At 39.2% G+C, this 72,089-nt stretch overlaps 1 protein-coding gene across 2 annotated transcripts; it reads left to right on the forward strand.

Moving 5' to 3' along the window:
* The first annotated feature begins 374 nt into the window (after positions 1-374).
* LOC124139623 (glycine receptor subunit alpha-2-like) lies at positions 375-43,122 on the forward strand. 2 transcript variants are annotated; one of them, XM_046506850.2, is made up of 8 exons: positions 375-951; positions 28,457-28,530; positions 31,188-31,255; positions 32,388-32,608; positions 34,626-34,708; positions 35,504-35,641; positions 36,468-36,838; positions 38,395-43,122. In XM_046506850.2, the coding sequence occupies exons 1-8, from the start codon at positions 875-877 to the stop codon at positions 38,617-38,619; spliced, it is 1,257 nt and encodes a 418-aa protein (XP_046362806.1). In that variant the 5' UTR covers positions 375-874; the 3' UTR covers positions 38,620-43,122. The 2 variants fall into 2 exon arrangements, with proteins under 2 accessions (XP_046362806.1, XP_046362805.1); XM_046506849.2 differs by having other exon boundaries at positions 379-951; positions 36,468-36,850.
* Positions 43,123-72,089: the final 28,967 nt, after the last annotated feature.

A 72,089-nucleotide genomic window follows, 5' to 3' on the forward strand; every position in this document is an offset into this window, starting at 1 on the left:
TCTACAGAAATTTGGTTTCCTGCATTCCAAGGCAGCGACTCGGAGTATTATGCACAACTAGAGTCGTATTATAAGAATGACCTTTGATTTTAGAAACACTATTCTGGGGTCATTGCAAGCATTACTGAATATATTTTGGTACCAGAAATGAAATCCAATCATTCATTGGAATTGAAAACTTTCTGACGCGTGCTGTATTGACGTTTAAAATTGCATGTATAAAATTCAATTAGCCACATTTCAGAAACATATTCAATTTTGAGAACAGGATAAGGAATCTCCTGATTTATTTTCTAGTAAACAAGTCTTGAGATTGTAAATTTCACCCAGGGACCTGACACCCAATAAAGGCTAACCTCTCTATGGCAGTAACTTTACCAGGGAGCCTGGTTGTACATCCGTGACGAGAGCCATCGATCGCCTCACAAAGTCTAGCTCGCACTTCCCAAACTCATTGTCCGTGGGAGCCACTGAAGAGACGCCAATGCGCTTGTATCTGGACAATAGTGCACCCTGGTAAGTTGGCCTGTTCGGAACTGTTCTGTGTAATGAGAGCAGCACGCATGATCAAGGACAACTTTGCTCCAGGAAACTCTAGACGTCATTAGTCAGTGTCATGGCTATTTGATTTATCCAACAAGCCAGAGATCTGTGTGGATCGTTCGCAGTTTATGATTTCTCTACTTCTCGGGGCTTAATATACAAACTGTAGTTATGTGGTGACAAAAAGGATGTCTTTGTGGAGATGTGGAATTAACAAGACAGATGAGCCGCGAAGAATGAGTGATTGATTAGGCGTTGTTGTACAATTTGGAGAAGTAAAAGAGGCAGGCAAAATGTGATCTTTACTTTGCCCAAGGATACCGAGACAGACATGACTACATCCACGGCTATCATCCTGTGTTTGCTGCTCTTCCCTATAGGAGGGTACCAAACCCTGGATGAAAAGAGGTAATTTTACCCTAGAAACTGTGTCTGTCATTTTACAAATGATTTCAAGTACAATATAATATCCCTTTGAATAATGTATAGTCTATACGTGTACCTTCATCAGTATCACAGTAACGCATGTGTGAAAGACGTGTTTCATTTTCAGCTGTTTTTGCATGGTGTTACTACTTAAACAAACTGTTGCTTGCTTCGGATTGAAGTATTACTATGTACCGTGTGAACTGATTGCAACCCACCGGGGTACCATGCTTATAATTTAGATGGAATCATAACTTGCCTCTGCATTTAGTATAATTTTTAAGATTAGGGAAATAGTTTTTGTGACTTTTTTGCTTTTATTGGTATAGTCATGGAGTTTAACACACTAAACGTTATCTGGAAACTATCCTAATGCATTTCTCGGTTTCATATTCTTTTTTGGATGTAACTACACTTTCCAACGGTAGAGAACCCTTATTATCATCCCTCTTGCTGTAGATATATGTCATATCTACATGCACCACACTTACTTAGGGAAGTCATTTTCTGGTTTACACAAATACCTCTTGTCCTTGTCACAGCATCGTTTTGTTTAAGAAATAATACGATATAGATATTCGAAAGTGACGGGTATGATATGTGTTTCGATATGAGGTTTAAGCTTAATAAAGTGTCTTAGGTGTCAGTAGAACATTAATTAATTTGTTGACATCGCACTGCTCGATATTAAATTGGTGGCTGCAAGTAAACGTTTATGTTCCTGCAAATCTATTGACCAAACATAATAAAAAATTACTACAGACTGTGTAATTTCGACATTTCCCCCCGCATTTGTTTTATAAAAACGCGACCACGAATGTTCCACGAAATTGTAGTACGTATTTCCCTGGAAAAAATACGGAAGTGAGAAAAAGTGTCTCCTTTCCACCCACTCATAAAGATAGTTTCTTCGCTCTTTCAATTTATTTTAACTGTTATATAATGAAAATCATTATCGTGTCCATCTTTGTGTTCATATAACATGTCCCTGACATCAGACACAGTGGTTCATGTGTAATATGCTGTTAATCTTAATAAGCGTCACTTTTCTGGACATTAACAATAAACACATCCTTAATGGAAGTTCTTCAATCAACCAATATGCCTGCAGCTAGACAGTTACAGACTCAACCTCGCAACACAAATAATTGATGCCTGGCCACAGGGTCAACAAAATTCCCCGTCCTTTATCACAATGTAAAAGTATGATTAAGTTTGTCCAGAAGAACGCCCTTGTTGATCTGAGTAACTGTAGAGGTAGAGCATTGTACCTAAAGGCACTGGAGGAGCAATGTTGCAGATCGACAAAATCATGTTTCACAAAGTATGTGCTTGACTCAATGACTTAATAGCAAAATAAAAATTCTGAATCTGCACTTTCGCAATAGCAACCACGTATTTGTTCGTACACACATCCCGCAGAGAGTTTGAATCGATCAATAAGATCATTTTAAAATCATTGCAATTATGAGGATGCTGCACACGCTAACATGTTTTCATGACGTTATCAGTGCTGATCTCGTTTGACGTTTGGGATTGCCTATATTGATTTGGAGAACACACTAATATGAAAAAGTTTCCAGATGTATGTGATTACTAATCCGGTCTATTTTCTATCTGCAATACACGTACTAGACAAAGAGGCAGTACTACCATAACGCTCATCCTTCACGTTGTACTTCTGCTACAGCAAATACTTAAAATTGCCACGTTCCTACTACTACTACTACTACTACTACTACTACTACTACTACTTCCCGTGAAGATCAGGGTCTTCATGCTTGTTGTTAGAGGCGACTAATGGGATCGGGTGGTCGGACCCGCTGACTTGGTTGATGCATGCCATCTATCCCTGTTGCTATTGCTTGGATCAATGCTTATGATATCAGTAACTGGTTTGTCTGGTTCAGACTCGGTTATCTACAGACCGCCCTCATATATCTTAAATATTGCTGAGTGCGGCCTAAAACAACAAACAAACAAGCAAACTAGTACTACTACTCCCACTACTAGGGGCCGTCGGGTAGCCTAGTGGTTAAAGCGTTCGCTCGTCACGCCGAAGACCCGGGTTCGATTGCCGACATAGGTACAATTCTGGTGTCCCCCGCCGTGATATTGCTGGAATATTGCGAAAAGCGGCGTAAAACTATACTCCAACTCAGCAATATGTCACGGCGGTCTTCATAAAATCGAGTCTTGGCCAGACAGTGATTGGCATTACGAGCACTCTCTCACGCTGTGGTGGTACCATGGTGCACAATACGACACCGAGCTGGACACCCGGTCCATTTGGTCGCGTCTTCTCGGAGAAGAAGGATGGTGGTTTGATCCCCTTTGATACCAAAGAACATTAAAATTTGGTACTTGATGTCACCCATTAAAGGGATTAAACAAAGACTGGTCGGCTCTCTGTCAGTATAATGTATCTGAGTTGGGTATCCATGTTAAACCGCGTCATGGTATCTCAGTGGGCTTAACACCTTCAACCGGTACTAGTACAATCAGCCACATACACTCGCAAAATAAGTGAAATAATACTTGTTATCACCTTATCTACTATTTGGGTTGAACCAAGTGGGTTCATAACTGCTGTGCGAACCACTCCGCCAAAGAGTTCCACTTTTGGCAATGAATCACTTTTGAGCATTAGAAATTTCTCCTGCACATTATTACGACGATTGGCCTAAGGGTTCTGGGCATAACCATAATTGACTGCGCTGATGGAGTTGGTCCCTAATTATTGTTCAACGTAACCCCTCCGAGGTCCCCACACTGCCGCCGATGATGCTGGAGTGCCCGTATCCCATTGGTGTTGAAGGATTCTTCCTGGTGATGTAGGGGCACTGTGGCCCAGTCTCCTAAGGCGCCGCGATTCGCTGTGAAGAGTTGCGTCCCTTGGGCATGCCAGAAACCTATGATTGTGGGTTCGAATCCCGGTTCGCCCCGATTATGTTTCGAAGTTTGTCAGCACCATATCCGTGCTCGTGGGTTTCACCGAAGTGGTAAACGTCTGAGACCTGCATCAATTCGGGCTTGCCTCCCACATTAAGCTGACACACCGCGATATAACTGGAAAACTCACTCACTCACTCATATGCAAATGAAAGAGAATTCTTGTGATGGTTTGGTATTTCTCTCCTCCCATCATATCCTCCTCATATCCTCCTCATATCCTCATATCCTCAAACCTGCATCACTTCGGACTTTCCTCCCGCATTAAGCTGAAACGCCGCGATATGACTGGAGTAATGTTAAAAGCGGCGTTAAACCCAACTCACTCACTCACTCACTCACTCCTGGTGGTGTAAAACGTCCGCAACAACAGAAATGACGCCATCATTATTTTCATAATGCTTGCCAGACAGTTCCTTCTTCAAGTTTCGGAAGAGCTGGAATAAATTGTACAGGTACATATTCCTAGTGGAACAACACGCCTTTAGTGAGTTTTCCCACGACGGTTAGCCATTGTATTCCCACGCCGTTGCCTAAGCAGATAAAGATGATATAGACCTGGTATTGGTCTGTCTGGAGGTTATTCACCAGTAGGATTCCTTCGGAATCCAAGCAAGCCCAAGCAATCACTCAGATGGCACAGATGCTGGCGTCTTCTGACGAGGAGACGTTAGATGTTTCCTCTGCTTTGACTGTTGCATAGTCTCCCGGGGACAGTGGTGGATCCAAGTCACATCCAAACAATGCACTACAAAATCAGCTTGGTCTGCTTCAAAACCACGTTCATTTTCAGAAGAGATTATAAACCTGGAGCGTTTTGAACTGTGAGTCAGACGCCTTTGAACCAGCGTGCTGAAACTGTTGTCACATCCAGTTCATTTATTAGAATGTTCTAACTCTCCCGTGAAATATGCTTTCTGTATGACAAGAGTGGTTGGTCGTCGATCATCCATAATAATGTGTTTCATCCAAATTGTCCCTGAGGCTCTTTCTCCCTTCCTGAACTCAGCTTCCCAACTCTTAACAGTAGCAAATGTCGCATCATCTCCACAAGTTGATACCATGTCCACATGGAGCTAGCTGTTGGAGCTATTGAATGTAGCCCTATTAGATGGAGATACTTGAAGACAATGCGGTAGCTTATTTTGTCCATTTTCAGCAACTGAGAATCCCTTGTCACTTTGACGCTTGAAGAAATATATATATGCTGCCTGCTTATTCAATTGGTTCAAACGCAGCCAATAAGAATGAGCACAATTGTATTAACTTCATGAAAACATTCTAGATTCTCGACTCCTTGTGCGCAAAAGGCAAAATCGGTGTACATTGTTTAAATATTCTAATCATTGTTCAGTGTACATTGTTTAAATAATCTAATCATTATTCAGTGTACGTTGTTTAAATATTCTAATCATTGTTCAGTGTACATTGTTTAAATATTTTAATCAATCCTTTTGATCTTACACTGTCACTGCGAGTAGCATCTAAAACACATTTCATAGTTACGGTGAAATGAAGTGTCCTTGAATTCCTTCAGTTAGGGAATACCATTTTAACTGCGGGTATTTAAAATATGATACCTTTTATATCTTATTGTAATTTATTATTGTCGGTAAGGCTTTTGTTTCAGTTGAATGTATGTAATTCCAAATTGTATCCCAGATAACCAAAAGTGTAAATGTCGATTAAAATTGATTTAATGTTATTATAATACTTGTATTTAACCGAGTAAATGATATAGCTCGTAAAATGTAATTTGATTCCTAAATACCTTACATGACCTTGACATTCACCCACATCTGATGCTACCGGCAAGGTGGGATATCCTCATCCATTTCGCGAACACCTTGTGTTATCACTGGTAGTCTTTACTGTATGTATATGCTTGAAATTATCGCGTCACTGTTGTGGTTGGACATATTCTTGCGTTATGAATTGAATATGAATATCACAAAGCCACTGACGTGTTAAATAGTGAAGATTTGCTAGCGACTGAAAACTACTGAAATGAATATAATTCAGAAGTGAATTCTTATGAAATAATAAGTCAACAATTATAACTTCACAGACTGCTTATTTAATTATTAACACAAAAAGATATAGGCAACAATACGAACTCAGTGACATCGTTCAGTGCAATAATGCCAACCAAGCCCCACCTACCCAATTAGGAACCAATCATGAAACAATTATCCGCTAGTGGGCGTTAAAGTCAAGAGGCGACTTAAATGGAGGCTCGTTGATCATTAAAGGCGAGTGATGAAAATGATATGAATAGATCAGTGATGACACCAGGTGTTCGGTGTTCAATGTAAGCCATGTTACCTGTAGATTTGAAGGGGTTACATTGAATCAGCTGTTGCAGTCAGAGGATGTAATTGTGATTTGAAACCCCCAATTTACCAATCAGAATCAAGTATTTTCCAAAACATTATTCACTCCATCTACTTGCCCAATGATTTTCTACTTCAATTCTTTTGAAGTATGTAGGTTTATTGCAACAATACCACTACAACCAGCAGTAAACGCCTTACATTCAGACACCACCGCTTGTTATAGATGCAGCTTCCAGTTATATTTAAAACTCAGTATCGTGTCCTCTCAGGAGACCACTAGTCCTTGTCAATATGAAGTACGACCACCAGAGGAAACCCAAACAGTCTCTGGCAACAGGAAACTCAGAGTTTGTTCTCAGTGCATTAACGACCATGTATGTACTGAAGCACCGCTGCCGTGATGTAATAAGCGAGGGAATGATAACAATAAGCTAAATTCAGCTCTGTACATACGTCATTTATAACAGTGATATAAAAGTGGGAATACCAGGGGAGTTTGCTGGGTGTTGAGAAGAGAAAACAGCAGTTCTGTTTGATCTTACTCGATCTAATTGGTCCTCATAAAGATACTGTACAATGAGAATTTGATAATAAAGATTTATGGCTTTGATTATTTCTCTAACGGTGACTGTCGGGGTTGTTGGATAGGGATGTATCATTCAGCTAATTAACTTGTAGGGGAGGACTTATTTCGTGTAGCCCGTCAATTATGATAAACGAGAATGCACAAGTGGATTTTAGACAAATGTGAATCTTTAATCCAAGTTGCTTTATCGGAAATGCTGTACGTGGATGCTGATTAAGAACGACAAATTTGATAATGTTCTTGTTAGGAAATTAAAATATCAATATACAGATATAAATAAATCGCGAGACATTCAAAGATTATAAGTTTCCAATGATGTAGTTTTATCACTTGGGTGAGTGAGTTCTGTTTTACGTCACTTTGGGGAATATTTCTGCCATTTCACGACAAAGAGGCATCAGAAATGGGTTCCATATCGTACCCATGAGGGGAATCGAACCCGTGTCCTCTACATTTAGAGTCAACACTTTAACCACTACCCCACCATCAGTTTTCAAGATCCAATACGGAATTATAACCATGGTCTCTGATCAATCTAATCATTCGCGCCATGTTATATTTGAACCTGTAACAGGGCTTATGTCCTTGTAAGGTTACTTTTTCCATCGTCAATGAATCTGAAACATTATTTTCACATCGATATCTCTTCTTAAACTACGAGTTCTTGAACTCAACCTTGTGCGGATAAGCAGAGAGTGTGAGATCCCATTTAAATATGGCCGTCATAGCAGCCATTTTGATTAGATTAGATTGGATTACATTAGATTTGATTGCACGAGCTCCCATTTCCAATTATTTTGAAGATAATCTGTTTGAGGTGAGGTCCAGTGCCCCGTGTTTTATCTTTTATAGTTACACTTTCAAGTCAAAGAAAGTCTTCACGAGGATTCATGGTCTTGCCTAATAACTTTGATAATGACGTACAGGAGTTATTTTGGGACATTTTGGGACATCATTAAGTAGGGATTTCTGTTTGTAGTATAAAGCTTCATCAATATGGTCAAGGTGGCATGGCCGCTCATGATTATACACATGGTTCAAAATAGACGAAATTAACAATTACTCGTCCTAAAAATAATGCTTTTACGCACTCTGCATCCTTGTTAAAGTGATGTAGACAACTGATGTAATACAGAGGTTGTCTGATGAGGAGTTGTAGAGATGGACGTCATATCGACACTAAAAGCTTCACTAAAGATGACATTGTTCCTACCCTACAGCTTATCTTTGACTATGGAGAATTATAAATTACATTATTGCAAATTGTTTGTGTAATTCCTTTCTATGTTGGAAGTCTTTTTCACATGGGACACATATGAATGAATTCTGAAACACGTTTAGGAAAATTAGCGTAGCAGTGTAGCAACGCACACTCACAAATTTATCTCTGTATTTCGACATTCAACTTGTTAAATGGTAAACAAAACTTTGATATGTCATAAGACAATTGGTCAATGTTTTGTTGTTGTTGGTCGGTGGTCCGATCCCCGGACGCGTCATACCGAAAAACGTAACGTTTAAAAGATGGTACTTGTTGTTACTCTGTCTGATGCTCGGCATATGGGGATAAACGAAGGACTGGTCGGCTCTTAGTCGGTATTACGTGGCTGATTTGGGTATCGGACACACACACACGTACGCACGCACGCACACGCACACTCACGCACGCACGCGCACGCATTCACGCACATTCACACCCACATTCACACACACACACACTCACGCGATATCCTTCTGATGTTACAATACTCACAGTCATTGTCATCAGTGTTCCAGCAACATCCTGGCGGTCTGTAAAATACCCGGATGTTGCCCGGACAAACCAGAGCCAGAACAAAGCCACAGAGCCGGATCCACGAGCCTCCATTTTAGTCGCATCTTCCGAAAAGCAAAAGAGTGTTGGGGACCTATAACCTTCCCCAGAAAACGTACTCAAATAAAGTATGGTGTATTATGTTATCAGATTATTTATAGGGGCGGCGTGCCACACACTGAATGCAGCTGGGTGAAGTGGCCAGAACTTTAACTGTGTTATCAGTCCATAAAGTCTTTTTTCTCGAGCAATCTTTTTTCATTTCTAAATATAACTTTGGTTATGTAGCTGCTTGTCAATCTCATATTACTTGAGACTGCCTTCGTGGTCTAATGGTAGAGCGTCCGCCCCGAAGGTCGGGGGTTCGATCCCCGAACGCGTCATACCAAAATACTTTGAAATATGGTACTTTTTGTTACCCTGCCTGGCGCTAGGGATGAAGGGGCTAAAACAAGAACTGGTCGGCTGGAAGTCAGTATACTTTGTCTAAGTGGAGTATTCATGTTAAACTGCGGCATGGTATTTAAGGAAATGAAGGAAGTTCAGGAACGACTGTTAAGAAATGACTGTTAAAAGCAGAATCCATGTTATAAGCCTATTAAAAAGTGATGATATCAGGTATTCGCGAAAAGGTGAACGTATTCTGTCCCAGCCCACAAACCCATGCAAAGGCGAGTCAAGTGTCCGCTAGAACAAACACGGAAACACAAGTCAAAATCGGGAATAGGTTTGAACACAATTTTGGCCTCTAGTGCGTCAAATATGGAAATGTCCTCCACATGTCTATTATAAAACATTTCGAAAGCGTTACTGGGTTTGCATAAATTCATTGTTATACTGTAAGGATATGCAAAGTTGCTCTCGGTGTTCACAAACATTGAGGTGAGTCATCACCAAAACTGCAAAACATAACAGTAGTTTCCATTTGCTAATGGCATCGTTGCTATTAACGGGTTTTACGTTGAGTTCACTCGTTCTTCTGAATAATAAAGACATCGATCGCAATCTCTTGTGAGAAAACAGTGTCATTCAATTTTTCGTAAGAATATACAATGTACATATATATACATTTTCCTGAAAAACAAATGAACAGGGTAACTCGTGTTCCTGGTGATGAATGTATGGACGTGTGTGTATGTATGAAGTAGGAAGACTACTCGAAAACCGTCGATACAAACTGAGTACCGAAAGTATGTTGTTAGTGTTTCATTTGCTGGGTGTGGCATTGACTTTGTAGCTGGTCTTGAGCACAGGTTCTCCATCTTGGCAAGTGCAATGCTGATGACCTAAAGAAATTATAACAGAAGTCAAAAGGTCACTAAATCCTGTGTAAGGTTATACTGTAATAAAATTGAACTGAAACATTTGAATTATATAGATAATATGGAGAAAGAAGAAGACCCTAATCTAATTTAAGATTAGTAATTGACTATGCATTTTCATACGCAAATGGGAGCACGGGTGGCCCAGTCGTCTAAGGCGCCGCGATTCGCTGTGCAGAGTTGCGTCCCTTGGGCATACCAGAAACTTATGATTGTGGGTTCGAATCCCGTTCACCCCGATTATGTTTCTAGGTTTGTGAGCCCCACACCCGTGCTCGTGGGTTTCACCGAAGTGGTAAACGTCTGAGACCTGCATCAATTCGGGCTTTCCTCCCACATTAAGCTGACATGCTGCGATATAACTGGAACACTCACTCACTCACTCATATGCAAATGAAAGAGAATTCTTGTGATGGTTTGGTATTTCTCTCCTCCCATCATTTCCTCCTCATATCATTTGGGATATCGGCTCAGGATTAGCCCTTGCAGTAGGATATTCCTTCTCACGGGCCTGGCAGTAACGATATGCATCAGGTGGTATTTGTATCCATCTTCCCAATTGCAACATGACATGCCTAAGCAGTTGTTCCTCATTAGGATGTCGTTATCATGAAGAATACATTTGGATGGCTGGAGACTTGTAGAGATGTGAATTCATCAAGGTTACCGCGAAGGTTCTATAACCTATGTCCCAAGTGGTTCTTCTTCCTAAGATGTGCCAGGGGTAGGCTATCCTGGTGCTTAAAGTGTCCACTCGTCACCCCAAAGGCCCGGGCTCGATTATCTTACAATGTGTACTGCCCCTCGGGTCGCACGTCATGTCCCACGTCGTGAGGTTGTCAGACTATTAACAATAACGGCTTACAACCATACTCAATCTAAAGATGTGACCTTGGTAGACAATTTAGTTCTATCTTATCCATGGAATGAGTTGTTGAAAACGTCTTGATCTGTGTTGAGGACCATAACAAATACCACAAGAGGTATTCGGAGAATCATTGCTCTGATGATGACCAGACCCTCTTTCGTGAGTTAAATTAACGCCACTTTGAGCAGTTGTTTAGTTGTATCTACTGAACGAGAACCAGAAATGACACGAGTCAGAGAGCTTTATCATGTACATATATGCAGCTAAAAAACCAAGAATATACACGATCCGCTGAATTGGCACTGCAGGGATCCTCATTAATATTTCTCAAATTCATATAGACTGAGAAAATAATTTTATATATATTTTTATTATTTATTATTTGGAATATAGACGTGTGATCTATTTGCAGAATACAAAAAAATGATGCATAATGCATATTTACATTTTAAACCTAGGAATTGTGGTTTGGTTTGTTCTGCAAAAAATGGTTTGAATATATGATCCTTGATTACGATGACTTTCGATACGTATATTTTAACCTATTTATATGTTACATTGGCGTCGATCACAAGAGCTGCTTATTCAAATAATAAGCGACAAAAAGGGGTCAGGTGACCCTAACGTTTATCACGCCTGCTTAGTGAATCAGCAATTCCTGTTGACTTTACTGAATGCTTGAAACGGTTAGCAATGATACACTCTTCTGAGGATGGACTTTTTAAAGTGTAGATAAGAAAATATCCTGATATGCCTTTGGTCCACCTAAAATGAAACCAAACATCTTCATCTCCTCGATGATATGTGGAAGTCATTTCATGCCAGTATGGCAAGCTGGATGAGTTGACCGACCGTACACGTGGGAAATGGAACCGATAGATCAGTGAGATGTAGACGTGGTACAAAGTCTGTTGGTATTCGGCTTGGTTAATCAACTGATAGGATCACGGGTGCCGATTATTTCAAGTTCTGGACGTGCTCTGTGCAACCTGCAACCTCCAAAGCAGCATCGTACCTTCATAAAGTAACCAAACATTGCAGACCTAAAGCTTAGATCGATACCAGTGGGATCCACGTTGAGAAGGGGTTGAAGCCTGCCACTTTGTTATTCGTTTATCAAGTTGGCCAGCGATACAGTCGGACAATTGATTGATTGACTTATGAAATAAAAGAAGTGTCAAAAGACGAAGAAAATATTTCGGCCAATAAGAAGCAGCCACAATGTGAGTTGAGATCTGTAAAACCCACGCTATGATATATTGGTGTGGGTGCTTTCGGTTTAAACTGTATCCTGTTACATGGCCATGGTTTGAGGTTTGTGGAAGCATGCCGAATTAGGGAATCAGACAGGGAAGGGATGACTTATGTCATGGAGATTATGTTTTAGGTATATTTTAGCATTTGAAGAATCGTTTTATTCCATATAGCACTGATAAAGCGAATACACAAATATGTCAGCAAATTGATGCTTTCTCCTGTAACAACCGTAATGCAGTATTACATGGAGCGGTCCCGTGGGCGTGATAGATAGCACGACATAGAAAAAGGTCCGTCTATGCTTTTTTCTATCGATATATACAACTGCACATGTATAAGTTTGTTTGTTTGTTGTTTAATGCCACACTCAGCAATATTCCAGCTATATGACGTCCGTCTGTAAATAATGGAACCTGGACCAGACAATCCAGTGATTAACATCATGAGTATCGATCTAAGCAATTGGATACGATGATATGCATCAACCAAGTCAGCGAGCCTGACCGCACGATCCCGTTAGTCGCCTCTTACGACAAGCATAGTCGCCTTTTACGGCAAGCATGGTTTGTTGAAGACCCATTCTAACCAAGATCTTCACGGGTTTTCACAGAAATCTCAGCGCCAATCCTACACAACACGGTAGCCTTGATATTACGATCCCAGACATGTTTTTCGTGAAAAACTTAACAGGCTTTTATGCCTTTGTCATCGACATTGTTATGTTGGGTCTTGGGCCACGGGTGGCCCAGTCGTCTGAGGCGCTGCAGTTCGCTAAGCAGCGTAGGGCCCCTTGACACGATAAAAACATTGCGGTTCGAATCCCGGTTCACTCAGAGTATGTTTCTAAGTCTGTCAGAACCATGCCATGCTTGTGGGTTTTACCAAAGTTGTAAACGTCTGAGACCTGCATCATTTCGGGCTCATCTCCCACATGAAGCTGACAGGTCGTGATACAACTGGAATACTGTTCAAAGTAGAGTTAAACCCAATTAACTAACTCACCCGCTCACTCACTCACTATGTCAGATTTCATAGTGGTGTTCGACATATACACAGGCGAATAAAAGCCAGTGTTAACATCGGTGGCCAAGCCGAGTCACATCTCTCAGACTTATCTTGCCCCTTTAGCCAAGCCGGGTCACATCTCTCAGACTTCTCTTGCCCCTTCAGCCAAGCCGGGTCACATCTCTCAGACTTCTCTTGCCCCTTCAGCCAAGCCGGGTCACATCTCTCAGACGTCTCTTGCCCCTTCAGTCAAGCCGGGTCACATCTCTCAGACTTCTCTTGCCCCTTCAGCCAATCCGGGTCACATCTCTCAGACTTCTCTTGCCCCTTCAGCCAAGCCGGGTCACATCTCTCAGACTTCTCTTGCCCCTTTAGCCAAGCCGGGTCACATCTCTCAGACGTCTCTTGCCCCTTCAGCCAAGCCGGGTCACATCTCTCAGACTTCTCTTGCCCCTTCAGCCAAGCCGGGTCACATCTCTCAGACTTATCTTGCCCATTCAGTCAAGCCGAGTCACATCTCTCAGACTTATTTTGCCCATTCAGTCAAGCCGAGTCACATCTCTCAGACTTATTTTGCCCCTTCAGCCAAGCCGGGTCACATCTCTCAGACGTCTCTTGCCCCTTCAGCCAAGCCGGGTCACATCTCTCGGACTTATTTTGCCCCTTCAGCCAAGCCGGGTCACATCTCTCTGACTTCTCTTGCCCCTTCAGCCAAGCCGAGTCACATCTCTCAGACTTCTCTTGCCCCTTCAGCCAAGCCGGGTCACATCTCTCAGACTTATCTTGCCCCTTCAGCCACATCTCTCAGACTTATCTTGCCCATTCACTCAAGCCGAGTCACATCTCTCAGACTTATTTTGCCCCTTCAGCCAAGCCGGGTCACATCTCTCAGACGTCTCTTGCCCCTTCAGCCAAGCCGGGTCACATCTCTCGGACTTATTTTGCCCCTTCAGCCAAGACGGGTCACATCTCTCAGACGTCACTTGCCCCTTCAGCCAAGCCGGGTCTCATCTTCATCAGGTTACTATCCACACAAACCAGACATTCTATCCATCCGATCCTCATTTTATTCACATATCTCAGCGATCATGATGTACTGGTGACTACATGCTCTGAAATCCCCTCAAGGGCAAATAATTTATTACTTGGATAACAAGTTACGAGAAGCGCAAGTATGTATAATCTGTCCCTAGTGACTAGAAACTCAATCCGCGACGTACAGTTAAGCCTATGTTGGAAGCATTACAATCCCCTTAGACGTCTCCAGTATTACGCCATTTCACTATTATGAGCCTCGTTGTGTCGATAGTATGGCATAGTTAAAATCAATCATAATTCAAAAGGTCATACTGTAAGATATATACCAGAGTAAATACGATATATCCATAACCTAGACTAATCTACTTCTGCAAAATGTATCACTCTTAAGTGTAACAGACCTCAACATGTTCCTAACACCTGACCTTTTCCATCTCTGATTTGATCTAGAAAGACGTCGACTGTATGTGATTTATTGCGTTCGTGTAAATAACATATTGCCTGTGTGATCCTTGGCCAATAACGTACTATGTAGATAAATTGGGTAGATATATGTAATGGATTTTCATATAACAACTCTGGCATTTCGGAGAGACGCGAAGGCACAGTGCAGAACGCGATGAAGTCAGATAGACAGCCATGTCGGGGAAACCAATCAGAATAATGAGGGCGGCTGGAGCCACAACCTTACCCCTTGAAGAAACGAAGACAATCTAAAGAAAGTTTCTTGTCGTACTTTTATCATGTTATTCTAAATCGACATTATAGAGCAGGTTAATGCGAACACGAAACTAATTTAGTGCATTTTAAAACAAACTTAAACTGATTTACTTCTCAGTTTTGTTTTGAAAAATTAAAAAAGTCACAGCCTAAAACTTAACTCGTTAAATCGAACTCGTTTAAGGCGATGTACCTGCATGGTCCTGGAAGGATCTAATTCAATCTAAAATCGACACTCCGGTTGTCTCGAACTCAGGCTAACTCGATATAGCTTCGCTGGTTCTCTTATCGAATGACGTTAACTGGGTTTACCCTGTTCGCGAACACCTGGTGTCATCACTGATCACTGATCCATTCATAAAATTTTCACAGGTATTTTTTTTACGCCCTATTGAATCTGTTACGGTTGATAATCGAAACTGGTTGTTCTCGGGTGTTGACGTTGTATATTGACTTGGTTTTCTAGATTTCACTGATCACCACATATTTGAAATAAGATCGTCCTTAGAATACATTACGAACTGATACCAATAAATGGATGGATTTTGGGTGTACTACGTTAATGTGTGGCAAAAACAGATTTGGGTCTCTGGGTGTAAACATTTACAGGAACACAATACAGCATATTTGTAATTAATATAAAAACTACAAAAGTTCCACAATAAATCTACATAAGATAGCTAATACCAACACTACATGTAACTCTACATAACAGCTAATCACATGTCATGTTTATGCACTTTCAACACTTACACAACATAATAATCAATAAGTAATCAATATAATCAATATGTTGCCCATCCATATACATGCGAAAGCTGCTAGACCCCAAACAGCGCAAAAAGCATCACGAATATGCTAACAGAAGAAGTATAGTTGTATATGTACATGCTGACAGAAGTACTATATGCATAGATCTATATAGATGAATATACATGATGTTCTATTTTAACATTTGATTGTGATCTCATGTGTTTTAAGACAAGTGTTGTCTTAGTAGGCAAGTACTGAATGGGTACCCGGTTGGGTGAAAATTAATGACATATGCAAATCCTTTTAATGACTAACAAGCATCTAGGGCTGTTAGCTCCCAAGGGAACCGAAATGCAATTTGTATGCATATCGATCCGTTGACCGGAGACGTGTATGTCCCTCTGTGGGGTTCGGACTTGAGTTTTATATCTTGCCTATTAGTATTTATCACTATTATTGTGATCAGAACACATGACCATTCTGATGGAATGCGCGTATAGTTCCAACGTAGTTTTTCTAATCATTGTCTTGGGACTGAAACCTGATGCCAGCAATACCAATTCACTGAATGTGATTAGATGTCACTGTATCATGTCAGAGAAAGATGTGCCTGTAATTTAATTGCTTCGATATGAGAGATTAGGAAATACGTGTACGTCAAGCGACCCTAAGGGGCGGTCGGGTAGCCAAGTGGTTAAAGCGGTAGCTCGTCACGTCGAAGACCCGGGTTCGATTTCCGACATGGGTACAATGTGTGAAGCCCATTTCTGGTGTCCCCCGCCGTTATATTGCTGGAATATTGCTAAAAGCGGCGTAAAACCATACTCACTCACTCACTCAGGGGACCCTAATCCACATAGGTAAATAGCTGTAACAAGTTTTGTTTTGTATTCGGATTGATTACAATGTAACGACCGACCCTGCATAATGAAAGTGAATAGATGGAACAAACCGAATTGCGTACAAGAATAGCTGTTCTTTAGTGGATTGATTTTAACGCCGGGCCCTACATTTAGTATGTGAATAACTATAAAAGGGAGCAAACAGTGACTTGGTGAATAGCTGTGAATAGCTTTGAATACTATACATAATTTTCAATTTGGAAAGAAATATATTAACCAAATGAAGTGTATACATGTATGTTGTGGGTTATTAATCGTATTGTCTGATTAAAATGAAACCAAATTTAGACGAGAGGAGGCTTATATTTCAATTTAAGTTGTCCCAAATATATTTCAATAAAAATTACATCAACTATTTCGAACCTTCACCACTTACACTACAACAGAGTAACAAAGAAAGTGTTATCCTAAGTAGGTGAGGTGAGGTGAAATTTGGTTTAACGTTGCGTCCAAGATTATTGCACTTATATAGCGACGTGCATGCACGTGTGTGTGTGTGTGTGTGGCTGCATGTACTAGACCGGACTAATGCCGATTTATAGTGCTAGCCCACTGAGATACCATGCCGCAGTTTAACATGAATACCCCACTCAGACACAGTATACTGACTCCGAGGCGACCAGTCGTTGTTTTAGCCCCTTCATGCCGAGCGCCAGACAGGGTAACAACAAGTACCATCTTTTAACGTCTTTTGGTATGGCGCGGCCGGGGATCGAACCCCGGACCTTCCGCTCTCCGGGCGGACGCTCTACCACTAGACCACGGAGGCGGTCTTATCCTAAGTATAACATTTGTAACATGTTCAACGTTTCCCGGGATCTTCCATCTATTAGTTTCCCAAGTCTCCTTGCAAACTACATTGATGTAACATCACCCATCCTCAGGTGTACAGTTGCATCCCTTTCTTCATCCGAGAGAGGACGCATGTCTCCGCCCTAGCCTATAAACTGAACTGATACTGCCATGCAGCCAGGCCTCATCCTCTGACCGAGTCAACAAGTCGTAAAGGATGAGCAAGTCAATGTTCTGTGTCGGGATAGTATTACCGCGAGGCTTGAGAGAGAGGCAATCAATATAGAGTTGTAGACGAGCATTTATGTTCAATAGTAATGATATTTGCCTCGGCCGATCTATGATGAATTTCTTGGACACATGAAGAAGATAAAGCATTTACTTCGGACCAGCATGCTGGTTGATGATAAGATGAAGAAAGTCTCACAAGGGAAGAAATGGACTACACAGTGATACTTTCTTTTCAAAAACATTGAATCATAATCGGGATTCTATAGAACGCGTTATGAATTATTGAAACATTGTCTTGCTCTTTATCAATGGCGTCTTGATTGTACAGATTCACTGATTGGAACGTTGAGAAACAATATCGTTTGATGTAAAAAGTAAAAATATTGCTTCGGAAATATTGAAAGGAGAAAATAAATAGGAGATTTGTGACTGCAATTTGATAATGTTTTCCATATTTGGAGGGAAATTAGCTGTCAACATGGCAGTGAGATGATGCAAGGAATATCTCTAAACATATTTTTGATTCTCGGCAAATGTGGATATTTGTTTTTTCGATATTTATTGATTGACACCATGACATGTAATTACCGAGATTGTTTCATGGAGAAGCAACTGTTTCGAAGATGGTATAGGATGAAACCGAATGAACTTGTTGCTGCTTCAAAGAAAGACAATGAATGTTGAAAGACAACTCGTACATCAGGGGAAGCCGGGGAGTCGGGTTTCGAATCTTGGTGTCTCTGATCCATTAATAATTGCCCGGGCCTTTGGCGTGTTAAGCGAATGCTGATAAGAACGTGTTTCGAAAACTACATGTAGGAGTAATGAGTGAGTGAGTATGGTTTTACGCCGCTTTTAGCAATAGTTCAGCAATATCACGGCGTGGGACACCAGTAATGGGCTTCACACATTGTACCCATGTTGGGAATCGAACCCGGGTCTTCGGCGTGACGAGCGAACACTTTAACCACTAAGCTACCCCACCGCCCCTTAGGAGTAATGAATGTTATAAGTGTGTTGTGAGCCTTAAAGAGAACCGACTCCGTGGTCTTGTGGTAGAGCGTCCGCGTGGAGAGCGGAAGGTCCGGGGTTCGATCCCCGCCCGCGAAATACCAACAGACGTTAAAGATGGTACTTGTTGTTACCCTGCCTGGCGCTAGTCATTAAGGAGCTAAAACAAGGACTGGTCGATTCGGAGTCAGTATTCATGTTAAAATGGCATCGCAGTTGGCTAGCACTATAAAATCGGCATTCATCTGGACTAGTACAAGCAGGCATTCGTGCATGCACATCGCAATAATCTTGAACGCGACGTTAAACCCCATTTCACCTCACCTCACCTCACCTCACCTCACCTCACCTCACCTTATAGGGGTACAAGGCCCGGACAAGTCATTCAAGTTATTCCCACACCAAACTTCATTGTTGTTACGTACATGTAATTCAGTTTAAAAGTATTTGATTACCTTAACTATAAAGATACACGCTTTAAGTTTCAGAAAATGTGCTGATAACATCTGGACGCAAACTAAACGACCACCAGGTCGTGGATCATTGGTAATCTTGAATTATCACCTGGGAAGATTCATACAAATGTCGAATCTTGGCTTGTTCAGTGACTATATAGTTAGTCACATTGTTCTTATATATATGCAGTGGGACTACCTTTGTTTGAAACCAGACGGGGGCGGTCGGGTAGCCTAGTGGTTAAAGCGTTCGCTCGTCACGCCGAAGACCCGGGTTCGATTCCCGACATAGATACAATGTGTGAAGCCCATTTCTGGTGTTCCCCGCCGTGATATTGCTGGAATATTGCTAAAAGCGGCGTAAAACCATACTTACTCACTATAACAAGATGTAGAAAAACCAGAAATAATTATAACAAGCACATTACCGAACTTCAACACAACGGTGGACAGCTGCAATTTTGTTTGGTCATAAAAAACTGAATTATAAGCGATGAAATGAGAATGGTAGACCATACACAGAAAATATATTTTTTAACGAGGGTGGACGATATTTACGTTCTTTAAAATGAAAGGACATGATTGAAAGTTGGTCGTGACACTTAGGTTTACCGATGACATCGATTACACCTTTCGACGCCAAAGGTTAATGTACATGACGATAGGATTACGACCTAATAGGTACAGTTGGGATGATTGGCGCGGATCGACCGGAACAAATAGTTTCTTGGAGTCGTTCATGGATAAAGCCGCTAGCCTAAACGTCCCATCTCTACTGGGCAATCAATAGTTGGCAGGACATGTGGTAATTTATCAAAGCGTCGACGCCGGCGGAGAAAATCATCCTAGCGTTTGGGATACTTAAAGTTAAGCACTGGAGTTACGAGTGTGCGTGATGGGGTATTCAATCAAAGGTGCCGGTAACAGAAGAGTCGAGGGGTTTAACTAGAGACTGTGAAAAAAGATTTGTAACGTCGGGCAATATCAAGGCTGTACCATTTGTAAGCTTGGTGTAACGGCTGTCGTATTACAATGATTACATGTTACGTGATGAGACTTGGACACAAACTCTATCTGCAGTAAATGACTGAGTTCTTCAGAAAGTGACAGTGGGGACTGGGTTTATTATCCTGTATTTGATAATTTCATGTATGAACAAGATGCATGAAAACGCATTTTGATTAACATGTCATCACTGGTTCAGTATTTAGGAAAGGTGTTATAACAAATTCCGTCTTTCGCCTAATTGTTTTGATTAAATTATTAAGTGCAGTATAAAATACATATCAGGGTTTCTGACATAACTGCAGTATGAGCCCCCATTGATATGATTGGGGTTAGTCAGTGGATATAAAGATCCGTGAAGATCCGGGTCTTTAGCGACCCATGCTTGTCGACAGAGGCGACTAACGGGATTGGATGGTCAGGCTCGCTGACATTGGTTGATGCATGTCATCGTGTCCCAATTGCGTGGATCGATGCTCATGATGTCAATCACTGGATTGTCTGGTCCAGACGGTGTTTCAGGAATAACGGGGTCAATTCTAACCAGGCTTCACTGTAAACCATATTATACCATCAGACTATTAAATGGTCTCCATCTTGGAAGGCGACTGTGCTTGTCGTAAGAGGCGACTAACGGGATTGGATGGTCAGGCTCGCTGAATTGGTTGATGCATGTCATCGTGTCCCAATTGCGTGGATCGATGCTCATGATATCAATTACTGGATTGTCTGGTCCAGACTCCATTATTAACAGACCGCCGTGATATAGCTATGATATTGGTGAGTGCGGCGTAAAACAACAAAGCATTCTACCAACCATCTTGGGGACATGATGGACGGAGCAGACAAGTCATGACATTCGGCTCATCTCGGTCAATAGGATGTATTATGATGATCGAGGAGCAAACCGAGTGGACCCGAGCGCAATGCATGAGTGGGAAAACGAGGCCCAGGCATGCATTCTCAAAGGGAAGGGGGTGTTAGGGGACACGAAAAACATGTTTGTATTTTGATTAATATGATGCACGTGTTAACGTTACGGTGTTGTTGATCTCTGTTGCTTATGCTTCCGAGTATCATGTATTTGCATGTTCGTATATTTTTTTAACCCAATACTAAGCATTAGACCATATGCCGGGGGCTGTAAATAATCAAGTCTAGACCAGACAATTCATGTATGTGACATGAACAACGATCCACGTCGACTGAGTACGTTGACACGCAATCAACCAAATAACCGATCCATTTTCGACCAGCATGGGTTGCTGTGGACTTGACGGCATATCAAACTGTTCAAATGTGATCGGCAATTCATTGTCATTCCCAGCTTCGAGGGACCGCATCTGTGGTCTAGTGGGTAGAGTGTCGCCCCGGGGAGCGCAAGGTCGGTGTTCGATTCCCTGGTCGCATCACACCAAAAGACGTTAAAATGAGGTTCTTGTTAAGTCTGGCACATAAACCGGGTACGTCGCCATACAAGTGCAATATGCGACGCTAAACCCCATTTCTCCTCACCCATAATTGAGCTGGCACTCGTTTAAGATCATGTAAAGAAACGGATTCACATTTTGAATTGTTCATTAAAACCTCAGATATTACTTAATTTACTTCGTTGGAACTAAAACCGGCCCTTCACGTGACAAAAGACATCAGATTCGAGTATTAACCATTTTGATCTTTATATCCCACTTCGTTCCATCCAGAGTTGATCAAATCGTTGACCGGTTGTATGCGTGCTTCCTTGGTGATAAAGTGATCAAGGTTTCTAAACTGAACTATCGGGGAAAAAGAAAGCATACATCAATGTTTGATTGTGGCTCAAAATGAACAAAATGTATTTGATACGAGTATCGTAGTTGTGTTTTGGACCTAAAGTGATTCGGTGACTGTTTTCAGCCCAGTTACGTTTTGGTAACGTGATAAAGAAGTATGCAAATGTCAGCCTAACCTACCTCATTACATTAACACGTCGTTCCGCCTTAAGCTCGTTATACTATGCCCTAACTAGTGGGTGTTTGCAACATGAAACGTCAAAGAGTAATTCAAATCAATCGGAAATTCTGCAATTAGAATGTCAATTTCGCAAACACAAAATCAGCTGCCAAACAAAAATTGGATTCGGAAGAGATATGAAACAGATGCTTAATGACTGTGTCCAGGAGTTCAAGATGACCTTGATACAGTGTAGCATTAACATCATCTTTCCATAAATGGTTCATTAATCGCATCCATGGAAAGTGATTGGTAGTAGTGTTTAATGTCATCCTCATATTGACTTGACTGTTCTTTCCTTTGACGGTCGTATGTTCTGAGTTTTGAGTGGAGCGTAGATACATCGATATTTACATGGTGTAAGGAGAGAATGTACTTGGGCTCAATGAGAAGTTCTAAGCCTCACATAGAAGGACTTGCGTAATAGTGAGGACACCACAGGATGCCTAAGATGTATATCCACAAAAAGCTTGAATCAATTGAGCAGCTTGTTTCGCTGTGACAAGTCAGTAAATAAGCTTGGGTGTCTGACCTTTGGAAAATGGAAAATCAATCAACCCTCGAAAAATGATTAACGGATGTAGCTGCTTGAATTTGTCAATTCAATTTTGTTTTCACTCATTTTTGTCTGTTATTGGTCATAAGTATATAATCTTTGACAAGTTTAATTTACTGTTTGAAACAGTTTCAATTAAACCCGACTAACATAGATAGCAAAATATGCAGGTATAGACAGCTATTGATTTTGTCATAAGATACGTGGCTGCAGTATTAACCCGATTAGAGATGGTTTCTACTTCTAAGATTAGGGTCGTCGATGCAAAAACCGAGAGGCACTTCAATCATCTGCTTAGATGGTTAGAACGGGACAAAGCTGTAGAGTAAAAGACAGGGAAGACATGATATATGTAACAAATTTAAACCAACATCAGCATATCACATGCCTGAGAAAACTCTACACTGATATTACAGTTGTGTTCATGCGTGATGGCTGGATGAGGTAAGGTCATGAGATGGTACATAATAGATTACCATAATTATATAGACTGGTGCTCTATTTATCGGAGCCAAGACTCGGTTATTGACATGTCATTGTGAGAAATGTCACGTTAATGTTACTTACAGTCTTGTGATGGGCTAATTGAACCTTGCTTGGCAGTTCTAGTTAGGGTATGTCTTGACAATTAGAAGATCTAGGTCATATTGGTTTCGTCTCCAAGGACGTTTTCGTTAATAGGACGGATTTCTCGCTTCTTGAAGGTCGTATACCATCACAGCTTCGTGTACATGAACGTAGTCTTGGAGACTGACATTAAAAGATTTTATGACCGAAACGCTATCAAAGCAAATAGGAGTTATCAAAATGTCTCGATGAAGTTATGTCTTGTTTGAAAAAATGCTGTTCAATTCCCCTTCAAGAGTAATGTTTATGTCTGTGCCGTTGGTACTTTCTTGTCGCTCCTTATCAATGTAAACTGTATGAAACTGGCAACCATATATCTAGACAGAACACGTGTACAGAAAACTGCTCTTTGGTTGTTCCAGAGCAAATGGCAGACATGCCAACCACTGACGCTTAATAACTACTCTTCACATAAACAAGACTTTATTTGTTCTGAAGACTCTTGTGGACACGTGGGCATCGATTTTCATCCAACAGATTTGACAGAATTTTCTGAACAAATAATAAACAGAAAAAAGCAAAAAAACTAAAGTTCACCTTGACCCAACCTTTACAAATATCATCATGCGTATGACTAGAGATGTTTCAGACACCAGGATTTGTAAAACTAATTAATCATAGTGAATTACGGAGGTGAAATTAGATGGAATTGAAATGTGCTTTATAATGACTTTATAACATAAACATTTATTTCATCATTATAGAAATTATGCTTCTGCAATAGCCAAATGAAAATACATTCACTAAAAACTTCATATACAAGGATTTTTTCAAACACTGTAGTTGTGCGAACACCCAAAGGATTTCACAGTTCTGTATTTCGCTGAAGATGCCAACCCTTTTCGCTACAGGTATAGGTTCTCTTACCCAGTTATCACCAGGTTTTGGGCGATCCTTGACCTTTACACAGACTTCAGCAAATGTGTGTGCAGACGAGAATTCATCGTCAATACAATTATGTACATACTTTCCCACCAAGTCTCATCTCTGTCAATCTTCCATACATATTTGTCTTTATATAAGCCAAACACTATTGTCAACAAGCTGGAAAAGAAATTATCTCATTAATCTCTGGAATTTGAAGTCTTTCCATGTTGAACACTGCCCACCAAATGATGGTGAAGATGTAACTTTGCACGTACTGCCTTCAATATGGCAATTCCACGACATCACAGCCAGGGCTACACACGAGAGGTGAATACGTACATGTACGATCTAAAAATGAACAGTGTGATCACCAATCATTGCTCCGAGTCAGAATAACATATTTATTCAAGATTGATGGACGAATTACCACCGGAAAACAGTCACGCTAATCTCAAACTTCCTGGTAATCAATAGTTATATTTTGATTATATCTTTTTCTGAAAATACAACAGTCCGAATTAAAAAGAGTATCAGCGTTATATTTTAAAATCAGGAAACACAATACAATATACATTGTTACGTTTTTTAATTTTGAAAATGATGGATATTATCTGGTCTAAAACCCCTTATGTATTTTAAGCCGAATAAGCAATTTTTGATAACTACCATGTTTTCATGCTCCGTTACCTTTTCTCGGGTGGACAGCCCCCGTGGTCTAGTGGTAGAGCGTCTGTCCGGAGAGCGGAAGGTCGGGGTTCGATCCCCGGCCGCGTCATAACAAAAGACGTTAAAAGATGGTACTTGTTGTTACCTTGTCTGGTGCTCGGCATTACGGGGCTAAACCAAGGACTGGTCGGCTCGGAGTCAGTATACCGTATTCATGTTGAATTGCGGCATGGTATCTCAGTGGGCTAGCACTATAATCCGGCATCCAGATTAGTACAAGCAGCCACACACACACACGGGCATGCACGTCGCTATATAAGTGCAATAATCTTGGACGCAACGTTAAAACCAATTTCACCTACGATTCTATTCTACCATTCTATTCTAAAAAATATTGATTGATTAAAGCAGCCACCAGTTATCCTATATTTTTGGCCATAAATTTTGCGACCATGAACTGTCAATAAATCTTCAGTACACGAACTTGTTATATGTTATACAGAGACGGATAAAAGTACTATTCTCGTTTTCATTTTGTAAACGGTACTTGTTCCATTTGTAGTTACATTCTAAATATCTTAGCATGCTGAACAAGCCTGAATGTGATTTATTTTAGCTTCTGTTACAAATTACTCTATTCCCCTTAAGGAATACTTGTACAATGTTTCTTTATTGTGATGTAAATTTTGTTTGTCAACATTGCAAATCAGTGTACACATAAACTGTTTATGAATGAAGGAACATATACTCGTATTTGTCGCATTAAAAGCTGAATCACAATAGTCGTGTTTTAGCGGGTTTGGCTGCCAAACTCCAAGCTTATAGTAAGATACGTTTGTGAATATTTTAACGAACAAAGAAGGAAAGAAGCTATCAGATAGGGTATTCTTATGAATATAGATTAGGTAATTTAAGTAATAGCATTTGTACAGAAACGTCGCATTGCAAGAATTCAAGAATGCAACACATGCGTCAACCGTGTCTTGCATTATTCTTTATCATGGTACCAGCATGTACCACACCGTTACAATGAAATCATAATGAAATTAAATTTGTAAATTGTAAATTGGTACTTCATCAAGGTTCTGGCACCTGCACCAGAAAACCACGCCGACACTGAACTTCATTGACACCAGCTTTTAAAAGCCACGAAAAGATGCTGAACCTTGTCAACTGAAAAAGTTGGACTTATCTAACGTTATTGTCGGAATATGATCCTTACCTGGACTGTAGCCTTACATCAGAAGGTCCTTCTTTCCAACTGCAAATAACATAACATACATTCGATGGCACAACTGACTTCCCTGATTAACGAGATTTCCCTGTACTACAGCAATTTAAACCAAAAGTAGATATAACATATTTTTAAATGCAAATATTAAAGCAATTATGATTATGAAAGTATATCATTATGTGATGCATCTTTCATAAGTTCACCTTGGACACATCTAAAGCTTAAGCATGAGGTATTACAGACGTTGGTTACATTTTCCTTGCACGACCTTCATCCTAACGTTACACCATGAAATTTAAACCGGTACTAATCTCATAAATTCTGTTATTGATTTCCAACAAAACCTGATCTGCCTTAAGTGACGTATATTGCAGGGATAGGCTTTGATGGTAGCAGTTTGCATGTTGGTAAATGAATAATACATTTAAATTGCTTTTGACAAAGTCAGTGGAGCGTTCCTTAATCTCTGTGATGTTCTGGCAGTTTCTGCATCTTCCACGGCTGACTGCTCAAACTTTTTCAAAGATGCGAAAGTCAATCATTAAATCAGCCGCATAATTGAGAAAAGAAACGAGAAACGTGAATTCCCGTCTGCATTTTTAACGTGTGAAAGATCCGCCGATTCATCCTGCGTTGAGGCAGAAACTTTAATCCCCACTCACTTGTTAGGTGCAATTGATCAGGGATTGCATCTGGCTGAAGGTTTGTGGAAGTCTATTTCACGTTAGCGTTCATTCCTGGAGTGTTTTTATGTAATCGTGTGTCTCAAGGGGTGTGTCATTAAATTAAATTACCCAACTGAAGGGTGAGTGAACTCTGTGTGATTCACAGTACTTCAAAGGGTGGTTGTTAGTCATTTGGGCTTGTCCTAGGGCGTGGTATAGTACGTGTATGTAATGTTACTGTGGATGTTTCGTCATCGTGCGTTCGATTGGGAAACCGCTCCCCACCTTGCGTAAACTGACCTTCAGCATTGATGTTTTTCACAGCTACAAAGAATTTTGAATATATTTTCTTCTCTTCTCGATGATTGATTTATGGTCTAAACCCTACTATTGTGTAAACTACTACTACTGCTACTACTACTGCTGCTACTAATACTACCTCCTCTTCTACAACAACTACTACTGTTATTACAATTACGGTTACTCCTACAACTATAACGTCAATTGCAAATACTGCTACAACTACTATGACAACTGCCACTACGACAACAACAACAACAACAACTACTACTACTACTACTACTACTCCTACTATAGTTATTACTACTACTACTGTTTCAACAAGAACTACAACTACTACTATATTTACGTCTAATACTGCAACTACTACTACTATAACTACTACTAATTTAGTTACTGCAACTACTACTATTGTGTAAACTACTACTGCTACTACTACTGCTGCTACTAATACTACCTCCTCTTCTACAACAACTACTACTATTATTACAATGACTGTTACTCCTGCAACTATTACTTCAAATTGCAAATATTACTACAACTACTTTGACAACTGCTACTACTACTACTTCTACTTCTATAATAACTACTACTATTGTGTAAACTACTACTGCTACTACTACTGCTGCTACTAATACTACCTCCTCTTCTACAACAACTACTTCTGTTATTACAATGACTGTTACTCCTGCAACTATTACTTCAAATTGCAAATACTACTACAACTACTTTGACAATTGCTACTACTACTACTACTACTTCTATAATAACTACTACTATTGCTTCAACTACCACTTCTACTGCTACTGCCACTACTTCAACTGCTGCTTCTTCTTCTACTACTACTACTACTACTACCACTACTGCAGCAGCATCAGTTAAACGGCTGGAAGTAGACCGCTAGCTATTGCCCTTTAGTAACCTCCGCGGCTCAGACATGCTATTATCTTTCAGTACTGCAGACCAAGTGCAGCTTTGGGGGAGCAGCTCTTCTTAATGTCAGCTGTAAAGCGGGTTTTAGCGAAATCATTGGCTTCTCGCGAGAGACTGTTCAGTATGACGTTTATGACGAAATATAGGTTTGGGTCTTTATATATATATATATAAAACATTGGTATATCGCTACGTACAATGATATCTAAAATCGATTTTGATGTGAGGAAATGAAGCAAAGATGAATAACATGATTTGATATGATGAAATCATTGTTTGTGTTTAGAACGGACTATCAGTGGATAAACCATGACATTAAATGGAATTATTGGAGTTATTAATTCACCATCCATCAATATCCATCTCAGGATGAAGGTCACGTTCCCAATGAAAGCAATGATGGGAAGGGATACCCAGATGTAGATTGATTATAAGATATCTTGATACCGATTCAGTAATATTAATACTAGATATTCGTTTTAAGATATCTTTAATGTGAAATCGTGATATCATGTTTTGTTGTTGTTGTATTCTTGTTACAAAAAATGAATTAAACCTTTACGTCACTGTTGTTTTCACAAATCGATGTTTTCCGTTTCAGGTCCAAGAGTCTGACCACAGTCCTACAGACGCTTATCGACAAAGACAGCAAAGTTCCACCAACCTTTGACGATGGTAACACATTGTATTATTCTAATGGTTTTGTACTTTTGGCCTTTCCTGTCCTTGGCTATTAAACCATGTTATTTTGATTACCGAAAGTAAACTTCCTCTACATGATTATAACAGCTAGACATACTTTAGCAAATACGTGACCTTAACACGACAAATGAACCCACGGATCTGCATAATCCATACAGTGTATAACAACAGCAGACCGCCTCCGTGATCAAGTGGTAGAGTGTCCGCCCGGAGAGCGGAAGGTCCGAGGTTCGATCCCGGCTGCGTCATACCAAAAGACGCTATAAGATGGTACTTGTTGTTACCCTGTCACAGACACAGACACAGACACAGACACACACACACAAACACACACGCATGCATGTCGCTACATAAGTGCAATAGTCTTGGACGCGACGTTTAAATCAATTTCACCTCACCTATAACAACAGTTGCGCTTTGACTTTTACACGTGGAGCATGAACTTCATGGGAACCTCATCACACTCCCCACCGCAGTCCCACTTGTAACAGAAATAGGTTCTTACGTTGCACGAAGGACTACTGCCCCAAAATACGGCGTGCACGCCAAATTATCTTAAGTACATTTAGCAGTACCAACGAGTTTCTCTTGCATAACCCAGAGCCTACATGTGAAAAGACAGTCACCCAGTCGAATATTATCCCCTTCTCAGCTCCAGCAGCCTATAACTCATCTTATCGCTGGGATTGATAAGTGTCCTTTAGTACTCGTGGGTTCCCTGATAGCATTTTGTAAATTAATACATTACCTTACTTCTGGGACTGTGTGGTGGTATGACTTTTGCTCAGAAGTTGTTTGATCAAGGTTTGCATGCAAGGCATTCTGAAGCTTTAAAAACGTTTTATGGTAGGTGGAGGACATTTCCAAATTTAACGCATCAGTGACAACTATGTTGTCCGATGCAATTCCCTATTTTGACATGTGTCATGTTCCTGTGTTTTTTCAGGTGAACAGTTGACTCGTGTTTGTGATGGGTGCCACCGCTGGGGCAGGATACGCTCACCTTTTCGCGATCACCTGGTATCATCACTATTTGATAGTGATTCATAAACACATGTTCGTGATTTAGTCGGAATCTTTCCATCAACTCTGCTATTAGCAGAGATTTCTTATGAATGTGGAAATTGTTTTGTCGCTTTTATTTACGGAAATAATTATCTGTTCTGAAAATCTCTGACTCTGGTTATCACGGAAGATGTTCTTATGGTGGATAAGGTCGTCCTTTCTCTGTTCTCTTTTAGCAACTTTTAGTCTACATCACCACTCACCTTCATAAACATACCGCTTGACAATGACACTGCAGAATACATTCAATCTTCATTCAAAAACATACCGACCCAATTGACTTGGTATTTTACGGGCGGTTGAGATGAACCAAATATATGTATTTATCTCAACCATGAAACATGTAATTTGTTAAACATGATGAATAAATATGGATTCAAATTGGGTGCTGAAATACTTGTTTTCCGTTTGCAAAAATCAATTAATTTGTTTGTGCTGATGCGTATATCCGGAAGTGTTTCTGGTATTTGTCACTTCAAGGGAGGGCACTCCTGCAACACTACATACCAGAAACAACCCCCAACGACCATCAGTTATTCCATAGGCAAAGTGAATATGAGTTTTCAGTGTGTAATGTCAGTGACGCTCACAAAGTTTACATGTCTGCACTATTATAACTAAACAATACATTGAGTACTAAAACAACTTACCGTACCTGGTATGAAATTAACCGTGAAATGTTTATTTTTTATAATATGAATTGTGAGTTAAGTTGCAAGGGAGCCTAGAATAGTGCTTTTTGTAGCAGGAAGAAATCAAAAAGAGCACTGGGAGATAAGTCATCAGCTAGTAGTTTTGTTTCAAGAAGGGGCAAAATGTTTGTTCAACATGATTTAAGGGGTACTTGTTCCAATCCGATTTACAAATTGTGTATATGCAGACGTTTTATGAATCGCAGGCATTCGTTTGATTGGTGAGTGAGTGAGTGAGTGAGTGAGTGAATGAGTGAGGAGTGAGGAGTGAGTAAGTGAGTGAGTGAGTGAGGTAAAAACAGTATTCCCTTTCTATTATTGCGCGTCATCGTTATACGGGAGGAAAGCCCGAAAGTGAGGAAGGTAGAGGTCGTCCAACACATTTACCACGTTGATGAAACCAACAAGCAAGGGTATAGTGCGCATGCTGATAAACCCAGACACCGTGACTTATCCTTCAAAGTTCATGTATTTCATCCCAGGTGTTTAATCATTATCCAGTACAAAACAATATGACATTGTATAATTTCGTCTCTGGTCTAACAGAAAGTTTTTCGTAAATTAACAACAAGCTCTGTAAACCTGACAGTATCCTACCTGAAAGGTAATACTACTACAATACAAACTTTATACTACTTACTAAAAAGGTTTATTTTTTCAGTTTCACCATAACAATTGCTTGTAGCGTTTCATCCCGTAGGGAGCTTGGGTTAGAATAGCTCCATAGCAATACATGCTTGACACACGAGCCGACGGTATGGATCGAGTGGTCAGGCTCGGCGACCTGGTTGATGGCCTATCAATATACGTCGACGGCATGCCTTAGATAACTAGAGTATTCCTCTAATAATGACTTTGTGCTGTATATTTCAGAGATACCAACGGAGGTTGAGTGCCAAATATATGTGGACAGTTTCGACTCCATCAATGAAGCTTCCATGGTAAGCGCTGCTTCAATAATACTATGTAGCTATTGTTTCAATACGTTTTACTCTACACCAGAGCATATTTTACATTCATTCGTGAGCACTGGCTAGTAGCTACACTGTAGACTACGTAATTGAGAAACTCCGCCGTCAAGTTAAACCTCGTTGATCGACACATTTCTGAAACAAGAGGAACGCGGTGCGAGTTTTGCAACTTCAATATAAGACCAAGTCGCAGAATATCTTTTGCACCTTTATTTTTCAATATAATCTCCATTAACCTCAATACACATTTTCCATTGTCCTTCAAGCGTTTAATACCGTAAGTTAAATCACCCACACTACAGCCCAGACTTTGCCCCAGTGACACTTTCCTGTTCCGGCAAATGAAATCTGCCCAACGTGGAAGACGCTTCCAGGATGACGAGGACATAAAGGCTGCCACAGAGGCGGGGTGAGAGGGCCAATCTGCGGATTTCTATAAAACTGGTATTAAAAGCTTGAAGGACAAATGGAATATATGTATTGAGGTAAATGGAGATGATATTGTAAAATAAAAGTGCAAAAGATATTCTGCGATTTGGTCTTATATTGAAGTTCCAAACTTATTGAACGTCCCTCGTACTTTTTTCCTGGTATTTATGATCCATTCCTGGTATTTATGATCCGTTCCTGGTATTTATAATACATTCCTGGTACTTATGATCCATTCCTGGTATTTATGATCCATTCCTGGTATTTATGATCCATTCTTGGTATTTATGATCCATCCCTGGTATTTATGATCCATTCCTGGTATTTATGATCCATTCCTGGTATTTATGATCCATCCCTGGTATTTATGATGCATTCCTGGTACTTATGATCCATTCCTGGTTATCACTTGCTCTTCATTGCTTTAAACATTGATGACAGTGAACACCAAACTTCTCACCAAACTATGATATTCTGGTTAATATGCCAAACTTGTTTTTAAGAAAAAAGTGTTCATTAATGCCATCATAAAGTGACTGAAATGAAAACGTATGTCAGGCAGCAAGTCATAATTAAAAAATGTTTTTCTACTTCTGTCTTTTGCATCTGGTCAGTCAAATCCGTTTACCGAAAAATAAGTGACGCTTATCCTTGATATTATCCCCTTCTCTAGGACTACACCGTCAGTCTCCTTCTGCACATGGAATGGTCAGTTCCATATATCAAATACCATTACGACGTACCGTACTTCGAGGTAGACGCCAAAAACAGAGAGAAGATATGGGTTCCAGATCTGTACTTCCCCAATGAGAAGAAGGCGTCCTTCCACAACATCATGATGCCCAACAAGATGATGCGGATACACAGAGAACATAAACTATCCTACGAAGCAAGGTAGGATTTAGGATGTTCGCGGGACTAGTTACAAAGATAATTATTGCAAGATAAAGAAGGGCGTTGATACTATGTGATAATGATATAAATACAGATACACCGAGAACATAAACTGTCCCACCAAGCAAGGTAGGATTTAGGTTAGAAAGATAATACTATTGCAGGATAAAGACGACTATTTATTTGGCACGATAGTGTTAATACTATGTGATAATGATGTAAATGCGGATACACCAAGAAAATAGACTGTCCCACGAAGCAAGGTAGTATTAAGGTTACAAAGATAACTATTGCAAGATAAGGAAGGGAATTAATGTTTTACGAATAGTGTTAATACTATGTGATAATGATATAAATGCGGATACACAAAGAACATAAACTGTCCTACTAAGCAAGGTACGATTTAGGTTACAAAGGTAACTATTGCAAGATAAAGAAGGGCATTCATGGTGTACGAATAGTGTTAATACTATGTAATAACTATGTATATGCGAATACACAAAGAACATTTAACTGTCTTACTATGCAAGGTAATGTTTTGAATGTGCTCAGGGATAGTTACAGAGACAGCAGACATAAAGAAGGGAGTATATTGTTTTGGCACGATGGTATTGATACTATGAGATGATGATGTTGATATGCAGAGCCGATATTATCCAACGAAGCAAGGCAATGTTTTGAATGTGCGTAGTGTTATTATTAGAGTATCGGTACGATATAAATAAAGAAGACATAAATACAGAAGGGGCTTTTTGCACGATAGTGTTGATACTATGAGGTAATAAAGATGGTATTTTTAATTAAAAGAGAAAAAACCGTTTTGGCAGTGTGATATAAAGCTACAATGAAGTAGGAATGACAAAGAGGGAAACCTTTAAAAATATATTCACTAGATTTATTTTGAGTTTTGGTAGTATTTTAATATTGATAATGGACATAATTATATTAAACTTGATTCTTCCACAGAGTATAACAATATTTGTCTTTTATACTTGTAGCTGAAAGGGTTATGACCTCCAAAGAATGAACACGATTATTATACACAAACTAGTGTTAACGTTCTGCACAAAATGATGATGTATGCAAAGGCAAAGCCCTAAGCAAAATGGAGATTGTTTCGTATGTCAAAACGCATGGAGGGGCTATTAGGCAGGATACCCTTTCCATAATACTTAGGCCACGTGGGCATTCCTTGTCTGAACAGAGCCCCAGTAGATCATTCATGTGGTACAAGTCGACTTTCAGTCATTGGTTTGCCTGGTTCAGACTCGATTATTCACAGGATGCCTACTTGTATAAATACAATTAATTGCTGGAATATTGTTTGTCAAGATATTTTAGCAACACAACACTGTAATGAGAAATGATACATCCTAATCTTGATGTCGTACCGTTATTCGTATATACTCGTAAGTGTATTAAGTAAGTGTATCGTAACTGTATTAAACCTCGATGCAAATGTTCTGTTACCTATTCGCCAACATCCCATATCCCTCAATTGAAACTGTTGGCGAAATGGCACAAGACTGTACATCACCAATAAGAATATTGACTCTACCGGAGTAACGTGTTGCTTGAACGAAGAGGGTAAATTTTCAATTGCTGTATTGATTGAACTAGACGAGCGAATCGTGCTTGTGAAGGATCACCCACGGCGTGGAAGGCAGACCCGCTTCAGTTCCTGGATGCGGCTGGCAACCTTCTCAAGCTGAACTGAACTGAACTTCACAACAAGCAAACTGAACTCTAAATCAATTCTCTAAAGAAAAGAGAGACCAATGCAATGAGCTATTATTATTTATACTTTTATATAACTACAATCTATTCATTCTATACAATCTTTAGAGCTTCATTTCAGAACTACAGTCATGATTAGTAGACAACGAACACACAACCACTAGAACCTGCCTTGTTGTTTTGAGTCTTGTCGAAATGTGATGTTGGCGAATAGGGAACATACCTTTGCGAACAAGTCCCTTAACGGTAGTGTACATAACGATATATTTTCGTCTTGCAGACTTTCTCTTACCCTGAGTTGCCCAATGGATCTCCGGAACTACCCGTTTGACAGACAAATATGTGCAATACAAATGGAGAGTTGTGAGTTTAATGTGTAGATATGTTAACCCATCATAACCTTTATCATTTAACTTGATTTAAAACGTGTTGATTTAAAAGCGTTATTACATTTCACATATGGTCTTCTTATATTCCTGGTGTTTATAAGCAACATATGTTTAGACACAACGGCGTAGTCTCCCTTACACTACAGCGTTCCATTATCTGAACCATGGTCAATACTCGTTCTTTCAACGTCAACAAAGTCTACCTACAGGTTATGGTGACGATCTTATATTTTAACGATCGCAATTTCTTTCGTATTGCCATATCTATAACAACTTTGGCGACACTACTGTCATCGGAGCTTTTAAAAAGAATATGAATCCTTCCCTCGAACTAGATTTTAATGTTTAGTCAAAGCCCAACATGGTTAGCAGGCTGTTTTGGAAAAGGGAGGTAGCTATGATGTTTGTCTTTTATTAATAATTATTGTTCCTGACGGTTACTAGTAAGATAGATGTTGATGCTGCCTACCATCAATATGTAATATGAATAAAAAAAATTAAAAACAATGCATGTTTTACCGAAACTATCGATAGTGAAGTGCGGTACCGATGTTAACTATTGATATTTTAACTTGTGAAAACTATAACCAAGTACACTCGAAATAAATTAGTTTTCGAATTATGAGTTTGCAGAAACAGGAAATTAATTTCTTCAAAGATTAAACCAATAATCTATATCCAAAGGAGATGAGAGAAAATAAAATGTGATGTCGTTAAAACATGTATGTCTTCATTGAGACCAATAAAATCACCTTAACAACGTTTTCAGTTGGATTTGATGCTGATAAGGTATTGCTGTCATGGAGGAATTCCACCCCTGTAGATGTGAACACAGATATCATACTGCCACAGTTTGAAGTGGTGGAGACGGATTATGGAGACTGTCCACAAACTCGGCGTAGAACGGGTGAGTAATACTTGATTTTCCTTATACTTCAAGAATATAGTTCATCATGATCAGGACACTCTTGTCAATACCAACATCCTAGGTCTATCAGTTACAACTAGTAGTAGTTTCATTTGTCCAGAATATATAGGATGTCGTCATGGAAGATGGAGTATTGATCATGTCAAATACGTTCAAATACTGATTCACTAATTTATAACAAAAGGGGACACAAGTGGTCGTGCAATGTGGCGTCCTTTGAGGCCTGCCTGATACCAATGATCCAGGGTTCGAATCCCGATTCTCCCCGAAAATGAGTCCAAATTTGTCAGCTCCATACCCGTGCTTGTCAGTTTCACAAGTGGCAAACGTCTGAGACCTGCATCACTCAAGCTGACACGCTGTAAATTAATTGAAATACTGTTCAAAGAGGCGTTAAACCTCATTGGAAATATCTCATTCTCACATTTGTAAAGAAGGTAGACGATCACTAGTAACACACAATTAAAGGAGGTATCTTTATTCATGATGGTATTAGGGGCACGGGTGGCCCAGTTGTCTGAGGCGCCGCGATTCGCTGTGCAGAGTTGCGTCCCTTGGGCACGCCAGAAACCTATGACTGTGGGTTCGAATCCCGGTTCGACCCGATGATGTTTCTAGGTTTGTCAGCACCATACCCGTGCTCGTGGTTTTCACCGAAGTGGTAAACGTCTGGGACCTTCATCACTTCGGGCTTTCCTCCCACATTAAGCTGACACGTCGCGATATAACTGGAATAATGTTAAAAGCTCACTCACTCACTCATGATGGTGTTTTTCTCAAGGAAAGGTGGACTCTCTGTCTTCAGGTAACCAGAGCTGTCTCCAAGCAGCCTTCCACCTGGAGCGCAACATCCAGTACTACATCGTGCAGATGTACATCCCAAGTATCCTAATAGTCATTGTCTCCTGGATCTCCTTTTGGCTCACTGTGACGTCAGTGGCAGGGCGTATCTCATTGGGTGTTTTGACTGTCCTCACCATGACAACACAGAGTTCGGGGGTCAATGCCTCGCTTCCACGTGTGTCCTACACGAAAGCCATCGATATATGGATGTCGACGTGCTTGCTGTTTGTATTTGCAGCCCTGATCGAGTTCGCAGTTGTCAACGTTCTTAGCCGCAGTGAACGATTGAACGGACCAAGATGCCAACAGCAAAATACTACCGAGAACGGAAATGTATATAGAGAAGTATGCCATGGGGTTTTCTGGTCCATCACTTGATTGTCGGTTTTGTTTACAGGTCGCCGTCGCTGTTGTGTGGCATCAATACAAACACACACTTACTTTTTTAAGCAATGTGCGTGAGTGTCGGTTGCTACCGTTAGGATGGAACATGCTCGCCCTTTTCGCTAACACCTGGTGAAATCACTGATTTTCAGTGATCAATTAATATAATTTTCACCTCTATTTTGCCTTTTACGCTCAATGGAATCTGTTTCGGGGACACAGAAATTCTCCTACGTTGACGTTTTATATGTAATTGAATATTTTGAAATTAAAATAAAGATTGTTTGAACGTGAAAGTGTATAGCTTTAAATAATACATATCTGAAGGAATCTGTTTCGACTAGTTATTCGCTGGTGTTGACGTTTTGTATTTCTATGAAGCTCAAAGTTCGCGTTTGAATCACACATGAACAAATTGTGCACAATAAACAATGACTCTTTTTTCACCAAAAAAGCGAAATGCAACTAAACATTTTCTGTTGCCTTTTCCCAAATATTGTTTTCTGTATCGCAAACGTCCCAGTGGTTTGAAGTTGAGTAAACAAACTTTAACCCTGTCACGAACTGCCTCGACTCATACAAGAAATAAAGTTTCTCCACGAGGAACAGCTATGATACAATGGAACACCTCTTCTTAAAGACAGTGAAATTCCTGGGATAAGCCCACTATCACTACTACAGAAACCAGTATCTTTAAACTGAAAATATGTTCAAAAGTTTGGCGTATTCTGAAAGTTGTGTCTCGAACGTTTTCTCGAATCGACCCAGGTAGCTAACTATTCCGTTCATTTCTGACCAAAACGCGAATTTTTTTCCGTAGATGTAGATCTGAAATTTCCCGATCTTTCATTAAATGTTTAGTATACTAATGTGACAAATCAAAACTGACGTGTTAATGAGAGCCAGATTATAGTTAATGACGTAACGGTAATATCTCAGTCAATTAGTTAAATTCTGATGTAACAATTATATTTCATACAGAATTTTTATGATCGGCGTCATAGGTGGGTTTAGTTTTTCTGAAAATCGAGATGAGTAGCAGTAATGTAGACTCGACAAACGGTTAAAGGGACATTTGAAACACATCGGCAGTTTTGCATAACGAGTTCCATAACAAAAAATCTACAACATAGGGAAAAAGTTAATATGTTTAATAACTTTGGTAGTTAATACAGTTCAAAAGAGATGAGTATCAAATTGTACAGCATATGACACCAGCTACTTCAAACAGAATCGTATGTTTGTAGTCCTCATGAGTACCCCGGCCTTATAAACTACTACTTTCACTTTGATGAAGATAACGCCAGGAGGTGTCAGCGTAATCATTTGGTGTAAACGTTTATCGACTCTTGCGGAAATACTGGTATCATCTCCACATGCAATAAAACTGACAATCCCAAGTGTCGAATTAGTATTCCCGAAAGGTCTTTTGTACACGACTGCGAAGTGTTTCATTAAAAGACTTTGAAATGTTTAATCCTATTAGCCCGTTGTGTTTGTTTCAGACCTTCGTCACCCTGGAGGGTGAAGTTCAGGTTGAAGGCAAATCTACGCACAGACCAGGACGCATAACTGGTATATCGTGCGCCATGTTTTTAGATAACATGTCGCGCCTTGGCTTCCCCCTGGCGTTCCTATCATTTAATGCCTTCTACTGGATGTACTACTTGTCAAGTGCAGGAGACAAAACTCAGTCAACGACCAGGCAATCAGCAGGTTCCTTGATGTAGCACAATTGCCAGGGTACAGATGTACGAGCGTGGTTAACTTTGAAATGTTCCTAGATAGAATAGGACATGTTTGTACTTTCTTCTTCCGTAGGGGGAGACAAATCTCACTACTGTCAACCAAAGAATAGATGACTTTATGTAGCAAGATAGCAAGGATGTAGACGTACCAGCGTGTTCAACTTTTAAAACATTCTTTGATAAAATAGGAAATGTTTCTACTGTCTTCTTCAGTCGAGAAGTCCATACTCAAATACCTAACATCAGCCAAAGAAAAGGTAACTTAATGTAGCAAGATACCATAATGCAGAAGTGCCAGTGAGTTCAACTTTGAAATTTTCTTTGATAGAATGGGAAATGTTTCTGCGTTCTTCTTTAGTAGGGGAGACACATGTCACTCAACTATCAACCAAAGAATAAGTGACTTCATGTAGACAACTAGCAAGGGCGGATGTGGAAGTATCCAGTGTGTTGAACCTTGAAATGTTCCTTGAAAGAATAGGAAATGCTTAACATAAATTGAATCTACGCAGGGTGAACTGTTTAAGATTTTGGTAGGTTACAACATGAAGATTAATAGCTGGTGCTATTCACACTCAACACAACACTCAGAGTGAAAGGACAAAAAGAGTCTGTTGATGTACAAGGCAAATCCAGAAAATGATCCTAGAAGTGATAGTATGTCCACAGGTTCTTGGCTCAGCACATGGCAATTATAAACACCAGTTGGATTCATATGCATGTTCTGAGAGATACCACACACATGTGGTGATCCCTTTAAACACTGTGATTACATAAATCGTAATGATCATGTTAATGTATGTAAAGGCATTTGTCGGTGGATGGAGATGCTACGAAACGGATACTTCGTACACCCGATGGTTCAGAGTAAACTCAAGTCTTCAGGATGATGTTTTCATATGAACCTAATGTGTGTAAACATACCAGTACTATGCTACATGTACATTTGTAGCTTTCTGAGGTATATATTACCTACAATGCGTGCGAATGCATGTATATTGTTAGCGAGACTTCTTCTTGGGCTATACATGTTCATGCATTGTACTTATTTTGTGTCTTATTATCCATATGAATAATACTGATACTGGTATGTTAGCCATAGAGGCATGGACATATGTAAACTTATTTTCAGTAATTCTCACCCTTTTGCTTCATGATAATTTGCCGGTTTGTGGCTATGATTGTTCCATTGTTTTCATTGTTTGCGAAGATGCCCATAGCAAAATGACATCATTTGAACGCATTGTAGCAAATAATTGAAGATGACGTCATACATTTTTTATGTGACGTCTTTCCCACCCTGAGCTAATGTCTCAATTTGAGGAAAGGAAACCAACATTTTTCTACATTTTCGAAGAAAAATACATGATCAACATTTCCTCGTAGCTCGTACATTATTCTCGACATATTATAATATTCTATACATGATCGACATTCTTTTTTTATTTCGAGTTTTCTATTCGTGTCGTACGTTAACAGGTCAGTAAATGTCTTCAGATTATATCTCTGTGAATTTACTTTCTTCCTTTAGCACAAAATGTTTTATTCTCTAAGAAGATAGACCTTGAAATCTTGTAATTTCTGGCATTTGTTTGCTGATTTACTTTCATTATTCAATCAAACAAGAGGATAGGAACACTCAACAATGAATTGGATAAAGCGATATCAACAGCCCCGAGAATACTTGTATACACGGCCTATCAGTATGTTGTGCATATAGCACAACATTTGCCTTCAATACACATTTTGAATATCAAAAATATGCTGTACTGAAGTATGAAGATATACTGATAAGAAAAAACAAGCGGCATGTGCAGTTAACTGGATTTGCGAAACGATATGACCTATATTTGAAATACAATACCATAAAAAGGTCCATGTACACTAAACCAATATGTTGAGGACATAACGAGCAGAAAACTCTTAACAGTATTGACTTTGCAAAACGATTTGTTATGAGATAAAACATATAACTGTTCGTGTATGTAAAACAAGCTATACGTGGGTCTCAGAATTCCATAAATTCTGTGGTGCCTCTGTTATCGCACAGCTCCATCATGTCGTTACCATTAATCATCTTCCACTCATGCATAGTGTTTGGACTTTCACACGTTTTGATTGTTTTTGTTGACTTAACATGTCATTACAAAGACATAATTCCGTACAGTGTAGTATGTTTTCTATTATTTAAAATTGGCAATTATACGAATATATCATACATAGAGTAATAGATATATTTCAATTTAATTATTTTTTAAATGATTATTGTGGCAAATGACTCAAGCTGTCTATCAGACCTAAATATGTAGGTAGTTCAGGCTATCATATCTAGGCCTGTGCGTATGGCATGCACTCATGGTATGATCTAGGTGTGCCATGTTATATCTAGGCATTTAGGTATTCTATGTGGACAATCACATCCAGGTCTACTGGTACTTCAAGCTCTCTTATTTAAGTCTGTGGGTATTTTATGCTATCATGTCACTGCCTGTAAGTAATTCATGCTCTCACATCTTAGCCTGTGAGTATTTAATGCTCTCACAGCTAGACATGTGAGTAATTCATGCTATCATATCTAGGCCTGTGAGTATTTCATGCTGTCATATCTAGACCTGTGAGTAATTCATGCCATCACATCTAGACCTTTGTGTATTTCATGCTATCATATCGAGGCCCGCGAGTAATTCATGCTATCATATCCAGGCGAGTTGGTATTTCATGCTGTCATATATAGGCCTGTGAGTAATTCATGCTATCACATCTAGGCCTTTGTGTAATTCATGCTATCACATCTAGGTCTATGAGTAGTTCCTACTATCATATCTAGGTTCCCGAGTAATTCATGCCATCATATTGAGTCCCGCGAGTAATTCATGCCATCATATTGAGTCCCGCGAATAATTCATGCTATCATATCTAGGCCTGTGAGTAATTCTTGCTATAATATCTAGTCATGTGAGAAGTTCGTGCTCTCATATCTGGTCCTGTGAGTATTTCATGCTGTCATATCTAGGCATGTAGATATTTCATTCCCTAACATCCAGGGCGGTGGTTACTTCATTCTCTCACATCAAGGCACACGTGTATTCCATGTTATCACACCTAGGCTTGTGGGTATGCCTGCTATCACATCTCATCATGTCGGTATTAGCCTGTGCCTGTCAGTCAATCATTCTGGTGAGCACATGCCAGCCTACAGTAGAGGCTAGTGATCACATCTAGGCACCGATGTATTTTATACTGATGATCACAGATAAGATTACAGAAGATCTGATCAATATTGACCACATATTGATCAGAAAATGTTTAGACGGTTGCTGATTGCAAATCCCATAAAAATGCTTCTATATCAATGTTACAAATGTCATATTAGACCGTTCGGAGCATATATATGTTTAAATATTGTCGTTGAATGCTGCTGTTAATATAATACCATAATTTATATTTCATATTCATACAGGAAGTCGTTGTTTTGTATCAACCTGTTTAAACATGGAAAATATATATATATTTATGTAGCGCGTGGTCTATGTGGATAAAGTATGCTCCTGAATTACATTCACTTGAGGCATATTTCATAATTATGTAAGATGTTCATTATTATAACTTTAAGATACCACTAGAATGGCTATTGGTAGCACTATCCTTTATCTGTATTGATAAGATATTAGACTCTACATTGTTGTAATTTGTCAAAATCAATGTGCTAGGCTAGCGAATAAGACATATGTTTTCTTATGTTGTTGTCATCAAGGACGAATTACTTATATTTACCACTATGCAAACATAATATAGTTATGTAGGCGAATCATTGTGATAAGGTTTCAACCCCACTCAATCTATACTTTTTTTCACATTATACGCGAAATATAATGTACAAATAGCTTAAAAGAAAACAACGTTTTTTATAGATTTACACAAACATTTGGTATAAACCCTAACCTGGACAATTTGTTGGAAAGAGGTAACACATGATTGTTATGACTGGGTTCATGTGCATTGCTATGATTTCAAGAGAATGTATTTGTGAACAACTGGACACTGTAATAGTCTATAGGCTATACAGAAAACATTATCAGTGTCTGTCATATGGAACAAAATTGGTTAAATGTTTGAAATATTTCTGTTAGGACGAGTAGAGCATTATGAATGATACGGAGTACGTGATGCTAAATGGTTTGTGGAGTCAATTTGAAACCACAATGCTAAGTCGTAACAGAATTTTTTAAACTTTCCCAATATAAGAATTCTTGCTCGTAACTGGGTATTTAAGAAGTGAAATATAAAATCCAATATATTGGTAATTGTTTATGTATAATTCGTTACATTGTTAAACCTATGTATGATTTGTGTAGAGTGTTTGGCACAGATTTGTTTATAACTCTCCACGAATTGTTTGATATTTGATGGGTTGAAATGATGTTTTCCCTTTCTGATGGGTTCACTTATGTTACCACCATATCCAATAAATATCTGCTTATTCGATCATGTCTCTGTTTCATTTTCCACCTCAACGTGTATATCATGATTTCGCGCAAATTCACAACAAACAGCATCGACATGAATCACGGTTTAAGAAGCTTGCACCTGGCTGCGTATGGCAGTTGATCAAACATCTGCTGCAATTACGACTGCTTCTTCTACATGTGGATGCTATGACCTGACTGTTTACATGTTTGTGGTTGGTGATACATCTGCCGGAATTACGACTGTTTACACTCTATGACCTGACTGTTTACATGTTTGTGGTTGGTGATACATCTGCGGAATCACGACTGTTTACACTCTATGACCTGACTGTTTACATGTTTGTGGTTGGTGATACATCTGCCTGAATTACGACTGTTTCTACACTCTATGACCTGACTGTTTACATGTTTGTGGTTGGTGAAACATCTGCCGGAATTACGACTGTTTCTACACTCTATGACCTGACTGTTTACATGTTTGTGGTTGGTGAAACATCTGCCGGAATTATGACTGTTTCTACACTCTATGACCTTACTGTTTACATGTTGGTGCTTGGTGATACATCTGCGGAATTACGACTGTTTCTACACTCTAGGACTTGTCTGTATACATGTTGAGTTACGACTGTTCCTTTATGTCATGACCTGGCTGCGTGAGTGGCGAGTAAGAAAGAAAACTGTCAAAATTATCTGAATCATGTCAAACATTCGGCAAACCTCAGACTGCTTGAATACGCGAAACCTTCCTATGGACGAAAGGCCTAGAAGTAGCCCTGAAACGTGCTTAAAAAGAATAAAAGAAGTTGTTATCCATAAATAATTATATATAAGTGTCATGTATATCACGTTCTTCCAACTTCTTTAAGCCTACCAAAGACTTCCACGACCGCTTCTAGGTGTTATGGACTGACCATTGAGTGGTAAATGTTCAACATATGCCACAGTCATGTTAGCTTGTTAAGTGTTTTGTCCTGACTGTGTAAGAGGTAGGTCAAACATCAACGGTAATTACGACAGACTCAATGTGTTTTGAGCTACCTGTGTGAGAGTGTTGTCAAACACGTGTCACATTTACGACTGCTTCTAAAAGATTTGAGCTCACTGCGACCATAATAAGTAATTTTATGGATGACAACCTCTTTATCTACACCCCTGCAACGTTTCGGTGCAGATACGATCACCTCTATCAAGCATGTAAGATCAGCAGAAGATATATACATGGTTGTGAAAACATAATTAAAGTTATGACAAGTGCCATGACTGTGTAAAAGGTTAGCAAAACAACTATCACAATTACGACCGCTTCCACGTAAATTGAAATGGTTGATCAGATTTTTTTGTATTCAGCCAAGGCTGGGAAAGTTATTAGCCAGGCTCACTGTCTCACACAAATAACAATATCCGTGACTGCTTTTTATTTGAACGTGTTTGTGACAGGTTCCACCGGTGGGGCAGGATACGCTCTCAATTTCGCAAACACCTGGTGAAATCACCAGTTGATAGTGATTTATAAACGCATGCTAATGATATTGTCGGAATCTTACAATCGCCTCTACGTTTGGCAGAGATTTCTTATGGATGTGGTAAGTGTTTTGTAGTGTTTATTTGCATCAGCATTTTGTTGATAGTAATTTATAAACGTATTCTTTTAATGTACTCGGAATCGTACAACAGACTCTGCTTCAAGCAAAAATATTTTATGATTATTGAAAAGATTTTGTTGCTTTTATTTATATACATGGGTCCACAGACATTTTGATTGGTAAGATGTCAAAGTAGTGATGCAGGTTTAACGCCGCTTTGAACAGAATGTAAGTTTCATCACACTGCGTCACAGTAACAGCCTGTTCTCTGTTCAATGTACGGATATACCTGTGTTTCTTCAGACAGGTTTATTGACGTAAGTATATTTATACTAGTGCACATAATCCTAGAGTGGCATCATTTGCTCCTTGCAAATATCGCAATATACATTACAGTGTTTCAGCGGTATCAATCTACTTCAAACACCGAATCGAAACCAAAAGCAGGAGCTATCTATGGAAAGTGTATATTTCAGGGATATTTGCAGTTCGGAAACGTAGTGTCTCCTCATCGGTTCAGTTCAACACTCGATTCTCTGAAGACAAAATTTGCTAAGGAGAATTTAGAAGTGATTTGTGTTATTTGATTTATGTTGCCCTGTGTTCGAGGTTACACAGACTGCTGACCCGGAAGACCGTCCTGGCGACACAGAGCATATGTTCTGCTCCCTGTGGTATTTTGGCCGTGCCTCTACATGCCCGAGATATGTGCACAGCTTAAACAATGTGGTAATGTTCCTGAACATCGAATGACATTACATTCAACACCACGTTCAGGGAGCCCTGACTAACAATTCGATTCTGTAGTCAGTCAGTGAGAAATCCCTGTTGCATACGTGAGCATGGCAAGCCACTTTGATGAGGCCCAAGAGAAATATGGACTTTTTGACCAGATTGCTATACTTGTTTCGTCAGATGTTTAGCTAAATATTTCGATCAAATGATCAAATTTGCACCATATTTGTACATATTTGAGCTGAAAGGAAATGTTGAATATCGCCTCAGTTGGAAATTACTTATTCGGGTTGACGTATTATCAGTTACAATTTGTTAAATCTAAATGTTATCATTTGTAGTTTGATTATTTGTTTATTCATTACTGTGCTTAATTCTGTTGAAAACGTTCTTAAGTATTGGCAAATCTTAAACTCTCCAGTACTCGAGGCTGATACAAGTGGGATGAAGCACTAAGCCAGAAATATGTATGGTACACTGCCGCTCTGTTTAGTGTTTTACGCCAAAGTCAGCATTATTCCAGCCATATTAATATACTGTAAACTACGGTTATAACGAACTCACAGAGCCAACTTATTTTAGTTCGTTATAACCGTAGTTCGTTATAAGCATATATACAGCAAAGAGCCTGGACAAAAAAGTTCGTTATATCCGTCAGTTCGTTATAAGCGTGTTCGTTATAAACGTAGCTTATTGTATAATCAAACGTCCCACGTTGACGAGGCACGGTGACAACAATAAGCCAAATAAGTGAGCATCACCACCTGATCACTAAAACACTCGGAATCCTCACGGGGTCTTATAGGGAAGGTAATACCTATGCCTAATAACAGGTAATTCAGACCTCCCTTTCACAGATCACAAGTAATTGTTCCACCTATTAAATAAGGACACATGTATAGCAACGATCAAAGTTCGCGTTGGTGTTTTTTATCAGGCAGTATATATTCACACAACTGATTGTGAACCTGCCTTGTGAGTGCTGTCAAAGTCAGATCCTTGAAGCAAGATCTGATGAGATATTTAAAGGCATACATTTTTTGTGGTGATTGTTGTTATCATTCTATAAAAAATGAGTTGAACGATAAAAAACTATTCTCAATTTATTCACAGTAAATATAAGATTAGATATTCATAAATTCTGCTGAGGCTGTCTGTAGTAAATTACTTAACCTTTTCTGAGATAAGTGTTTGCACTATTTTCATGATTCAGTCGTTTTTTTCGAATGAAAAACAAATTGTTCGCTGTGTAATCTACAGCGCTAGGCGATCACAGTTCTCACGTAGCCAATTTACAAACACTCTCTACTATAGAGTTATATAAGGGCGTCATTCACTGCGCTAATGTTTTTTTCTTTTTCGTTAAAGTTGCATTAGCTTTAAAGGGGTTCTTAAATACGTAAATCACATAAATCACATAATCCCGTTAATCTTGAGATATAATATATTTACAGTACATATTTGTGCTCAGCTTGTGAAAACCATGCATATTGTAAGGTCTTCTGGCCCATATAACATACAACACAGAGGTACGAACACAAGACGTTTACTTGACAAAGACAATAACGAGACTGGTTACAATCGTATTGTTCTATAAGTGCAGTAACGTTTCATTGATGATGCTTTAAAGTATCATGATGTCCTGCAGCTGCAAGTAATAATGATGATGTTGGTGGTGATGTTGCTGCTGCTTCTGAAAACCTCCACCCCTCGAACTGTAATGCTCAAGGCGCATTCAGAAAAAATAATATACACAAAATATATACTCAAAATAATGAGGTCACAATGTACATGTACCAACGTCAAGTGATATTATCTTTTTTTGTACAAAAAGAGAAAGAACCACTTTCACTTGAACAAGAAGTGTAGATATTTGTTTCCATTTTGACCTTGGTGTGGGAACATTTAGTTTCGAACACGCACAGCCCTTTCTAAATTAAAAAGTACGTTGAATATGACACCCACAAGATGACACCAGAGGATGTAGGTTTTGGCCTAGAACATATAGAAAGTATGTATAGAAGTACACCGAGGATGTAGGTTTTGGCCTAGAACATATAGAAAGTATGTGTAGAAGTACACCGAGGATGTAGGTTTTGGCCTAGAACATATAGAAAGTATGTGTAGAAGTACACCGAGGGTGTAGGTTTTGGCCTAGAACATATAGAAAGTATGTGTAGAAGTACACCGAGGGTGTAGGTTTTGGCCTAGAACATATAGAAAGTATGTGTAGAAGTACACCGAGGATGTAGGTTTTGGCCTAGAACATATAGAAAGTATGTGTAGGAGTACACCGAGGATGTAGGTTTTGGCCTAGAACATATAGAAAGTATGTATAGAAGTACACCGAGGATGTAGGTTTTGTCCTAGAACATATAGAAAGTATGTGTAGAAGTACACCGAGGATGTAGGTTTTGGCCTAGAACATATAGAAAGTATGTGTAGAAGTACACCGAGGGTGTAGGTCTTGGCCTAGAACATATAGAAAGTATGTGTAGAAGTACACCGTGGATGTAGGTTTTGGCCTAGAACATATAGAAAGTATGTGTAGAAGTACACCGAGGGTGTAGGTTTTGGCCTAGAACATATAGAAAGTATGTGTAGAAGTACACCGAGGATGTAGGTTTTGGCCTAGAACATATAGAAAGTATGTGTAGGAGTACACCGAGGGTGTAGGTTTTGGCCTAGACCATATAGAAAGTATGTGTAGGAGTACACCGTGCAGAAAATAGAACTTTAGAACGAACAAAAAGTAGCTTTATCGATCTCTGTATTTTGCAATCTTAAATCCATGGTCCATCGATACATTATGACACACTGACATTTGAATTTAAGGTGATGTTGAACCCAAATCGACAAGAGAAGGGTTTCCTGGTCTCCAAAATGTTCGAAAAGAACCCTATCCATACGAAATCACTTCTAAAATCAGAGCTCATTGTACGATTCCGACAATATCATAAGCTTATGTTCATGAATCGCTATCAACAACTGATAATACGAAAATAATACACAAAATATGTATTTAAAATAATGAGGTCACACTGTACCAAGGTCCAGTGATATTATGGCGTTACTCACACTCACGTTTGCAGGGATCAATAAGGGACCGGAAACTAACTACATTAAGGGTTCTGGATGCCTAGTAGTCTGCAGTACGCATTTCCCTGTACGTCTTTTATATAGCCGTGCCAGGAATCTTTCTAATTTGAGATTCGCCCCGATTATGTTCCTTGGACTGCGAGTACTCATGGATGATCGCAAAGTTGTAAAAGGCTTACTGTACGCGCCACTTTAAATTTTTCACCGATATTAACCTGACACGCAGCGATATTACTTAAGGACTATTCAAAACATCATTTAAGGAATACAATCACATCCTTCTGTGTTCAACCTATTTATAGAACCCGGGAAGAAACCAACAATAAATTTAGAATCTCTGCCCTTTATCTGACAATTTTGTTTGATAATAAATGTATATATTAATGTTAATGTCAAAGGAGTCGTCCCCTAACGTGTGACAAAAAAGTATTTTTCACATTTATTTGCTCAAAACCACTGAAACGAAGACTATGAATATGTCAATTATAGAAATAAATCTCTTACATAAATTGATTAATCATAACTAGTCGACGAACTGGAGCCATGGCTGAATACAGAATTCAGAATACGACTCCATAACGCTATGAGTGTCGATTTATACTAAAAAATAGCCAATACATCAGTCAAAAATACATCAAATATTTTCTGAACAAACGTATAATACATGGCCTACACAGAAGTTGTAAAAAGTTCTTGTAGTCTTATCGAGTGGTCGTGATCAATACAGGGATGTTGTTCAACGCAAATGAAATAGATCCAGTTTTTTTATTCTTCTTTTCCCTATTTTTATTATATTTACGGTGATTCTAATGAGGAATAGATAAATAAAGGAATCACTGTATCACAGTTGTTCTGGCGCCATCTATCATTAGACCTATTTATGAAAGCTTTTCGTGTATTGGAATCTGTATGTACAAATAGAGCAAGAACCACTTTCACTTAAACAAGAAGTGTAGATATTTGTTTCCATTTTGACCTTGGTGTGGGAACATTTAGTTTCTAATAGACCCAGCACTTTCTAAAATCACATACATTACAAATTGAAATGTTCATATATATGTTGAAAATGACACCCACGAGATGACATCACAGGATCTAGGTTTAGGCCTAGAACATATAGAAAGTACGTGTAGGAGTAAAACTTTCAGAAAATAGAACTGAAGAACGTACAAAACTCTTGAACGATCTCTGTATTTTCAGAACTTAAATCCATGGTCCATTGATACATTATGACACACTGACCTTTGAATTTCTTTGATTAGTCGAATTTGCGTCTTTGTCGAAATGAGAGAAAGGTTTCATAGTCTCCAACATGTACGAAAACAACCATATACATATATGCAATATCAGGATTCGTGTATGTTTACACACGTCTCAGGTGCCGCAACTAGTTGTTTAGAGTTGCTTTCCTTAGGCGTGGGCGAATCCGCTGATCTCGCAAAAGAATATTGCACTCATGGAACGATGTGCATGCACGTGTGTGTGTGGCTGCTTGTACTAGTTCGGGTGCGTCTCGCTTTTATAGTGCTAGCCCGCTGACATATCACGCTGCAGTTTAACACGGATACCCTACTCAGACATATTGTACTGACCCCGAGCCCACCAGTCCTTGTTTTAGCCCCTTAATGCCGAGCACCAGGCAGGGTAACAACAAGTATGTTTTGGTATGACTCCGACGTAGGATCGAACCACTGACCTCGCGCTCTTCGGGCGGACGCTTAAGCTTACATTACATTAAGCTGACACTGTTCAAATCGGCGTTTCAACAAACTCGTTCACTAATTTTATGCGTTATCTTTACCTAATTCTTCGGATGGCATATTCTTTCTACGAAGTTCCGAACTGTCGTTTCAGCCTTTTAAGGGCCTTTGATGAAAGTTTTGGCCTTGGTCCGCTCTAATTATTGTCTAGGTCAGTCTTTTTTCTATATTTCTACAGATGTCATTACAATGCATTGATTATGAAGAATACCATGCGAGTTTATGCAAAGATCTTCGTTGCAAACTAAATGTTTGCCTAAGCATTTTAGACCATCAACTGTAAACCTTTGCCTTGTGTTGGAATAGTGACGCAAAGGTAGAACAACAGTACCAGCGACAGAAAAAATATATTTGGAAGTTATTTATGAAAGGTAGTTTATTTGCCCTTTTCGCGATTTGGTAGTTTTCGTTATAAGGTTATTAATTTTCATAGCTGCAATTTAGAGACAATCAGAAATACAATGGCCGATGATATAAGACAGCTCCTTTTCAGCATTAACCGATATCCTCCATTTTGGATGTTGAATACGGTGAAAGGTCAGGTCAGTTTAACCTATCTGACAATAATCTGAATGTCTGCAGTTGACAGTGTTAAGCCTACCCAGACTTCACATAAATCCAGGATACACAAAGGCTTGCAATTCACTTCTAAAGTTCAACACTAATTGATTCAAGCTTTAAGGGCAGCAGACAGAGACATCATCTACAGCGATTACTTGTGGACGGTTGTGTAAGCAGTCGATATCAATCATGCTGGACCATTCCGTTTACCATCACTTGGACATGATTCAGATGATTCCCTGGATTCATCAGATCATAAAGGCCCGAAGGGGTTATACAATAGGTCCTGCCGGTTCATCTCCTTTCTAGAATTGCAACAGTCTACATTCCATCAGACTTCAAGTCTTTCAAACTTTGTTTGGCTTCACGATAAGCGTTTGTTTGTTTGTTGTTTAACGCCACACTCAATATCTCCAGCTATATATATCCCACACAGTGCGGTTACGATCATATGCACTTAACCAGTTCACCGAACTTGATCATCCATCCCATCAGTCGTCTCTTATGACAAACGTAGTTACTGTGGGGGCCATTCTAACGCGACACCGACATCGGATCAATCGGCATTGTATGATAATTACTCCCTTTTTAAAGTAAAGTTTCCAAAAACTCGAGACACCGTTTTAAAGCAATTGTAATGGTTACAAATTGTTGAAACATTCTTTTTCTTCATTTTTATTTGAGTCGTTAATATCTAAATTTTTGTTTGTTTGTGTAGTGTTACGCCATCCTCAGCGATTCAAACTAGATGAAGCGGTCTGTAAATAATCGAGACTGGACAAGACAATCCAGTGATTGACATCATGAGCATCGATCTACGCAATTGGGATACGATGACATCCATCAACCAGGTCAGCGAGCCTGATCACGCGATCCCTTTAGTCGCTTCTGAAGACAAACATGGGTTGCTGAAGACCAATTGTAACCCAGATCTTCACGGAGGACTTTTGAAATAAAAGTAAATAGATCCATGACGAGGTCGCTGTTTATTAGGAGTGTAACTGTAGAAAATGGCTGATTTGGCACAGTCAAAAAGGAACGAATTTGATAGACATGAAATTGTTATAGACATGAGTCGGTAGGGATAGCATCCGTTGGGCTTTTCTTAGAAAACGTGGTGACCACTGATATACAGTAAACTACGGTTATAACGAACTCATGATCAAAGGGACCACTAATTTAGTTCGTCGTAATAAGCATATATACAGCATATATACACAAAAGGTCGGGACAAAACAAAGTTCGTTATATCCGTCAGTTCGTTACAAGCGTGTTCGTTATAAACGTAGTTTGCTGTTACATATCTATCCTCAGAAGTTGTCGCGTTGTAGCGCATTTTAAAGCAGCTTTTTTACACATTTTAGATGGGGCGACAATTCGACTGCGTCAAATGTCGCGTTGTCGCTCTTTGGTACAATAAATACTATTATTCCAAGCGTGACAATGCGACACGTTTTGCCTGTTTTCGTAAGGGTGACAACACAAACATGCGACAATGTCCATTCCAGAATTCCATACTCTCCAGTTTGTGTAATAATTGTCACTTACTGATATTTCCAATACATGTCACATAGTGTCTCAAAAGCCGATGCTAGATGACCATAGATACTGGAGTAGCTTATGTTTCATTTCTGTAGTAATGTGTGACACTTTACATAAGCATTTTTCCTCTCTCTATATTTTTCGAAAAACATTTAAAAAAGATTTAACATAAAACATTCCTATTTGCATTCTAACTATCACGTAATAGTCCTAATATCTATATATTGACATGTGTCAGTCATTGTCGCTTCCTTCTGGTCGTTGGCAAGCTGTCGTATGTCCTCATATCTCTTTCTTGTCCCCAGTGTATGGAGGTATGTTCAGCAGGCTCCTGTAAACAAAGTACACCCGGTTAGCTTGTCCAACAAGCTGCCCTATGTCCTCAGATCTCTTTCTTGTCCTCCGTGTATGGAAGTATGTCCAGCAGGCTCCTGTAAACAAAGTACACCCGGTTAGCTTGTCCAACAAGCTGCCCTATGTCCTCAGATCTCTTTCTTGTCCTCCGTGTATGGAAGTGTGTCCAGCAGGCTCCTGTAAACAAAGTACATCCATTTTGCTTGTCCAACAAGCTGCCCTATGTCCTCAGATCTCTTTCTTGTCCTCCGTGTATGGAAGTATGTCCAGCAGGCTCCTGTAAACAAAGTACATCCATTTTGCTTGTCCAACAAGCTGCCCTATGTCCTCAGATCTCTTTCTTGTCCTCCGTGTATGGAAGTGTGTTCAGCAGGCTCCTGTAAACAAAGTACATCCATTTTGCTTGTCCAACAAGCTGCCCTATGTCCTCAGATCTCTTTCTTGTCCTCCGTGTATGGAAGTGTGTCCAGCAGGCTCCTGTAAACAAAGTACATCCATTTTGCTTGTCCAACAAGCTGTCCTATGTCCTCAGATCTCTTCCTCGTCCCCAGTGTAGGGAAGTACATGTGTATGTCCCCCAGGCTCCTGTAAACAAAGTACATCATGTACATCCAGTTTGCTTGTTCAACAATTATCAGCTTTACGGTCATATATGTTTTTATAATAAGTATAAGTGATGAGCGAGTAGTATTTTACGCCGCTTAATGACGCGAGGTAATAAAGAACGGCTTCACAGATTGTACCCATGTGTGAAATCGACCTCGGCCTTTCGGATAAGTTATGAAACTAATATATAAGGACTTGCCGAAGATGAAAATCATTTGTTGTGGACCGTAAAGTAAGCAGATACCTGTATTGTGTTCTCTGGAACAAACTGACCAAACTTGAGGAACGTGCAGTAATCAAGTATATCCGTGATCGACAGGGCACAATCACATTCTGCTTCTGCTTGCTCTTATCGCGCTTGAATTTAAAACCATTTGACACTCTGACACTGGAGCCACTTGTCAAATATACAAATAACAAAGTAATGGCTGTTCGAGGTAACAATGACTGTGTAGAAGATTCCTAAAAATATTCTGGAAAGGTTATGTCCGCCGTGTTCGGGATGCCATGTGTCTCATCGTGGTGGACTGTCTTAGAAAAAGGCCAGACAATAAACGGAGCATTAAATTCTGCACTTTTGATGCAATAAAGATTAGGAGACTTGGGGGAAGCTGAGAAAAAGTGTGCTATTCCATCAGGACAATGCGTCAATGCATAATAATACAGGCATTGCCATGGCTACACTCCACGCCTGTGTCTTTGAACTCCTTCAGTACCTATTCTCTTAATCTGGCATCGTCAGACTTCCGTCTGTTCTCAAACATGAAGAAAGCTCTAGCCATAACCCATTTCTACTCGAACAATGACATCACAGCAGCTGTGGAGAACTTTTCGTACAGCCAAGAAAAGGACTTCTACGAAACTGAGATAACTGGGATAAAAACCTTCCAACATTTTGGGAAAAAGTGTATCAATGTCGACGGGGACTCTGTTGAATATCAGTCATGTTTATGTCTGTCTTCAGGTCAAAGCTTTCTCTGTGAGGTTAAGAATAGTTTAATTACCGCTCGTATAAGGTTTTTATAATATTCGGTGTTCGTATCTGCCTTTGATCACCTATAATGACTTATTGTGGATGATGATTCTTGCAAAAACTGAAGTATGTGACTAATACAATATGTACACGCATGTGTTATCAATGCTTCAAGTGACGACTAACTGTTGAAGCCATTTACATGACCGATTCAGGACTCTATCACTTTCTTAAGTTTTTGTAGCACGTGTTTTTGCTTGGATCTTTGAAAATTTGAAATATTACAAACGGTTTAGAACAAAGAAACGCAGTTTCTGAATGTTTATATAGCATGATTGGTTGGTTGGTTGTTTTACGCCGCACTCAGCAATATACCAGCATATGACAGCGGTCTGTAAATAATCGAGTCTGGACAAGACAATCCAGTGATTGACATCATGTGCATCGATCCACTCAATTGGGATACGATGACATGCATTAACCAAGTAAGTGAGCCTGTTGTATACATGTATGTCTATCATTATTAGTTACTGTCATTAATTAGAGCCATCTATTTCTTTCACGGCACAGTGCACAATTACGAATTAATGGATATGCAAAGATTTGTCTTTTTTTCATTTATAATACATGCATCAATTCCAACTGTATCGAAGATTTGATTATTTCGGAATTCGTCCATGCAGAATGTTGCACTTTCAGTGATATTCGGACTGGAACATGTGCTCTTGATCGTGAGGTGGCGGCTCCTTTAAAAAAACATTTTGGACCCCAACAAATCTTGCAATTGGCCAAGAGTCATATCCGTAACAGGTATGTCCCGTAGAGCTAAAACATAATAAACATATGTATTATTAAAATACTCCTTAAAATTTTGTAAATGACTCGAGGCTATGGAACATCTGGTGCTATCTGCATCAATGACTATATGAGTCATTGTAATATACATATTAATAAATAAATGCGTAACGCTAAAGTTTATGTGCATATAGGCATATAACATAATATAATAAACTGTTTCGCCGAAGACCCTGGTTCGATTCCCCATCTGGACGTGTGAATCGCATTTGTTTTGTCCCCCGCCGTGGTATTGCAGGAATATTGCTAAAAGCGGCATAAAACTATACTCTCTCTCACTCACTCTAAATATATTCAAATATAAACCTAATTATCCCTTTGTTAATATCGACAAGGTAGCTCATATGACTGTTTCCCAAGGAAAAACGTGCATTTAGATCTGCACATGTATGATTGCATAAAAAGAAGTGTTTTACTCCCATAAACCTAAATCCAAATCTATATCCAACTCTAAAGAGGAATAATGTTTTTTATATGTAAGAGAATGCATCAAAAGTGTTAAGATTTACCTATATCTTTCAGAAATGCCACACTTACTCAGGGACGTTACTCACTGAACCTGACATGACTTATGTACGTACGCTACAGTGGATAACTGTTCTGGCAAATGTACAGAAACGTCACATTGGGAGATAAGGAAGTCAATCCAAATGACAGTTAAAGGTAGCATACGCGTATAGATAAAACTTATATTACTTAACCATTGATTTTGATAAGTAGCAAAGGTCTAACTTGTATGAAATATACACCAAACCGTTCGAGAAAATTTCTAATACGTTTTTTTGCAGACGAGTTTCTGCTTAGTACCTCTGACAGTTTAACGAGCGTTACTATTTCAATGTTAATATGTCAAAGCTGTAGAAGATTGTATAATGTTGTGCGAGTATACCATTTAGAAGTGATGGATCACCTTGGACTAGTATTAGACATGTATTATTTTAAGCTGTACACTTACACGTGGATGTAATCAGCATTTTTTAATATTTTAATATTTAATTACACATAAAAGGTCAATGCCAGAGAAAACAAGTCTTCGAAACTCCACTGAGCGTAAAAGGCAAAACTGCGGTGAAAAGTGCATAAATGGATCATTGAAAAACAGGTGTAGGAATCCATTATACAGTTTGTATCACACTGTGGTGTGTTGACAGGCCAGGTACAATATAGAATCTACAGTCGTATTTTCCGTCTAAAACTAGGATACTTACATCAAGAATTGGACCCTGGACCTTGGTCTTTGTTTTCATCTCCAAACCAGAAGTCATCGTCAATCATCCGGAGGATTTTGTTTGCATCATAGGGTGGGGTACTCCACATTGGGGGTCCTCAACAACCGAATGGCGTCGGTGTGGAGTGACCGGACCCGTCATCGTTCTGACTATGTCGCTAGGGACATGCCGTTCATTGAAACCAATAATAATTATGTCTTATTCTGATTTATACTGGTTTAAATAACCATTCATGTATAGAAGCAAGTCATGAAACGGCACCAAAGGCTGTCATTTCGATGTATGTCCAGTATTATTAACTCATGTCATGCATCTCTTTTATGAACGCGGGCAATGCATCAGTGGAAATGCAATCTTTTCTTCATGCAACGTATTTCTTCATCTTCAAATAAAAAGACAGCTTTTATTGCTATTGTTCGTAAAAGAATTTGGAATGAGAACCTATCTCAGTTGTTTCAAACCTTGTTCATTGATGCAAATGAGCATGCGATAAAACGCGTAAATAATATGCCTGAATTCTGAACGGGTAAAAATAATAATGGTAATACGGACTATTTAAAACCGTTCAGTGAAATGGTATAATTGCAAATAAAATGGAATCAGTCTGGAAATAACGGTCATTTGTGCATACTTCCAAAACCGATCATATAAAAAATTTCAAACAGTGATATATTGACATTCTACTCCGCGGGTTACAATGACCCGCAAATCAAACAATTCACCGTTCCTACAAATCCATTATATTTCGTTGCCTCTTTTGCCATATAGTTTATTTGGGCCTCTTCCAACACAAAATCAATACGGGTCAATTGGAATGAAAACAATTACTTTTACTTTTTAAAGTAAAGTTTCGAAAACCGGCCGTACACAGTCCATTTTCATTGTTTTTCTTCAGTGCACAGAAACATTTATATAATTTTGTTTATATTTCTCAGCGAGCATCAGTTTGCACACCTTTGATCTTCCTACGTACCAATAGATAAAGTAACGGAGAACGCTTCAGGTGTTTGAATACATCCGGCTGACTTGGGGTACAGTATGCTTTCATGTACAGTGTAGCAAGAATGATTGCACTCGTTGCCGAGATCAACTTGATTTTGAAAGAAATTTCCATGATAACATATGGGGTACACAGCGCTCTTGGTGTTAGGTATTATATTGCATAGTCATAGTCCAGGACCAAGCATCAAGAAAAATATGACAACGTAGCACACTTAAAGGAGATTTCGGAAGGCCACTTGATCGTGCTTGGGAAATGTCTAAAGATAATTTCTAGGCCTGATGTACAAACAAATAGTGGTATCATTTTTCTAAATATTGTAGGCCAAAGTCCGGGATTGATGTAATTCGTGTAAACGTTTTGAGGTCACTTGAAGATATGTGATATTGTTCTCTAGATGACCATATATTCATAAACAGTGTTTGAATTATTACACATTAGTTACATGTGCAACCACATATGATTATTTTATGACAATAATCAACGTTTCTTCCATGAATTTTGGAAATACTCGATGTTGATTGGTTAATCAGAGGTATCAAATCACAATAACCACTTCTGATTGAAACAACTGATTTGACGAACGTATCATCGGGAAAGATATAACGTCTTCTTTCTCAGTCATTGTCGATGGGCATTTTATAATAATTAAATGTACAATTACTGATATAGGTTGTCAAATGAACAGAAAAAATCCTATCAGGGACCAATTTTGACAAGTACCATTTGTTTCCATATGTTTTCAGATGAACAATTGACGTGCCTTCGGACGTCTTTGTGACTTGAACCACTGGGAGGGCAGGATACGCTCCACTTTTCGAGAACCCCTGGTATCATCACTGTGTGGTTGTGATATATGAACATGTGCTTATATGTAGTCAGAATCGCACAGTGGGTCTGCTTTAACAAATATTTCGTATGCTTAATGACAGGGGTTTTGTCACTTTATTTCTTCAGGGGTTCCCATCATGCTGGCTTAAAAAGGAGCTGTGCTACATACGTTATATTCCTGTCGTGTATGCGAGTCAAACTTATTTTGTAAGCAGATGAAATGTGATTTGTTGTTCAGAGGCTATTATCGATGTTTCCGGAATTGAAATCGACAACCATTCAAAACAATGGACTATAGCCATGCAGCTTCACTCACTATATTAACCACAAAAGAGTTTGCGTTCAATTGTGTCATGGTAGAATGGCGATAGCCTTACCATGCTTTCAATTTAGAGCTAGGATTGCCTGTCGACTTAACCGTGTTAAAATGAATTTGGAACCGAACGTGCAGCTCTACATAAAAAAACACAGTTTGATTTTTTCCCTAATTTAGTGACAAAATATTTTACATATCCATAATTAGGATCCAGTCAATGGCAACTTTTAAATACCAAAACCGCGGAACATCATTTTAAAAATAATCCTTTCAAAATATCAACAAAAAAGTAACATATACAGCTAATTAGTTATCCTTGAAAATATATAAGAAGTAAGACCTTTTCTAAAAACCTAAATAAATTAACCAAACCAGATAAGTGTAAATCATATAAATAGTATTTTCTATGCCGTAACTAAAATATTAATGAACCCTGCCAAGAACATTTTGTCAGCATGTTCATACATGCAACTCACTCGATCAGACAACAACAGATTATGTGTCTGCATAATTATTTTGGATTGTACGGTTTTCGACAGGATCCGATCCTATAATGTGTCTGAAATTCTAGAGAATGAATGTCCATGGAGTAGATGTGCAGATTCCCCTGTCAGTTTGCACAACTCATCTAATTACAAACCCATTCACCTTTCGAAACACTGATGACAAGGCATGTCCATTGTTGTAACTGAAGGAGTGCCAGTCAATATGACCCACAACGCCCTGCATGCCTAAGCGCCAACGAGGACCCAGGTTAGAATGCTAGTATGTCCTAAGCAATCCTATAACATTTGAGGTAAATATTTTTGATCAGTTGTCATAATGATTGTATCCCAGCTGTGATCGGCCCTGGACAAATAAATCACTGGTTTATCTATCCCAGACTGACCTATCAACATGCTGCCGAGATATTGCTGAACTGTTGTTGAGTGTGCATAATAAAACAAACGGAGCAAATGTGTCCGTGAACGACTGGACACATTCACATTCTGCTTCTGCTTGCTCTTATCACGCCTGAATTTAAAATCATTTGACACTCTGACACAAGAGAAATCTGCCAAATCAATAAATGACAAATTAATGGCTGTTCAGGGTGATAATGACAGTTAAGAAGATTGATCAAAATAAGTATTTTTCCAGAAATGTGGAGCTGCAAGTGCTGACTCTGCACTGTTTCCTTTTCCTCGGGACTTTCAGATGACACTCTTAGAATGAACATTAAGGGTGGAATGTTAACATTCCCGAGTCAGATAGGCCTGCTTACATATTGGATGGAATGGTAATTCTGCAAATGGTACCAGTGCTACATACTGGGAGTGATGTACATATCTGTATGAGAGACAAGGATCTATCAAGGCAGGAGTACACATGGAGCTTGAAGTGGTAATTGTTAAAGAGAGTACATCAGCAATCCAGTGACCACATCTACAATAGTAGCATGTCTGAATGAATGTTTGTGCAAAACAGGTCTGAACAGATTATCTGATGTGTTGTGGAGAGTGGGTGCAAAGATACTTTAGATAGTGTACTGATTCTCTTGACCTGGAAGTGTTCAGGTCAGTTAATGGGAAGAAAACAAAGCGACGAAAAATATTCGCATAATCATAAGAAATGTCCATTGTAGGAGCATGTGAATATGAACCATTATCAAAAATGGACGATACCATTTCTTCGGGAAAAAGTGGGCGCACCTGCATCACCCATGTATCCGTCACAAACACATGCAAAGGCGAGTTACATTGTTCAAACAGCACGCGAACATATTATGGTACTAGTCAAAATAGGAAATCAAACACGCATTTGTGGCATGCACACCATGCCCCTGAAGTCCACACACGAGTAGTCTCCAGTTGTATGTTTCCTTTTATATTTAGGACACGGTTGGCCCAGTCTTCTCGGCGCCGGGATCCCGGTTCATCCACATTATGGTTTGTCAGGACCATGACCGTGTTGGTGGATTTCGCCAAAGTGGCAAACGTCTAATACCTACATTACTGCGTGCTTTCCTCACACGTCAAGCCCACACGCCGTGATATAACTTTAATACTGTACAAAACGTTGTAAACCCAACTCACACACTCACTCCTTCCATACTAGATACCAGTATCTATGTCTATGTTCTGAGATGGGGGATTCGCACAAACACAAAAGATTATCTATATAAACTATGAACCATTACATTAGGTTGCAGAAAGTCTAGGTCCAACACTGTTCTCTCCCCTTATACGTGTAGGATTTCATGAACTTACAGGGTGTGATAATACTAATTCATATTGGGGGAAAGGAAAGAAAACGACCCTGTACATGCTAAAGTTTTCCTAAAGTGACCAATACGCAATGGCAAAACTAGGTGAACGCGAGAAGTGAGTGAGTAGGTATGGTTTTACTCCGCTTTTAGCAGTATTCCAGCACTATCACGGCGGGTTACATGAGAAATGGGTTTCACATATGATACCCATGTGGGGAATCGAACCCGGGTCTTAGGCGTGACGAGCGAACGCTTTAACTACGTGGCTACCCCACTGCCCCGTGAACACGAGGAGCCATCGGTAGATGTTGTAAGGTCCCGTGAGTGTATGTTGCAATTATGACCCAAAGCAAGGCTCGATAAAGGCTCCATGTGACGCCATACAGGCAGCACTCTGTCGAAGTGACAGAGAAATACAAGGAAGGACTAAGGACTGTGTAGAACTGCAAACTACAAGCTCTTCAGAAGCTCCCGTTCCAGCTCTCATGTCAGTCTATATTTGTAACCACCATGCTCGTGCTGGAGAGTTTCACCAAGTATTTCAGGTGTGGAACCTGCATCACTTCAGGCTTTTCTCCTACATCAAATAGGCATGCCGTTATAACATTGCATTATTCTATGTCGTATTGTCGTACCCAACTCAATCAAACTCCTGTCAAAAGAACATCTTGCAAATGTAAAAAAACAGCATGCAAGACGAATTACCTGTGTCACTGCAGAAGATACAAGTTTGCATGGTAGGCGAATTTTGTGAAGATGTTTTGATTACACCAGCAGGTGATTAGGATGACCTTGATTACTCAAAATTGAAATTTAACCTGCAAATGTTTTATTGAACAACATTCCAAATGCTTTGTCTTTGATCCTTGATTGACATTGAGATTGTTCAAGTTGGAAAAAGCATTTGTATTTTTGGAGTTGCAGTTGTGTGCTGATTAATTTCAAAGTTGTAGCATAGAAAGAAGACACAATATAGCGGCCATTTTGGATTTCTAAAACTACTAAATAATCACAGATGGTCCAAACGAATATAATTGTATCAATAAACTACAAAATACTTTTTGTGGACGCAGGTGCAAGGTTAGTACCTGGATTCCGAAACGATATACCAATACGATTCGTATTTCTGAATGAAAATGAACACATTCCCCTGTAACAAACATTGACCAATAAGTTAAACGAACACCACAATTCTATCCTACAGCAGGCCTGAAAAGCTGCCTGAGAAATCAAACTAACAGAATATAAAGTCAAACCTTCCAAATATTTGGTGTTCTACGTTACTAAAGTTCTAGGCTCCTATTGAAAATTATCTCTTCTAATAGTATTCAAAAAAGTTATTACAATATGACAATAAGGTGACATGTTAGTGTCAAATATAGTTTAGTTTTAATCGTCTCAACTTTATACAGGGTACAAAATGTGCTATTTCATGTACACCCACACTGATGACACGACACGGTGTCTTATTGTAGGCGAAACGTGCTTGTGGATTCTGGCATTCTTGCACTGTAAGGGTTAAGATAAAGGCGTTAGGTGGAAATATCATGCACCTTATAAAGAGTGTCTCCGCATGAATACCTACACTGAGTACACGACAAAGTGCCTTATTCAATGTAGACGAAACATGCTTGTGGATCAAGAAATAGTTGAACATATTTGTTCGAGGTGCAGGGGCCGATAGGCGATCCAAGCTTCAAAGAATAGATATAGTCAGACTAACATCTAGTCTCTGACATGAACATGTTTTACAGAAAAAAATAATTGTTAAATTTTCTCATATGTCTTGTCATATATTATTGACTTGAATGGGCTGTCATCTAAATGCTGCATTTCATCATTCAGAGTTACGTCCCTTAGGTGTGTCAGAATCCTATGATCGTTGGTTCGAATCCTAGATTCACACTGATTAAGGCCGTTGGTCTGTCAATGCTATACCCTCGCTCATGGGTTTCACTTAAGTGTTGGGGGCATGGGTGGCCCAGTCGTCTAAGGTGCCGCGATTCGCTGTGCAGAGTTGCGTCGCTTGGGCACGCCAGAAACCTATGATTGTGGGTTCGAATCCCGGTTCGCCCCAATTATGTTTCTAGGTTTGTCAGCACCATACCCGTGCTCGTGGGTTTCACCGAAGTGGTAAACGTCTGAGACCTGCATCACTTCGGGCTATCCTCCCACATTAAGCTGACACGCCGTGATATAACTGGAATACTGTTAAAAGCGGCGTAAAACCCAACTCACTCGCTCACCCACCCACTTAAGTCTTAAACGCTTATAAACCAACATCACTTCAGACTCTTCCCTCTGCCTAAACTGAGACGCCGTGATATGTATGAAAAATGTTTAAAACGGCATTAAACCCCCATCACTCACTAAATAGGTTAATGTGGAAAGAATAGTGAATGTACATTTTCTTATTTAGCTTATTTAGCTTAGTTATCCTTGATTCTTAAGGACAAACGAATAAAGTTTGTTGTTTTTTATCTGAAAGTTGTGTCACTGCAATATAGTGTTACATTGTGAGAGTATATAGAAGTATTACCAGAATGTGTCATGAGTGCAGGATACACAATATGGAATGGAGACGAAAATAATATTCCTATTTACTACCTATTTAGTTATTTTTGTACCAGTAATCAATAGAGGAATGCCTTGGTGTTGTACGGATGCCCTGATGACCTGGTTATCCTTGTCCATACAGTAAGCTGTGCTAGAGTTGTGTTCCCTAGCAGCCAGGATCTGTGGTTGGAATACCAGTCTCACCTTAAACATGATACTTTGTTTAGCATCAATACATCTATTATAATGGGCTTCACTAAAGTGGCATATATCTACCACCCTAGACACTTAGGACTTTCCTGAGCTGACGGTCGTGAAATAACTGAAATAGTGTTAAACGCGGCGCTAAAAACATCATTTATTTTAAGTGAGGTTCGAATTCAAGTGACTTGCTCTTCCCGACGCCATGTGAACGTCAACAATGAATAGTAGTAGCAGCGGAAGCTGTGAAATGGTTTAGCTTATCAATGTGTTGCAGTCGCAAATACAGACACAATTTTTTAATTCACATTACAATGAATACAAATAAATGAAAACATCAAATTGACAAAAAGTAAATAAGTTACTACTACTACTACTACTAATACTACTAATATTACTACTACTTATAATACTACTACTACTACCGTTCAAGGCGGAGTTAACCCCCACTCACTCACTCACTTGCTACAACTTTGAATTTTGTGATTTAATTTAAGTTTGTGTCTTTTTTTTTGTTTAGTTAATGGTTACATTACACGGAAACTACTGTTCTCTTTCTGACCATCTTAAAAAACATAAAAAAAACTCCCACAATTTTGCCAGCAGATGAGTATCTCTTGCAACGCTCTGGCATTCTTGCAACATCCTGGCATTCTTGCAATATCCTGGCATTCTTGCATAGCGAGTGTTATGAGTGGTTGAGATAAAGGTGTGATGTGGAAATATCATGTAACTGATGAAGACTGTCACCGCATACTGATTCTGATGGCTGCAAAAGGCTTCGGATTCCTGGTTGGGCATTCTACATTCTGATGTTTACCCTTTGCCATATGTCCTGTATATTGTATATATGGTTAACTACCACTTGACCAAGTTCTACACAAAAAACACATTTACCTTGCTGTTAGTTTTACCAATCTGGTTAAAGCGTAAACGCCAGAGAATAATAAGTCGCGATGGAGTGTCAAAACCGATTCCAAAGGGCGTAAAGGGCAGAATGGTATCCTCCCATCAGTCATACAGGCCATGTGTCATACAGCTTATAACAACATAGGATATGCATGACTGGACCACTCATCCCCTGCCTTCTACCTATCAATATGGACTGTTCCACACAGATCATTAACTGTGTTTATGTTTAAGTTTGAATTAAAGGGAACACCAGGATTATGATTATGAATGATCTTGTGCTAATTCATTTGCAGATTGTAAGAAAACAAATTGTAAAGCAGAAAAGTAATTAATAAATTAGTATCATAGCATCATAATGGCGGATAATGGCTATCCAAGCTTCAATGGGTGACCTGCAGCATCAAGGAACTGGATTGGACTTTTCCTTCCTTGGGTCAGTTGATCTTTCAGTCTCTGGAGTCTATTGTCATTTATGACTTTAACATTGTTGTTGTAGGAAAGACCTTAACTCAGAGTGTTGGGTCATACCATTACAGCTAAAGGTGAGTGCTCTAATTACAGGTTTAAACAAGGTTCAATTCTGTAAAAAAAACTATTTGATTTTACAACTTTGTACACCGCTATATCCCACAAGACAATTTAAGGAAAGACTTCATTCCTTGATCCATTGGGCTTTTCTTAGAAAATGTGGTGACCACAGACATACAGTAAACTACGGTTATAGCGAACTCAAAGGGACCACTAATTGTAGTTCGTTATAACCGTAGTTCGTTATAAGCATATATACAGCATACCAACAGCAAATAGTCGGGACAAAAGAGTTAGTTCGTTATATCCGTCAGTTCGTCATAAGCATGTTCGTTATAAACGTAGTTTACTGTACTCCCCTACTCAATTGTGTGACGATTGGCAATAACAAGGTGTATGACAAATGGCCTGCCTGACTGATGGGAGGGAACGGGCAGAATAGTGTCGACAATCAGAGTAAATCAGTTTTGACACCAGGTGTTCGCGAGGAGGGTGTGCATGTCCTGCGTATGCTTATGTCCACATTTTCACCACCTTATCTGTGTAAACTTGTTCTTATTCTGCATGGTTACATTAGCCTTGTGCCCTTATCAACTGTCCGCCAAGGTCCCGTACGTATTTCAGCGTTTAGACACAAAGTTATTTTGTAACACATATTATGATACATATATTGTTAAATTTATCTGTCATAAACATCGAGTAAAACGTAATTAGAATTAACGAAATCACGTTGTTTGAATAATTTGGAATTAGCTTTCAATTGCATCAATAATTAGCCAATCATATCTCTCACAACATACCTCACTTACGTTTCTTGTATATAATGTTTGTTTGTTGTTTAACGCCGAACATGTCAATATTCCAGGTATATAACGGCGGTCGAGTCCGGACCAGATAATTCAGTGATTGACCCCATAAGCCTCGATCCAGTATATTCTGTTCATCATTAAACATACAAATGTGTTTGTTGACGTACAAATTGACCATATAAGTGGAACTATTTTCATTATATTGGTGGGTTGTTTAATTTAGTTATACAAGCGTTAGATACTTTATCAGTCGTAAGGGGCGGTTGGGTAGCCTAGTGGTTTAAGCGTTCGCTCGTCACGCCGAAGACCCGGGTTCGATTCCCGACATGGGTACAATGTGTGAAGCCCATTTCTGGTGTCCCCCGCCGTGATATTGCTGGAATATTGCTAGAAGCGGCGTAAAACCATACTCACTCACTTATCAGTAGGACATTTGTTTTATAAAATACAGAAATGCTGCACCTGACAAGTTTTTTTTACCTGTATCAGTGTCTGGAATATCTATGTTAGTCAGTAACAACTATATCATACATGAAGCTGTTGGATTACAGGAGATGGTTGGTTGCCCGAGTGGTTAATACGTTCGCTTGTCATTCCGAAGGCCGTGGTTCGAATCCTCACGTTGGCACAATGTGTAAATCATTGCTTAAAAGCGATGTAAAATCCAACTCACTCAACTCATCTGGTACAAGTGTTATAAATTAGTGTTTACATTTTTCAATTCATATTAAGTTATTCATTTATTTCAACGCAGCAGTTATAACAAAACATAATAATTCTATATCATAGATAAATGTTACAATGAAAATTATACAATTATGATATCTAAATTCTTTCGTGTAGAAAATATTTATTGAATAAGGTAAAGTTACATATTGTCAATGCTGCTTCAGTCCTGCGTTAGCAGTGCTCTTTGAAAAATTTTCAAGACCAGAAAAAGCATTTCTATTTTCGATCTTTACATTTCCGGCAACTACTTAGTCATAACGGGTCACTGATAAGTAGCATTTGCTAAGCGTTCATTATCAAACTAAATTCGACATGCCGTTTTTCTGAACAAACCATTAACATAAATATTTCTTAAAACTATAAAATTTTAAAATCTAATTATGGCCCTTTTTTGTTTGCTGAATTAGATAAACGAAACGCTACAAAGAGGCAGTGATATTTCAGACATATTTACACACCGGGCCGACGCTCAAATATTAGGTCACGTTCACTCACAATGTTAAGGGACATTCACCTTCAAAGTAAAGTCATATTAAATTCGTTGTTTTGAGTGAGTGAGTGAGTGAGTTGGGTTTAACGCCGCTTCTAACAGTATTCCAGTTATATCGCGGCGTGTCAGCTTAATGTGGGAGGAAAGCCCGAAGTGATGCAGGTCTCAGACGTTTACCACTTCGGTGAAACCCGCGAGCACGGGTATGGTGCTGACAAACCTAGAAACATAATCGGGGCGAACCGGGATTCGAACCCACAATCATAGGTTTCTGGCGCGCCCAAGCGACGCAACTCTGCACAGCGAATCGCGGCACCTTAGATGACTGGGCCACCCGTGCCCCCTCGTTGTTATGTGTAAGTCATATTAAATTACATTATAAATCCTATTGACTCACATTGTTGGGTATATTTTCTCGCTGAGACATATTCGATCACAGTTGACGTTAAGTCGACAAGTATCACAAATAATACTTAAGTGAGTTGATGGGTTTTAGTGATGTGATCTGGTGAAATCTGGCAGTTGCTTACCACATATAATGAGATCACATCACTACCCATCTGCCACATATTGGGAGATGACCTCACTAACCAGCTGTCACATATCGTCAGATCACGTCACTAACGTTAACCAATTGTCCCATATCGCCAGTTCACGTCACAAACTAACTGTCACATATCATGAGATCACGTCACTAGCAACTGCCACATATCATCAGATCACGTCACTAACCAACTGCCACATACCGTCTGATCACGTCACTAACGTAAACCAACCGTCACATATTATGGGATCATGTCACCACCCAACTGCCACATATTATGAGATCACGTCACTAACCAACTGCCACATTTCGTCAGATCCCGTAACTAACGTTAAACTAACTGCCACATATCGTCATATCACGTCACTAACGTTAACCAACTGTCACATATCATGAGATCACGTCACTAACCACATATATCCCCAGATCACCTAACTAACACACTGCCACACAACATTGGTTCACATCACTACCAACTACCACATCTATGGAGTAACACATAAACCCAGATATCCTGCTCAAAATTGTTGGGGAATTTGCAATTGTCTGTAATAGTAATAGTACAACGATAACACTATCAACAAATCAATGAATATTCTAAGCCACTGTAATTGAGTACTTCAGGAATATTTGTAGTAAGTACATTCAAATCGGGGATTTATGGCGGTGGGACATTTACAATGTTAATATGACTGGTGTGGTGTTTTTAATTTCATTTTCGATAATGTTATATTTATTATCGTGTCTGGTGATATTTATTACTGTTTCATCTCGCGTAAAGGCAAATGTTGTAACTAATATGCATGGTGTACATCTATAGCTTTGTCGCGCTAATATCACCAGAAACTAACGACTGATACAAACTGTATTGCCTGAGAAACAATTACACTCAACAAGAAATAGCAGTATTTACCACCTGGAGTACGCCAGATCTGTGGACATGTTTGCCTAGACACGACTTGCGTCTACATCATGTTTACACTACAGATGTTTGTACATGTGTTAACAACATCGCTAAAGCAATATTTACTCACTCACATGTGTAAACAGCATTGAAAGGGAATCTAACAACATGTTTCTTTGTTTGAAAATAAGCAATATGAGATGTTACTTCACAGGTAGAAACATCTAATTTCCAGAACATTGCCACGCACAATGTTCATTATGTCCATTCATGCTTAGGTACACAAGCAATGTTGCTGACATTTGGGTAATGACATTATTCCCGATAAAGTTAAACATTTAAGGTACGTTTAAAAGTAGTAGCAACTATATCGTTACACAATGAATGTTTAAGTTTTCTTTGTTTGTTGTTTAACGTAGCACGAAGCAATACACCAGTCGGCTTGTGTTTTTTGAAACGTAAATGATAACAAATTTAAAAATAATGTCAGCTGTCAACTTAAACAACTTTTTAGTGGAATCATTGGAACTTTTCTGGTCGCAGTCGTTAACTGTTCATATTTACAATCTCCATTGGTTGTTCAGATTCGGATGACAACGATGACATAATAATAATAAAAAATAAAAAATAAATAAAATAACAATGATGATGATGATGATGATGATAAGTGCATTTATAATGCGCCAGATTCCATTCAACAAGTGGATTCTCATAGCGCTACACTATTATTACCCCGGTCAATGAATCGGTTTGCACTCGATTTTCATTCTTAGCTCCCTGTGGAGTATACAACCCATGCTGCCTGTGAGGCGCTAGAAGGTTAACAGCCACATCCTACCGGGTACCCACTCACTGCTGGGTGAAAAGAGGCACATTTCGAACAAAATCACTTGCCAAAAGGAGACACCACATGTGGTACATGTCCTTCAGTGCGGAGCATACCTCTTCGTTTGGTTGTTGTTAAACGCTGCACTCAATAATATTTCAGCTACGACGGCCTGTAAAAGTCAAATCTGGATCAGACGAACAAGTGATTAATATTATGAGCAAAGCCTAGGCCGTCGGGGTACGATAACACACAGTCAACCAAGCTTGACCACCTGATCCATATCGCCTCGTAGGACAAGCATAGGTTGCTTGGGAGCTACATGAATTCTAACCAAGGGACCTTTTTCCCGAACGTGTGAATTTAAATTTGAAAAGATTTTGCTTCGAAATATGTTATCTCACCAACAATGTTAAATCATTGAAGAGGCATCACTAAATACGTACAGCCACGAAGCCAGTGAGAATTATTAACTCGTTATATAAAAGTAATATAACTTGTTAGCAACGAGGCTGTTAAAGAACCTTCACATTCCTGAAACGTTTGAATACATCACATACCATTTTCAATCCAGTAGTCAATAAAATGTCAAAGATATTTTGATATACATGTACGTGTTTATCAATAGACTTAAATAATTAAATCAGTTAACGTTAAATGAAATGCAATACAATGTATATATCACTGTTGAATTGTGTCATTTTCGCCCTGTTCATCAAAGAGTTATGATATTGTTTTATTATATGATTATCAAGGTTTTATGGCCAATTATTGATCCAGAGTGATCACCCTTTTTGTCAGCCATTATATTCTATTTCGGTTGTTAGAAGTTTTTAATGTTCTAATTGACTGTTGAAGTTTGTATTAATTCTCTACTAATGAGACTGTGATCGACTGATCCATGAACAATTTAACACTAATTAGATAATAACCAACACATAATGTCTCAGATAATTACAAGCGATCATTTGATACGGTAAATGGCCACATCGTGGTCAAACAGACCAAGCTGTGGCTTAATTCCAGATGTCTTCTGATAAAAATGGGAAATATGGAATGATATGTGGCAAAAGTTTTCAATGATTTTTTTATCTCCCGATTATTTATTTTCGATGAAAGCCGCCTTCGTGGTGTAGTGGATACAGCGTCTGCCCGGAGAGAGGAAGGGCGGTGGTTCGATCCACTTGCCGCGTCATATAAAAACACATTCAAGATTACCTTCCTGGCATTAAGGGGCTAAAACAAGGATTGGTCGGCACGGAGTCAGTCTTATGTGTTTGAGTCTGGTATCCACATTAAACTGCGGCATGATATCTCAGTGGACAAGGACTATAAAACCGGTATTAGTCCGGACTTGTACAAGCACGCACGCACGCAGGCACGAACGCAAAAAAATGCAGTAATCTTGAATGCGACGCCAAACCCTATTTCACCTAGCCTCACCTATTGTGGTCGAAAGGCACCTTGATTCCAGTGGCCATTATTGGTAAAGGATGAGATCGGCATTGAAATAGATCAGAATAGGTTAAACATGCCTTGGGCGTGCATTTCTGGGTAGTTCATTCAGAAAATAGGACTATTGAAACTAGTATCACTGAAATAAAACTGATCCTGACAAATTCACAAATGGGGTCATAGATGGCCGAGTCGTCTATGATGTCACTTGGCTGTGCAGATCTTCCATGTATCACATGTACAGTGAGTTCGAATCCTTGATTCGACCTGATTATGATCCTTGGTTTGTTAGGTCCTTAGCTGTGATCATGTTTTTTACCGAAGTATTCAACAAACGGTGTCAGGTCATCAACTATTCGGACCTTCCTCATACATTATGCTGAAATGTTCAAAGCAGCGTTAAACTCACTCACCGATGACAGTATGGTGCATATGATAACAGAAATGTAACCCACCCAACGCCTAAAATGACGAGGTTACCAAGAGACAGGTAAATGTAGGGTATCCTATATTCACGTATGGCATATGCTTCGTGGTGGTTCGATGGAGTAGCCTTGAGGTAAAAGCGTTGCCTCGTCTCGCTGAAGTCCCAGTTCGATGCCATTCGTGGTGTCCCCATAGGTCGTTTTATGCAATTATTGTCACGTAAGTGTTTGGGATAATTATTAACAATATATTTGATATTCATTCAAGTTTAAGCTGAAAGCAAATCAAAATCCGTTTAATTACAACTTGCAATGACTGAATTGAGCGTTGTCCCCTTTACGTTTCATTCCATGGATTGAATTTGTCTAGACCTAGACAGAAAGAAAACATTTATGTTTCAAACGTTACAATCCCGCTAGCACCTGTGTCAATACGATCGCTGGAACTCAATACTTGCCTTAACCAGAAAGGTCACGCAGCCATTATTTTCTTCATAGTCAATCTTAATGGCGTGTTTCAAAACAAACAATAAAAAATACGTACTTTCTAATTAAAATTTTATTTTTTGCCAAATGTTTTTCTTGGTCGTGTGTTTTAGTCTAGTTAAATCTAGAAAGGGTAACGCCAGCTGATAACGCATGGTCATGATGAGCGGTGCTTGTGGTGAACACATCTGGAGGAAACATCCTGGTGTTGCGATATAACACTGAATGGTAATGCACATTCATCGACGTGTATGATAGTGAATGTGGAATCACTCGAGGTGTATTTCAGGAACTAATCATTGAGCGTGGACGATTTTGTAAATTGTGATGAGTTTAACCTGTTCTTATCACTCCAAATGTCAGGTTAGAACCCATCCTTCTTGATGATTCAGTTGCAAAGAAAGCTATAAAGTGAGGGTTCAACAT

Source organism: Haliotis rufescens, unplaced genomic scaffold (genome assembly GCF_023055435.1).
Source record: "Haliotis rufescens isolate VD_foot unplaced genomic scaffold, xgHalRufe1.0.p SCAF_7, whole genome shotgun sequence".
Lineage (NCBI taxonomy): Eukaryota > Metazoa > Mollusca > Gastropoda > Lepetellida > Haliotidae > Haliotis > Haliotis rufescens.

Bases quoted from the DNA above. Each gene is read 5' to 3' on its own strand.
- LOC124139623 (XM_046506849.2), top strand. From the start codon at position 875: ATGACTACATCCACGGCTATCATCCTGTGTTTGCTGCTCTTCCCTATA. The intron at 28,531-31,187 runs GTAACACATTGT...TGTATATTTCAG, and splicing joins TCCACCAACCTTTGACGATG to AGATACCAACGGAGGTTGAG. The intron at 31,256-32,387 runs GTAAGCGCTGCT...CCCCTTCTCTAG, and splicing joins CCATCAATGAAGCTTCCATG to GACTACACCGTCAGTCTCCT.